Here is a 51,850-nt window from a genome sequence, read left to right as displayed (position 1 = left end):
TTCATCACCAGCGTCAATTATTGCGGCAATTGGCCAGCTTAAGAAGGGGGCAGAGATAATGATGCTCTCGGCTGAGCTAATGCGCGATCGGCTCGCCAGCCTTGAGAGGGCTAATGAGGCAGCAACAAAGCGTAGGCAGCGTAAGAAAAAGCGGATACAGAAGCGAGGAGTACTTACAAAGGGAGCTGGAGAGGATCTACTCGCTCAGCGCGAGGCTGATCAGCAGATTGCTCATGAAGAGCGTCAGAGAGGAGAGCGATCAGGTGTTAGCCGCCAGGCTTTGGCGCGCTGTAGTAGGTGCAGAGAGACTGGCCATAACTCGCGTACGTGCAAGAAAGATACTCTAGGTACTGCTTAATCTATTATGTTAATATGTAGTAAAACAACTATATTGTGGTGGAACTACAGGCTTATAGAGGTGCGCAGGTTTGGTGGGGTGCGGCGCTCGCTTGCCTGCGGCGCTCGCTTGCCACATACGTTATGCACAAAACAGTTGAAGTTTACGCACGTCTCAAAGATAGCATGTGTAATTTTATAAGACTAAACGCATCATCTAAAGATATGTTGAAGTATCCTTATCCACGCGTGACCCTTGGTGTTGAACAAAAAGGTGCATAGATAAAAGTATCCTGTTGATCCTTCTCAGCAACGCATAACACTCATATTCCCCAAAGCGTGCTTAGTAGTCATCGCCACGCGATACAACTTCCTTGCAATTCGGGCGCAGCAAGACAGTCTGTACAGAGAAGATATGTTAGACCCATTGCAAAATAAATAAAATAAAAAAGGAGGGGGGGGGAAGGGGACGCGTTCAATCCTCCCACTTACATGTTCAAACTGCGCAACATACGACCCAGGGACATCGACGAGCGGCGCATACGCATCGACAATGCCGCTATTGACCAGCGAGCGCATGCCTAAATGGTAACTCTTCACGCCCGGGATACGTTCGAGCTGGCGGCGCGCAAACACGAGGGTCCCGAAGTTCTGGTCGATAGTCCTGAGCAGCGCATGCGCCGATGCATGATGCAGGCCGGCCGTGTTAGCATGCTCGTTGCGGGCGTAGCCATAAACACCAATATCATCGCGCAGGACGGCGGTGCCCGTGGTGCCAAAGGTTTCAATGGCAAATACGTCGCCTTCTTCCATGCGCTGCGTAGTTTTCGTTTTGACAAAAGGGACTTGCTTGGAGCCGTGGATGCGGTAGCGTAGAATGTTGTGGCCGGTGATGTTGCGCACGGCTTTGATGGGCAGCGTTTTGCCGGCTAGAGTTATCTCGTGGCTTTCCATTACTTCTTGGATCGATGCGCTGATGTGGTCGATGCGCGCGTCTATGCCTGCTTCCTAGGGTGGAGGGTTAGGTCGTGTTATCTGGTGTGTGAGTGGATGTATTTTTGTGGGTGTGTACGCACCTTAAGTCCCGTGTTGGTAGCGGCTTTCACGGCCGCGAGCAGGTTGTCGTAGACGGGGTTCGCGGCAATGGTAAATGCACTGTCGACGATTCTGCCGTTGACGTGGACTCCAAAATCCACTTTGAGCACGTCGTCGTGCTGGAGAAAGACTTCTTTTGCACCGGCATTGGGCGTCCAGTGCGCGCCGATGTGGTTCAGGCAGAGGCCTGTTGGAAAGGCAAGCCCGGCTTTGAGACTGTCGCCAGGCGAGAGGCCATGGTGTCCAGTGAGTGCACGAACGCTTTCGTCTATCTCTTCTGCGAGATAAGTCATGGACACGCCGGGTTTGGCGAGCTTCTGCGCATAGTGCCGGACTTGGCGGTGGATTTCAGCTGCCTTACGGTAGTCGGAGAGGAATTCATCATCCATGTTACTCAGGGCGGCTTGGTGTCGGACTTCTTCAGCTGTGGTGCGCTGGAGATTGTCGTTTTTGGCGGGATACTCGACAATCTGGCCTTCGGGGTATGGACGGCCATCGAACAGCTGTGTTAGAGGAACTCTTGGCGGGAACGACTGTTGCGTAGCCGGGCCTTTCTTGTTCTTCTTCTTGTTGCGCTTTCTCTTCTTCTTGGCGCCTATACACGTTAATAACCACGCTGCATGTCGGAAGGAGATTGGCTCACCATCAGTAGTCTTCACGTCAGCTCCAACGTTCTCCTCATCATCATCATCGTCGTCGTCGTCATCCCCGTTTTCTCCCTGCCCTTCGAGCATGCCTTGAAGAAGGCCGCTCGCAACGGCTGACTTGGGTGGGTTGACAACGGCAATTGCGGCATGTTCTGGCGACCCTATGAATGGTAAGAAGAATGTCCAAGTATCACGAGTCCTGCTGTGAACGTACCATTGGGACCTCGACGATGATCTTCTGGAGATTTTGATCCCATGGTTGGTGGAGGGGAGTATTCATCAAATCTCCCGAGTGTTGTGGATGTAGAGTGTCGGGGAGAGAGGGAGGCAGGAAGAACAGATGGAAGAGTAGGCAGCACATCACACTAAGTACTACTAGCTGGAGCGGGGTTGGTGTGGCGCTTAACCGGTTACATATCATGTCGTTTCAGGGCGGCTGCTGCATTACAATCTTGAGTCTCCTACGGAAAAATACCACTATATTTTTGATGGAATAAGCGAAATACTTGAGAGTTTTTTTTTGAACTTTTTTTTTTCCATTGATTGAAAGGCTCTTAGCAAAGCCTAGGTACAACTCAGTCATTTTCGAAATGAGTAGAAATGCCTTGACAGCGAGGGCCTCATACAACAGAATGCGAAACCAGTATCATCGTACGATTAATGTCAGATATTCAAAACGTCCCTCTGGATCGTATAACTTTCGAAAATCTGGCCGGGACTCTGTTGAGAGCCATCAAAGTTGCTGGCCTAGTTTTGGCAAAGAACATATCGAGATACAATGCGCATACTTACACACTCTTAAGAATGACTGCAACTTTGGCTACACTGTAATTTAGCAGTCGACCACCTACTATCGAAAGCGTATCACATGCATCGCATTGCATCAAGCAGGGTTTGCTAGCTGTTTGGCAGAGCAGATGTCAGATACTACCTTGCCAGCACGGTATGTTATTTTGGGCCCGCATAGTATGCCTCTTGTTCATATCGACGGCAACCCCGATGAAGAAGGTACTCTATGCTTTTCACAGTTTACCAAGCGGTATGTCATTCTAATATTAAGCATTCACAAGGAGTTCAGAAGTGCCCACGGTGCTTTACGACCATGTCAGATACCGCTCGCAAGGTATGCAAGGACTTGTAATCAGAGAACGGCGGCACTGGAGGCCTTTTAGCTTCGCGCGTCGATTTTCCACGTGAAAGATCCAGAGACTCTGGTATGCAAGGCGGGACGGCCGAGATGAGTTTTCTGTACCGCCAAGAGGTCGCACTTGTCGCGTGCCTTTTCACAAAAACGCCACCAAAACCGTTGTCACTGCTACCCACCAACTCGTGGCACTACCACTATCCTCACCACGTCATTGCCAAGGAAAATACCGTATCTGCATGCCGCATTCCTTGTACCTGATAGGAGCGGAGGGCTCAGTCATGCTCGAGGGCAGCGTGTCAATAGATATGCGGGCAGTGCAATCACTTATTCTTCTCAGGCCTCCCATCAACCCCTGCGTGTCACTAGGCTATCAAGATGCGCAAGGACCCAAAGATAGACAACTCGGTTCCGCTAATTGTCTAGACCTCCCGCGAGATTTGCTGCCCTTCATTGCGATCGCATCGTGATTGGGTAAAAGGAACAGGCCCTGCAACTGGCGCAAGGCTGCATCGATCGCTTAGGGGGAACGAGATGTGACTCTGACCTTTTCGTGACCGGTGAACCGCCCGTCCTGGACGATGCCGTTCTTTTTTCTGCTTAAGATGAGGTCGTTGCCCTTGTATCTGAAGAGCAAGCCCTACTAGACCTTGTAATATCTAATTCTCGCGATTCGCGACCCACGATCGTTCTTTCGACCCACACGACAAGATGGCTGCTCGATATGCCTTCATGGCTATCGCGAGCGGCGCTGTTGCGAGCGCACAGCCTTACTCTGACGAGTTTTACACCACAACCACTCGTTCTACATCTGCCTTCTGGACTTACACGGCCCGCTACGAGGAAGCAGCCACGGAGAGCCCATACACGTACTATGACGGCAGTGTCATCACTGACACCTACACGGTATACCGCACCATCAAAGACGATGTAACACCCACCGCTTCGCCCTATTCTACCTCTACAGGTTCGGGTTTCGATGATCTCCAAGTCATAGCCGAATACTACACTGCTGGTGCTATACCCGATTCTGATCTCATACCCGAAACCACGGATCTTTTTGGTTCTTCCGCATCAACGAAAAGCACGACCACAAGCATCGAATTTATCATGCCAGTCACAATGACCGCGCCTTCTTCTTGTCCCACTCCATGTATGTATTGATCATCCTTTTGCGCAGGATGAACATGATTGGCTGACGCAGATGATAGTTACCGTGACCACCACTGCTGCTGTTACAGTTCCTCCCGAAGTAACTGCGCAGGTAACTCCAACGTCAGTCAAGACAGATACGAGCAGTGTCACGGGCGACTACTACATTCACATGTACGAGACCTGGTATCTCTCCGCTGGTGCTGCACCATTTACTTCGACTACCAACTACTACTACGAATACTACATCGCCGAATGTAGCACTCCGCCCATGAGTTACGCGTATCCAACTGGCACAACCTCCGGTTCGGACGACAATGACTCAAGCTCCAGCTCTTGGTACAATGGTTGCGATTACTATTACTGCACGCCATTTGCAACATATGTCATCGTCGTGGCGAGTGTCATCCCCGGTCTCTTTCTTCTTGGCTTCATCGAGTCTTGGTTCTGGTTCCGCCGCCTCATGATGGGCAAAAGCGCCATGCGATTTGGCACTGTATGCTGGGTGCTCATCTCACTCTGGATCCTTTGCTTTACACGCATGCAGGATCGCCGCAGCAGAGAAGACCAGAAGCTATTGGCTGAGAAGTGGAAAAATATGGGTAGTGGAGCAGCGTTCAAAGCATGGTGGAAGTGGGGATTCCGTCACAGGTACCCGGAGGAATTGCTGGGCCAGTACTGCAAAACTACCGTGGGCATTGTACCTCCAGACCAGCCGCTCCACCCAGCCATGGCTCAGACACCTGGTGGTTTTCCGCCTGGCGCTCCTGCTGCCCCTGGTCAAGTGTACTACTACGGCCCCCCACCTCCTGGATGGGTGCAAGCACCAAACGGTGGCTTCATGCCGCCCCAAGGCTACATGTACCCACAGACTCAGCAGGGCGGCTCCCATGGCGATGCTATGAAAGACGGTGGCTTAGTCTCTCATTCGCCTGTCTCGGCAATCAGTGAACCAACCCAGCCACAACCCATACACTCCGCTCAGCAAGGCACAAACACGCCCACGCCTCACGGCGCACCACCCAACGTTGGTCCTGTGTCGGCTCCTCCTAGCCCGCCACCCCAAGGCTCTCTGACCACCACTCCGCCTCCTCCCGCTGCAACCCAAGCACCCCAACTACCACCTGTCAACGTGAGCGAGGCGCCAGCCGAAGGCGTGACGGACACCCCTCAACCCGGTGCCGCGCCGAAGAACGGTCCTCAAAATAGAGATTTGTACGGGTAGAGCTTATTAGTCTCAACCTGCGTAATGTGTAATGATGAATACGGTTTTGCGAAGCTTATACAGCTAAGAAAGAGGGGGTAATGGCTCGGTGTGGCTTCTTTGATCATCGTTTAGCATACAGATACCCAATTCTGATGGCTGCATTTGTATACCCCCTAATTCCTGCGAATAATAGAAAAGATAGATGCATGGTATTGCTTTGTTTAATCCCTAATGTATGTCCAGTTACCTCACAGTTTGTGCGTGTATCTGATCAAGGCATAATTGCTACAACCGCAGTATTGCCAAATTTGAGGTTGAATGCTTTCTTGTACTAGCTAAGAAGTCTAGGAGATGATAGAAATACAGATAAGTGAAATGAAATAACGCTACTCATTATGCAAGCAGAAAGAAGAAGAAGAAGGAAAGAGAGAAGAAAACGAGACAATCTGTCGTAACATGCAGTTTGTAAAAAAAAAAACCCTTCAACCAAATACCAACGCCCTAACCTCAATGCTCTCCCTTCCCACAGCGCCTTCAGGTGTCCTGGGATCCACAAAGGCAGAATGCGGCACGCGGCCCCACTGCCCAACCGTCTCATCGCTATCAAAGCACTTGAGCAGCAAGCGCTCTTCATTCGTCATGCCGGACCAGTAATACCACTTTTGGGCGGGGTGGAACGCAACCGCGGCCGTCTGGCCATTTCGATCGGGATACCTGTGCTCAACGGGTACCAGATCGGCGTCTCTGACCGTCTGGCTATCTGCGACTGCGAGCGGGCTGCCCATGACGGGCCCGTTGAGCGGGCGCCACACATTGATGATGCGGTAGCGCCCTTGCAGCAGCGTGTCTGCTTCGTCGGGCAAATGCAGCTTTACGCGCTCGGCGGCGGAAAACGGCGTCTGGTCAATGTGCACGCGCTGCACGGGGTTGCGGTTGCCCGTGGGTCTGCGGATGGTGTGGTCGAAGAGGAGGACGCGCTGTGCGCCTGGCACGTTCTTGAGGAGTAGCTCTTCGACTTCTGGGTAGTACACTCGTTTTATGGCGTCATCGTCGGCGAAGTCGTCGCGGCTCAGCCGACTTTTAACGTTCTGGTAGGTGTCGAAGGCGTTGGTGTCCAGGGTGAAGTTTTGCTCTTTGCCTCGCAGGTCTTGGATTTGGACTTCGGTCCAGTTGTCGCCCCAGTTTCGCTGTGGAACACCCGGGAGTGGCTCGACGTAGTTGTGGGGTGGTGAGCCGTCTTCGGGGGCTGTGTAGAATGATAGCTTTGCTGTCACGGGACCTCGTGGGATTGGTAGACCTTGGAAGTTTACATCGGACGGGGTTGCGGCATTCTGGGTAGGTTGAGGAGTTGAGAGTTGGTGCGCAGGTGTCGGTAGCGCTGCGGCGGTCGTCATTTTGTTTGTATTGTTGGATGGTTTCTTGATATCAAGGGTATGGGTTGTAGTTCGGTCTTGTTCCGCTGTATCAAGCAAGTGGTTGCTTGCTGTTGAATGGTTCAGATGCTGAGTACTTTGAACTGGAAATCTGATCAATGAAGGCAACTGGCGCTTTTATACAAGGCTATATGGTTATAAATGCTTTAAGCGCCGACCATAAAGGCGTCTTGCATCCGCCCATGCTTCCCCTCATTCGGCATTTCTGTGGCGATGATGCCATGGCACTATTCCCGAGAGGTTCCCGAGGGGTTTTACTAATTCCGCTTTCCAATCACAGCTGAGCTGGCTGACTAAAAGCCCTATTGCGTGATGGACGGGCAGTTTTAACAATAAGCATCTCTTCTACAGGACTTCCAAATGTTGCTTTGTAAGATTTCAGTGTCATTCTTGCGGGGTGGGAAGACGAACACGGCATGGTCTGATATGGCCTATGACGTCATTCATTCGCTGCGATTCTCAACACCACGCCTTTGGATCATGATACTGCAGAAAAGAGATGGGCAACTGGATATCAGTTAAAGACTTTCTGGGTAGCCTTATTCTATCAATGTACTGCTCGAAAGCTAAGAAATGACTAACACGGAAGTCTGGTACGGCCGTGTGCATGCATCCAGCCCCATGTGTCTGTCGAGGCAGCGGAAACGGGGCATCTTTACACTCTGCACTTCCTTTGAAGCGAGAAGGAAAATCCAATTAACCCATGATCGAATAGTATGTAGTGCAGGCGCGATGCCCACACCTTACGCATTAGATCCTTCTGAGCCCCATGCGTCGTCTCAACGTCATCATGTTCGCGTGCCCACTGTGACATCGTTCATCCACCTTTAAATCACTTAAAGGCAGCATCAACTATAACCACATCTCAACATGCTCCGACTCTTTTCACGAACGCTTCCAACAGCTACCAAATCAATTGCTCCATTCTCGTGTACAAAACAATTCATTCCAAGGACCTCATACCAAATTGTCAGGAATATGGGAAAGGCTAGCAACGAGGACCTAAAGGGCTCCAAGCTCTTCGACGTCTCACACGTCACGGCTCTCGTTACTGGAGGCGGAACCGGAATCGGTTTGATGATTACACAGGCGCTGGTTGCCAACGGTGCAAAGGTCTACATTACATCAAGGCGCGATGAGGTACTGAAGAAGTCGGGTGAGCTGTACGACAGCGGCCCAGGCCAGATCATCCCTATTCAGGCCGACGTCAGGTAAGCTCTTAGCTGTTTGATGAGTGGATTGATGAGTTGACTCTGCTGCAGCGACAAGGACGATGTAAAGCGTCTTTACGACGAAATGTGCCAAAAGGAGCCCAAGGGCATCCAACTGCTCGTCAACAACGCTGGAATTGCGCGCGATGACAACACCAAGTTCTCTTCAAACGGACAGCCCAACATGGAAGACCCACAAGCCATCTCCGATCACTTCCTCAAGTCGCAGCCTGAGCAGTGGGCCGACACAATGAAGACCAACGTCGGCAGCATTTACTGGATGAGCATGACTTTCCTACCACTGCTTGCCAAGGGTGGCAACGTCACACCGGGGTACAGCTCACAAGTTATCAATGTCAGCAGTATCTCGGGCTACATGAAGGGTAGCAGCAATGGCCAATTTGCGTACTCTTCAAGTAAGGCAGCAGCCACGCACTTGAGCCGTATGCTAGCAACGACTTTCATGGGCACCAAGGTGCGCGTCAATACCATTGCGCCTGGTGTTTTCCCCAGCGAGGTAAGCATGAGCACCTTGTCTCATATATCATCGTTTCTTCTTCTCTGCTGCAAACACCCAGACTAACACTACACACTAGATGACAACAGGCTCGTCTGATGAAGACAACAAGAGCCGCATCGAGTCTGGCATGTCGAATCCTGCTGGCCGCCCTGGCGCCGATACCGATATGGCTGCGACTGTACTCATGCTGGCTGGACCAGGTGGCGTCTTTTACAATGAGCAGGTCTTGTATCCTGATGGTGGAAGCACTCTTCAGCAGCCTGCTGCGCGGGCTTAATCGCTTCATAAGCAATCTAGCGAGTGTAGGTCGATATAATGAACTTAACAAATCTATTCCAATACAACTCTTGCATCATGTTATATGAAACCCAATCTGTTGTATTGTTACCACTTAAACATCTTCTCAATATTTTCTCTCATTGTCTGTCTCCAACACCGTATCCATGGGTAGCTCCGAGTCGCCGAACCGCTCCGAACCAACCCCACCACAGGCGCAAAATCTCTTCCACGCTATACCACCTCTTTGCAAAAACCTCCAAATGCATGACTCTTTTCTTGTTTCTTTTTTCAGTGCATTCCACGATTCAAGGTCATGAATGGTTACACTGTAATTTCCGGGCTTCCCCATCAAACAGGCCTAATGGCCCAATGGCAAGGCGCTTGACTACGATTGACATCGACATCAAGAGATTCCAGGTTGTAAGTTACTCACCTAGCTTGATCCCTGTCCCCTTCGAATCAGAGTGCTAACGGTACGGAATAGCGACCCCTGGTTAGGTCATGACAACTACATCCTCTTTTTTTTCCTCCTCTTTTTTTTGTTCTCATTTCCATCTTGTCTTCTCACTACGAGTGACGTTGAACAAGCGTGTATGCTATTAATGCCGGATCTGTATATTTGTTTTGCTGTTGATGCAGACTTGACCTTTTTGTTATTTTGTTTTCTTGCTTCCTGAACTGGGGATGTTACGAGGCTTGCTGGCAGTGCAGGTAATGCTGCAGAGAGGAAAAAGGAACTCTGACGTGGGAAGGGAAAAGGAAAGTCGATAGCATAGGGACCCCCACGAGGCTGCTATTTCACATCTATACGTGAGGTACTTTTTCCCCTGTATAATGACAACTGTCACGCCTGCGCCAACATGTCATGCGGCGAAATGAATCATGTGTTGTAGGTGATGACTCGATTATGTACCACGTTTTCATATGAGGGTAAAAAAAACAAAGGGGTGTAATACTAGGATTGCAAGATGTAGAATGGTGGCATCATAGTGCCGTCGTCAAGAGTACGGGTTTTGGTAAACATACAGACTATAGTGTTCCCCCCACGTGACATGAGCGCTAATGCACACTGCGATAAGCGCGCTCCCTGATAACAGGTCACGTGGATACCCGCCCAGCTCAGCTCACGCCAGGCTCCAGGGCTTGCACACAGGGCGGGGAGTGTGCGTGTGTTTGGCGCTGGCACCAAGTCGGCGCATTTTGTTTTGAAATTACAGCCATAATACACGTACTTATTGGACAGCCAACGACTCGGCGTCTCTTTTTTGTTCCCTTCCAAGCAGCCATGCCACCGCCGGCAGCCAATGGGTCGCAGCGCCTCAAGTCCAAGACGGGCTGCCTCACGTGTCGGGCGCGCCGCAAGAAATGTGGTGAAGAGCAGCCACATTGCGTTGCATGCCGCCGGAATTATCTCATCTGCACTTGGCCGTCCACCGTCCAGCATGATTCCTCATCGGCATCCTCGTCGTCAGCAGACGCGGTGCAGCAGCATCGGCCGCCACCCCAGAAACAGCAGCCCACCGCACTCGTGGCTGTGGGTCCAGCCAAAGCACATGGATCAGACATACACCCACGGACCGCTATTACCGGCACCAAACAAGTGCGTTGCTGGCCTCCGTACGGTAGCAGTGGTGCTAGTGTATGCCCAGCGTTACCGAATAGCACCATGCTTGGGCTCCACAAAGAGAGCGAAAAGCACATCTTCGACCACTACCTGAACGTAACAGCGACCGAGATCGCCGGCCGCATATTACCTCTCAATCCGTTTGTGAGCCACCTGGTGCCTGTGGCGTACCAGGATACGCGCGTGGTCGCGTGTCTTCTGGCACTGAGTGGAGCTCATCTGTCCACGTACAAGGATGGCCGATTCGAGCATGATGCACGCTCGTACTACGCCGTGACGCTGCGCGCCGTCAAGCACGGGCTGCTTGCCTGGAAGGAAGCGAGCACGCAGGATCTCATCAGCCTCTTCATCGTCATATTGTCGCTTTGCTGGTTCGAGGTGCGTGTTGCTCCGCTTCTGAAACCTGCTGATGATTGCATTACTCAGGACAACGTAACGCTAACGATTGGTGTCACGAGCGCAGAGCCTGATCAGCGAGCTAAACGGAAATGTGTTTTATCATCTCCGGGCCAGTCGTACGGTGCTACTCGAGTTGAGGGCCCGAAACAGCCGCGAGCTGCATGCATCCTTGTTGGACCTGCTCACCGAGGTCTACGCCTTCTTGGCCATCAGTGCAAACATCACTATCGGCACGGATTTTCCGGTTAGCCGCTACGTTCCCTACGATCCGTTTCTGGCTCCTGAGGCGCTCCTGTCTCTCAACTGGGGAAATGACATCCATGGCGTTCTGTTTGGGTCCTCGCATGAGCTGTTCGGTCTCATCGTGCTGATAACAGAGTCGGCGCGGTACCACATGCGTAACCATGACCCCGAGCGAAAAGCTGCGGAGAAAAGCGAGTATGAAAGACGAATCCTGGCGTGGGAGCACGTTCCCTCAGCATCAAGCAAAGAAGATGCCACGGAGCGGATAGCAGGTCAAATCAACCAGCAAGTCGTGCTTATCTTTCTGTACACCACCTTTCACGATTCCGTGAGGCCTTCTGCTGCTCTTATGGAAAAGATCGATGGTATACTGGACCGCGTATTGGAACTCTCGTTCCATTTGAATCCCACGTCGCGCATCCACACTACCATGACGTGGGCTGCGCGCGTTGCAGGCTCAGTAAGTCTCTAAATAGTCGATGTGGTAGGCGCGTACTCACAAACTCCCTTCCTGTAGGTGTGCCGAAAGAAAAACCATCGTGCCATGATGATGAGCCAAATGAAAGTTGGGCCCTCCAACAAGCCCAGAGCAAGGCGCACAGAGTCTTTCCTGGGCTATCTGTGGGCCGAGATGGATAAAGATGAATCCGTGTACGGCCCTCATGGCATAGAATTCATCATGCGAAGCCGGAATACCAATCTCGGCTGTGCTTGAGTCCTGTCTCGGTATACTTGAAACTCTCCGGGTCTATCGGAAAACCAGGCTGTTCCTTCTGCTAAAAGCTGTCAAACATGCAGATACACGCATGTTGGCGGAAAACAGCTGTAGAACCCCTTGCAGCTAGGACGCCACTGCACCTCACTACATCCAGGATATTAATTTGGAATCACAGAGAACTTTCTCCAAAGCTCGAGGAATAGCGGGGTTTACACACAGCTTCGTCTTGCTGTTCGAGCTTTACGGAGTTGCTCCAGACCTTGGCCATGTGACATTTGCTGACCTTCCGAACGGTGGGGAAAAGGCATCGCAGGCAGTGCAATGGGGAGAGAGGAGCGAAAAAAAAGACGAGACGTGGACTAGCCCACAAAGCGGAAGGCAAGGGGGCTTTTAAAAGTAAGGAGAGAGCGGATGCGGAACAAGTGAGAGCCGAGCGCAAGGCGACAGTTACTTTCAACACACTGCCGCACGGTACACCACTTCCAATCTTTGGAGAACGCAGTCGAGACATGATAATTAGGCGAACAGCTATCCAAGGCCCAGCCAGGTTAATACACTTCATCCAAGCCCTTTCTCTCAGCCTCTTTCATCTTGTCAATTTCCGCCGAGTCCAATTTCTTTTCTGGATCAGCCTGTTCACCATTTGCCTCTCTCTCTTCTTCGCTCTTTTCCACAATCATGTTGCCTTTGAGCGCTTCCTTCAAAATGGGCTCTTCCCGTTTCACTTTGGCCAGTGCAGCATCATCGCTCGTCGCATCGCCATCGCCCAACCTGTCGGTCCTAACATCTTTTCCCATGCCAGACTCTTCCAGCCAGCCTTGTTCCGTCTGTTTTCGCTGTATTTTGCGGTCTTTGGATTGTTTGCGCTGCGTGGAACTGGCTCGCAGAAACTTGCGATGCCCCGTGCTGTGGTGAAGATGCTGCATGCCAGGAAAGTAGTCGGAATCGTCAGAGAAACCTTCTCCGGCTTGAGTGGGTTGCAAGTGGCGTAAAACAGCGGCGGTTCGTGGCTGTGCGTGATTGCTTGGCCGTGACAGAGTTGGAGCTGCATCCCCATCATCGCTACTTGAAGCGTCGTTTGAAGCATCGTTTGGCGATGCAGGCGTTGGTGGCATTGCGGGGATAGGAGCACCCTTAGCGTTCTGCTTCCGCAACAGCTTTGCCGGAGACGGTTCGTTGATAACAGGAGCGTGATCGCCCTCCTGTGCTACAACCGGATGGTCCTCAAGTTCGCTCTCTACTGGCTCCATGTGTTGTGCGGCAGGCGCAGACGCCTGCTGTGAATTTGACCCGAGGTACTCCATGGTGTTCTTCCGCATTGGGCGACGAGGATAATTGATCTTGTCATGGTTACATCCATTTACACACCCGCCCCAGCGACGAATGGGTACAGTGGGAGAGGCGTTTGATCCGACTTGATTTAGACCAGTCAGTGGTGTTGCTCGGCCTGATGCGGCGGTGGTAGCGCTCTTTGGTTGCTCCTCTTTTTCTTTGGCAGCCCGGCGCTTGAGTTCGGACCATGTTCGCAGCTCGTTCTGGAGGATGTATCTCCCGTTGTTCTCACTTCTCTTCATGATGATGAATTCGCAGTGGTTAACGTTTCGAAGGTCCTCAAAGTACTCGACCGACCAGTGGTACCTCGAGCACGTCAGCACGGTGTCCCTGTATACCAGGGAGATGCAGCACTCACCATTTCATGAGAAAGACCCTCGACATGAGTCCATGCGTGACGAGCACACAGACGCTGGGAAAGTTGTCGTCTCCAAACGATCTCCACAGACTCTCGTTGAAGCCACTCACGCGATCATAGGCATCCGCTGCACTCTCGCCGTCAGGTATGCGGTAGAAGAAGTGGCCATAGTCGGCCCTCTCCTGCCACATGCGCTCCATTTCGGCAGAGCATGGCTGGAAGTTGCCGAAATCCTGCTCCCGTATCCGGGGCTCCTCGAAGACGGTGATCTTGTTGCGGGGAAAGGGCGAGGGCGTGGGGTCGTCCGACGTCAGCGTGCGCAGGATGCCCTCTGTCGTCTCGCGTGTCCGGCGGTAGGGCGAGGTATAGAACTGGAGGGTATCGTCGGGCTTGAGCAGCGAGCGGAGTTGGCGCCCAGCCTCTTCTGCCTGGGTCCAGCCATGCTGGGTCAGCTTTACCCGGTGATCGGGAATAAACTGGTGGATGTCGCGGTTCTTGTTTCCCTCGGACTGCGCATGGCGGATCAGAATAATCATCTGCGAAGACGTCAGCCATGATGCCCTGGGGATGTGCATGGATTGGTGATAAGTGGACCTACGCGGGGTTTCCCCATGGTGGTGAAGTGGGATGTCTGGAAATGGCTACTACGGGACTTTGGCGGGCGATGGGCAGCAGTGGAGAGACGGCACGTCTGCAGGGTCGGGGAAACAACAGGACAGGCACAGCTGGCGCAGGAAAAGGACAAAGTTTGTGTGTTTCATGTGGTGGTGCCATGCCCAAGCCTGGCGGCGGCGGCATGCTCGTCTATTAGCGCGCCGTAGTCAGGCACCTGCTGCAAAACCCTAGCGCGCGTCATCTTCTTGGACGTCCATCGCATCACGCCTTCTTCTCGACGCGCCTCCGCACAACCCCTCCACCTTGCATCCCGCCAATTGCCCGTCTGCCGCATTCCAGTCGCCTCGACATACTCGCCACGTGCCGCCGGCTTCTGCGCGCTGAACATTCGTCGGCCCCTTCAGCCGGCGCCTCACGTCTCGCCGCACTGCCGCCTGCGCGAGGCAGACTGGGCTCTCATTGCTGCATACACACAGCCTGCAGCAACCATGTCAGAACCCATCCCCGAGGCAATACCCACATCTGCCGACCCGCGCTCAAAGCGACCGGTCAAGAAGCGCGCTCTTACGCCTCGCACAGAGCAAGCCTCGCAGGTCGAAGCCCTCTTCGCAAAGCCCGACCGCGAGATTCACATCCCAGGCTCCGGCCCAGTCGCCAAGACCTCGTCCCTGCCCCCGGAAATCGTCGCAAATGTGCAGGGCTCAAGCGCGGGCGCGGGCAGTGGAGAGTTTCACGTCTACAAGGCGAGCCGGCGGCGCGAGTATGAGCGACTGAGGGCCATGGACGAGGAGGTGAAGAAGGAAGAGGAGGAGCGCGAGTTTGCCAAGCGGAAAGAAGAGCTGGAGAAGAAGGACAGGGAAAAAACCGAAAAGAACAGGCTAAAGAGGGAAAAGGCCAGACAAAGGAAAGAAAAGGCAAAAAAGGGCGGCAGAGGCGGAGAGGGGGGCGCGGGGGAAGGTGGCAATGCGGAGGACAGCAAAGCAGGCCATGACTCCGAGCAATCAAAGAAGAAACTCGTTCCGAATGCAAACGTGCCCAATTCTGGTACCGGGGAAGATGCAGACACGCGTAATAGTGAGGCTGAGGTCAAAAATGCCGAAGAAATTGGATTGGTCATTGAAGACGACGACTGAGCTGCATACACTGGCCCTCCTTACATGGGCAGCCCTAATCTTAATCGAACAACAATTCATGAACACCTCATCGAAGACACGTGCGCGCTAAAAGAGCCCAAGGTGTGGCAATGGGAACCACTCAGCATCTCGACGCTGACACGCCTTTACACGTTTAGCCTTGCGAGTTGCTAACTCCCCACCGCACCCCCGTGGCAACCGCAGACCACTACATGTACACGGAGCTGCTTCCTAAAACGCCCAGCCTGGACGATTAGACATGCAAAACTGCCATCTCCGCCGTCTGCCGCCAGGGTCCAGCCTACGTCGCAGCTTGTTATTGTGCGCTGAATTCACTCCCACTATATTCGCCTTGCGTTCACTCAATTGTTCTGCATACATACCCTTTGACAAAACCTCGCCGTCTACCCTTTATACGAGGGGCCTTGCACACTGCCAGCGATTTTGGATGCTACGTCTAATTTGTCCGCGCCGGGTGGCGACCAAAAATAACAAAGCCGATCTCTTACCTTTTCCTAAGCTTATTTCTCTTGGCGCAGTCTTGAGGCTATGTCTGCCAAGGACACCGCCGGTAGACCTCCGCATCCTCCGCACCTTTTCTGACATCTTCTACCTGAAACACTGGCAACGGGTACTACTCAAGCCGCTGACGGTCACCCGAGGCTCGAGACACCTTTACAATGATGCAATGCATAGGGCATAACTTATGCTTAATCTCAACACAAATGCTATTTCAAATACAGACATCTTGTATAACAGGGTTTTATTTTTGAACTGTTGGCAAAGTCCCCCGTCGGGTGAGATTGTGCAAGCTCCACATGAAGGACTCATATTTCCAAAGCCCAAGTCGAATTTGACCACGAAGCCGGCACTACCGCACAGCACGCCATTGTGCGCGTGAATCAGAGCGTGAATCAGGGCGTGTGATTCGGCCTTACTGTGGCGCTTTGTGACAACAGGTCACTGCCCCGAGCGGATATGACATCAACTAAAAGCCTAAATTCCAACTTCTAAACGCAGTGGCGGCATTCTCATTTGCCAGTTTCCAGGGCAAGTTTTTTTACCTTATAGCTGAGCCCCAACCTAATATGTCTAGGAACAAGTCACAACAAGTGATGGCTTAACATCTTGGCACCAAAGCTCCGCCTTGGATCGGTCTTGGAACTACATCACCAGAAATGGAGTACAATCAATCGCACCCTTCTTGGCAGAGCCAAGCTGTCACATCTACCATGTATGTCCCTACTACACAGCCCAAGCAGTGAGGGGAAGGCGCGGGGCAGGAAACTCTATGTCGCCGTCGGTGGCTTGCCGGTACGCGTACCTGCGGCATCCCAACTTGAAGCTTTTCTTTTCTTGGTGACGGAGATGGTCGAGGATCAAGTATAAAAGCACATGGCTTCTGCACTTTGGAATTGATCCATCATCATCAGCAAACAACATTCCCTCTTCCAAGCAACAACCATCTATTCTACCAGCTATTACTTATTGAGTTTTCCATCTTTCTTTCAGCCATGAAGTTCTCACTGGTTATGCTCATGGCCGCTGGGTACGCTGCTCCCTACTCCTTCACTGTCCATCCTTCTGTTTCTTCTCGACTCTCAGCTCTGAGTGTAGTAGCTAACATGAACACAGTGCCATTGCTGCACCTTTGGCTGAGCCGGCAAACCGGGGCGTGGTTGTTAAGCGTCAAGATGTGCCTCCTCCTCCGCCTCCTGTAAATGGTGCCCCGCCTCCACCTCCTCCTGTAGATGGCGCTCCGCCTCCACCTCCTCCTGTAGGCGGTGCTCCTCCTCCACCTCCTCCTGCAGGCGGTGCTCCTCCTCCACCTCCTCCTGCAGGCGGTGCTCCTCCTCCACCTCCTCCTGCAGGTGGTGCTCCTCCTCCACCTCCTCCTGCAGGTGGTACTCCTCCTCCTCCTCCACCTGTAGGCGGTACTCCTCCTCCTCCTCCCGTAGGCGGTACTCCTCCTCCTCCTCCTCCAGTTGACGGTCAGCCACCTCCACCTGCTGGCGCACCAGCTCCGCCACCAGTTGTCCGTTCGGCGGCGAAGATTTAATCACCCGGTGAAACTTCTGGACATGGCATGATTACAGGGCACGAGCATTGCGGAACCAATCCTTAAAATTGTAACGCGCCTGGAAGGGGTCAATGTCTTTCTCCAGACAGTGTTTCTTTTTTCATCCAATCCATGAGTGTATTTTGCAACAAGGCAGAGCACGCAACTAATGGAGAAGTTGATCAAATTGCAGTGGCGTGTTGGATCAAGTACGCGGCATTGCGCAGTGGTTAAGAGAGATACGGCAGTATGCAGGAACGAGAATATGTAGCAACTAGAATCACCAGGTGTGATTCTCGATTGGCAATTTACGAATTTATGTTTCTCCTCACATCTCTCTCGCCGCATTCTTGATCGTGTTTTGTTACATACAATTCAATTGTGTGATTGAAAGTGAAATGTGTAGAGTGGGAGATAGACGGTGCTAGAGGCATATTGTGTTGAAAGGAATGAAGTCTTGGCATCCAAGTAACCCCTGAGGGTTGAAATGTCCTAGTACAAAATACCATATTGGGCATGCCTTCCATCTAAACAAGGGTCCCAGCCAACTCTATGAGAACGACACGTGAAGACGCTCTACGCAGCAGTCGAGCATCAGGAACGCTCCTATGGCCTCTCGGAAACTCGAGTTTCACCAAGCGCAAGGCATGGTAAATGACCCGCCAAATTTTGATCGACATTGCAACAGGAGAACTTCTGTAGGCGCGGCCCGGCAGAAGGCGTTGTTGTGCGCGGCAACTACAGCCTAAATGCAAGCCCCCTCCGTTCTCCTGCAGAAAAATGGCTTGGTAAATTGATTTCTATGGGTCTACAGCCCATCTACACTCGACACGCTGTGCTTCATGCACTTTAATACATGCTGATCGATGCCATTGCATCGGGACCTGTGTATGTGTCCAAGGTCGTGGATGTGACCTCAGATCTAGAGTAATATGCTGGGAATGCGGGGAAAGCCATCCTGTCTCTCCGTTTTTACCCAAGGAACCACTTGGCGTCAGTTTGAAGTGTTCTGAATAGGAGATTGTGTCCGGCCAATGAGGTTGGAGTGTTTTCTGACTTGGCTCGCGCCTAGTTTGGCGGGATGATGACAGCCCAGAGAATGGCTTTGCTGAAAGCTTATGCGTGACGAGACGAGGCGCAAGCCACTATTAAACAAACATGTAGGCCATATTCTTTCCAACGTCAATGCATCACTTATCCTGTTTTTTTTATGATACACGAAACGCTGCGTGTGGACTGCATCGGCCCATGACGCCTCTGACCTACGACAAGACATTCGGCTAAACCGCCTTGTCGCAGAACTCCGGATACATGCATTTGTGGGTTTTATATTGACACCGCAATGAGCTCTCTCCTCCGATTCCTAATGGATCGGAGCATTCTTCCTTCCGCGCTGGCCTCGGAGGTGAAGGCCAGTGGCAACTGCCGGGCGTTGAAGCGTCTAATCCAACGTCATGCCTAAAGTGTGTGTGTGGTCACGAAACGTTGTGTTCACGTTTCCATTGAACGCCACTCTCAACGGGGGTAAATGCAAAAGACATATACACGGCAACGTACCTGGCAGCAGTCTGTGATAGATTGCACGATAATTGCAGTACCCAGAAAACACGTTCCTTGCGCAACTTTTGTACGGCATCACGTCTTCGTCCCAAGGCAACTCGGTCCCAGACATCGGCAAATAAGCAATTCTCCACAGTCTGAACTTGATGAACCGAGCAATCACAGCTGGTTTACCCTTCTACAAGCGATATTGGCCTTCATCTATTCAGGCTTGTTGTAAATGGCGTCAACGCGGTGCCACTTTGCACTGACGACATGCCAGCGCAGCGAGGAGTATGTCTGTGGATACTGGTGGAGAGGAAAGCCATGGGAAGATATAAAAACACTGGATGAGAACTGTATCTCATTCACAGCAAGCTTCTACTACTCCAGTCTACTCTACACTCACTTCCTCGATCCTTCATCATGAAGTTCACAGCCGTTCTCTTCATGGCCGCTGGGTACGTCTGGTCTTTTTGCTTCCATAACTCATCTCGCTCCCATTCTCCTATTCATAGTTCCTCTCAACTAACATACACTCAGCGCCCTCGCTGCCCCTGTAGTCGAGCGCCAGGTCGGTATTCCACCCAGCCCAAGCGGTGGAGCGCCTCCCTTCCCCAGCGGAGGCTTTCCTGGTTTCCCAAGCGGCGGTTTTCCAGGTGGGCCCGCTCCTACTGGTGGTTTCCCAGGCTTTCCAGGTGGCGGTGCGCCTGGTGGTGGGTTCCCAAGTGGTGGATTCCCAGGTGGAGGTGCACCCGCGCCCACAGGCGGCTTTCCTGGCTTCCCTGGCGGTGGTGCACCTGGCGGCGGTTTCCCAAGTGGCGGCTTTCCGGGCGGTGGTGCACCCGCACCTACTGGCTTCCCAGGCTTTCCAGGTGGTGGTGCGCCTGGCGGTGGTTTCCCAGGTGGCGGTGCACCCGGTGGTGGCTTTCCAGGTGGTGCGCCGCCAGCACCTACTCCAGTCGTTGCATGAACTCGTGAGTTATTTTGTCTAGCTATGTTAATAGGAAATAAGGCTGACCTTTCAGCAGCAACAGTTGTGCCTCCTTCTTAAAAAGTGGTCCCGAACATACGATCTGATTGTTGGGTGTGTTCAGCGAGATAATGGCATGGGCTGCCGGACGGCTGCAGCCTCGCAAACATAGGACCCAGGCTCTTTGAAAGGCCATTGGCTTCTTGTCATACCTTCTATGTCACTCTTTTACCAACTCATTGTTCATGTTACGATTGTATTTAAATTAGGAACAAGTTTCTCTCACTATTGGACATAGTTTTTGTATCTCTCCATCTGTACTCATCTTGGCACCCAAAGTCTTCCATCATGTCATAATTCGTGCTGCTAAAACGATTGCAAGAATGATTGGAAGCGCTCAAGTCTTTCGCAAATAAATGTTGGGCATATTTTCACTAGCAGCACATCTCAGAATCCAGTCTGCGTTGACTATCGCTCAGGCAATGCGCGGGTTTGCAGATCACGGGTCAGGCTCGCAAAGCAATCATCTCGCTCACTTCAGCAAAAGTTTTCTCCTCACATTCCAAGCCTGTCTGACTTTAAAATCCTTGGCTCAGAGTAAAAACACTATGCAAACTCTGCGTAGGTGGCTGTACCGAGCTTCCACTGACATGTGGTTCGGTCTGCCGGGCCGAGCGGAAGCCATGGTTCCGATTATCTTACCACGGCCTCACTCCAAGCTTCGAACCTTGGCTTTTTCTTGTCTTTTTTCTTGGAAGAGGAGACACGTTCCATGGGGTTGTTTCATCCAAGCAGCCCAGACCAGATCGGCTTTTTGCCGCAACAAGGAACATCGTGGCGGCCGATTTGGTAATATACGCTCCCATGCCCTACTATAGTACTGCCGTCCATCACCTGTTCATGATCGCATTCATGCATCGATCCTGTTCTAGTCCAAGTGCTTGGTTTTCTTGATTCCTGAGATTGGGCGTGTATTCTGCAACCACGGTGTTACTCCAAGTGATCGGCATACCGACCCTGTTGTCAGTGACGCGGCCTACTGGCGCAGCACCTCGCCATATTGTGTACCAATTATCCTTTGCGATGTCGCCATCACCTGGCGAGATCGCCCATCTTCTCACCAATGATTAAAGAGTTTGTGTAAGCATAGTGTGAATGTCACAGATGAAGCGGGGTTGGCGGATATATCTCGGAAAGTGGGGCTGTGGGGCCGTCTCCAGCATGTCTTCCCAGTACATATCTGATATGCTAATGGACATTAGTCAATTGCATCCAGATCCCAGTGAGGGATTACCAGATTTGTGTTATATAATGGAGCAAGTCAGAAGGATCGTTTGAAGAAGCGGTGCAAGGGTTGCTCCGTGCTGATGTCAAGAATTGCCAAAGGCGCAGCACAGGTAGGGCAACGCCTGTATGAGTCTCAATCTTCTAAGATGATGTTGCCATGAATATGCTGAAGGGGTAAACTTAATACACGTCCCTTCTCTAGTTAGAAGTCAATCGGTGGTATTAGTGTAGGACGGAGAGGGAAAAGAAACATACACAAGTTCATTGTCGCACAAGTTTAGGTGGAAGGCGAAAAGCGTGATCTCCAGGGAATAATTTAGGCAAAAAGCCACTGCGCAGAATGATGAGCTGACTCTCTGATTACCATTTCCTCGCGATCGTTGCGTGATATGCTAAGGAAAATACATGTTGATGTTCATACTTACGTTGCTTGAGGTTGACATGTCTAAGTCCAGGCTATGCTGGTTGCGCCTATTTTCTGTCTACAAAAGTAAATCTGATAGCACCCTAATTTAGCAGCTGTAGCGAGACATGCGCCTTTGGAATGGCAAGTGACTTTCCGCTTACGACAGCCACATTTCTTTATGTGTCAAGCGCATCAACCACATTGGATCGTACCCGAGCCAGCGCACCTGATCGCTCAGCCTCGGTGCGTTCTGCTCAGCGCCTTCACGCCACCTTTCCGCCTCTCCATCTTTTGCTATGAGCTTACTACACCTAGTGACGCCACCGGTTCAATGCCAAGTATACTTACTAAGAGTAACAGCGTGTGGACGAAAATAGCCACCAGCCTTCGCTTACTTGGCCAATTGGGGGCCAGCTGACACCAGCGTGGCTATGGTTGAACATAAAGAATTCGAGTGAACGCTAACCATATTAGCACACTAGATCTGGCTGTACGAGAGGTGGGGGCTCAAAAGTTATGGTAGTGCTTGGAAATAGGAAATCTAGCCACTCATACGGCGGTGTGGCTGACCGTACTCCATACGCCCTTCACCTTGACATGCTCTTCAGCCTCCACCAAAAGTGAAACTTCACGACAACGATGGCGGTGTAAGCATTTGAATTACACAACAGAAACAAGAAATTTGTAGAGCTGAGCAGTATTGTCTCAGGCCACCAAATTTTCTGCCTGCAATTCAGGCAGTGTAGCATTGAGGCACGGTTACAGCGCAGCAGCGATCACGAGATTTCCAAGATGCCATGGCGAGACTAGAAGGGCAGAAGACGGGTATAAGAAAGAGAGGTTCTACGCCGAAGAAGAAGCATCTCACAACACATTCAAACTCATCTTACAAAACAACAACAACTTTCCTCTCATCTTCTCTCCTACCTTCGATCGTTCAACCATCTCCATTCAAGCCTCTTCAAAAACCACACCTCAATCACTCATAATGAAGACCACCATGATCATCAGCGCTGCTGCTCTCCTCTTCTCCGGCGCTTTCGCTGCCCCAGCCGTCGCTCGCTCTGATCCTGTCTACTTCACTGTCCAGCTCGCAAACGATCAGACTGGCAAGAACGCCAACGCCGACGTCGCTGTCAACACTGGCCCAGTCACCTTTGGCCGGCTCTTCGGCGCTGCTTTTGGCACTCCAGTCAAAGCCACTTCTCTGCAGGCCGTCACTCCAGGTGCCGGTGGTAACAACGTCCGCTGCGTCGTCTACAGCCCTGCCAATACTCTCTACGGCAGACCCCTCAACGCCTGGAACACCTTTATCGACCTCGACGGCGACTTCACCAAGTCCACCCCCATCGATGTAACTGACTTCACCATTTCGTGCGAGCTTTAAACGATCGAACCGGCAGATGAAACGGATAGACGATAATGGTCTGCGAGGACATTCGTTCAGATCATTATCACATTTTTTGCATAGCGTTTTGGGGTTTTGTCGTTGCTTTCTTTCTTGCGAACTTGTACATTCATTTAATGTCTAGAGATAAATCTTAGTAGCCAATATTCACTCGTTTGCGAGCTTCTACACAAGCTTGTATTTGGAATTCTTCGGTGCATTTTAGATATCTTGTGACTAACCGTTTTGAGTTCTCTAGACATACTGACAAATGAACACAAAGAATGAGTGCTTTAGTGAAGCAAACGACGGTAGAGTATGTACGAAGATATAAAATATTTACAAACGCTATTTGTGAGCCTGCCGGGTGATAGGAGCCCGTTCAACTTTGTCGATGTATTTCTTTTAGATGTGATACGCATATTCGATTCGTGAAAAAAACAGAAAATCATATTTACAAACGCAAGGTTCATATCCAAAGGCGCGTCTTGTTGAGGCATTTTCGTTGCAGATAATATGTGGACCACTGCTTGGAAGTCCAAGTCGACTTAGCCAGAGCAAACGCCTGCCTTCTGGGGCTCGCAGCCACCAGCACATCCAGTGTACATCTGACATTTGACCTTTGCGTCGGAGCAAACGTTTCTCAGGGTTGCAGTGTCTCCGTAGTTGCTGTTGATACCAGCCAACTCGTTTCCTTTGACGGCGGTAACACCCTCGATGTAGACAGTGCGCTTGCATTGCGACGAGCACTATTGAATTGATTAGCCATAATATCCCATTATCCACATGTTCTATGTAGCTACTCACGTTTCCACATGAGCGGTAAAGCTTGCCGTAGTCGTTGACGTAAAAATTGATAATGTTGACGGTACCGCAGCCGTTGTGCTGGACGACCTTGTCTGCAGCGTGGTAGGCACCTCCTCCAATGATCCAAGACTGCTTGCCGGGCTTGTCTTGCTTGATGGAGATGGCGTCCTCGCAGACGTCCTCGAACCAGACAAATTCGAGAGTGCAGTGGCCTTGGCAGTGAACGCCCTCGGACTGGAACGAGTCAGTTAGGACTTCCCAGGTGTACTGTCAAGACCTTGATACCTGGTGCTTGCCGATGATCACATTGCGAAGCGTAGCGCCCTCCTTCAGCAAGAAGACGGCGTCCGAAGCTCCGCCCTCGGTCTGACCATTGCAGGCACCATTGCCACGGTCAAACCTGTACCATTGTCCGTCGTAGGTCTGTCCAGCGCCGACTTCGATGACCTTGCTGTTCGACTTGGTGCCAACAGCCTGGGGAACACCACCGGTGTATCCGTTGCATGCAAGAGTAGCGGGAAGGAGAGCTGTGGCGGCAGTGAAGATCTCGGCAAACTTCATGGTGAATATAATCTGATATACGAAGAAGAGTGATTCAGGGCAGAGATAAAGAGCGTAGCAAGACTCTAAAAGCAAACTGGTAAAAGAGGCTTAACCGGCGGGTATTCCACTGTATCGATGAAGTGTTGATCATCCCTCCTCCTTGCCACGCCTACTACCCAGCCAAGCTCCTAACTTGTGGTCAGTTCGTCTTACCAAGTTGGGAAATCCGACCTCCATTCCTCCAGGTCTTATTCGCGGAACTGTACACTGATATCTTGCACTCTTGGCAGTGCATCTTCCGCCCGACGCTACAGCGATGCCAAGGCGGTGCTCTATAAAAGCGCTTCTGCGGAGTGCGCGGAGAGATGCCTAGAAATCAGTGCCGAGTGATAGCTGGCAGATAGGGTATATTGTGCGTGCAAGTGAAACGCTCAGCAGCTTCCTTAATGTGTTGGCGCTTGCCGTTTCGATCCATGGTGTCTTGTGACGCAAGGCTTAGCACTGCGAGTACGCTTTTTACGGATGATTATCTCCGCCAACCGCTATTTCTCCAGTTTTGATTCCATGCGGAATCTGGATTTCTATCTAATATCCGCTGTGCTATATCTCATAAGCTTTCATAAGTGTAGAGCTGATGTTATCACAATTGGACGAGACGAAATAAAACTCTGGTCACTACGAAAGTGTGCCTTCCGTTAGAAAATAGACAGCAACTCAACTCATATGTGCAGTGCCCTAGCATCTCTGGTATTCTCCTTTTACTTCGGGTTTCGAATCATTCGCTTTACATCCTCCTAGCCAAGGAATTCAACGCGAAGGATGTAAATACCTTGGCTGCGAGTCGTCGCTCTTGCTCGCACCGTCGACAGGCTGTAGTAGTCTCAACACATTGGCTTGATATACGCAGAATCTGCTGTGGTGACTTGTGGGTCGAGGGTAGCTGTAAACATGGTTTAAAGCTCATCAAAGCACGTGGTGTTCAGTGCCGTGAGCAGAACAATATCCCCCAACAGTACAATCTCCTTGACTGACGCTATATCAAGAAGTTTATCAAGTGTTGGAAAACAAATGCAAACCATATCCTTCAGTCATCTCGGGTTTATGCGAGCCCAGACACCAGATAATCGATGCGTGAGCCTGAAGTGGTTGGGGATAGAGACTCTTCATCAAGCAGTGCTTGATCCTGCTCCATCTACCCAATCCCCCCCATTTCAGGTCCTACCGAAGCTTAAAATCCATGTCCTAGTCCCTCTTTCCACCACCCAGCCACAATCTCAATGGTGCACAGAAGCGCAAGCAACGAGGCGGGGTGCATACCGGAGTGTATGGTAGCGCGCATGCAGAGCGGCAAGGGGGTTACGCTTGACAAGAAAAACCCAGGTTCTGGAGAAACACGCCACGTGCGTGGGACAAGAAACGGAGCAATATCGATACATGGCTAGCCATTTTCCACGAATCAGCAGCAATGTAGTTGTTCGCGAAACATCACGCGGGCGTCTGGCATACATTTACATCAGTATGGCCGTCTCGGCATCCCCGAAGTACTCGGGTAGTCTTTAAGTCCCAGCTTCATGATGTAGATACCACAAAAATGCAGTTTTTTTTTTGGGTGATGACGACTTGGCGAGTGTCACATGCAATACTTGTTTAATCGCCCCCTGGTTTCTGGACAGCGTCTCGAATATAACATGTCTACATAACTTTGCCTAAAAAGTGACTTATCAAGTCGAACATGCTGAGATCTCTTATTTGCAATTGTATAGATCATACTCGTCGTCGATATAAAGCCACAGATCTGCGTGAACCCATGTGGGGTAAAGTAATCGCCACAGCCACGCGGCCAGCGCCACACACCTGCATCCACCCATGGCTTTCTGCTACAAAAGTGGCAGTGATCGGCTATTCCCATGTTATGGAGATGATTGGGTCTCCCTCTCTCTCTGTCTGAAATGGACTTCCTGATTTGGCATACAGGGGGGATATCTCGTATTCGTGTACCAATACATACTCGGTTCGTCATTCCCCCAGGTCGTCACGTCGAGTGAGGGAGGCGGGGAAATCATTAAGTTGAAGGGATCTGTTAACGTATGTGCAATTATGGTCAAGGCACTTTTGCTATTGCTGTGGCTTCTTGGTTTTCTGTCTACTTTTGTCATTTAGGCGGCTATTGGATAAACAAGTGGACTAGTATTACTTTTTATCGCACATAGAACAGGCAACGAGGTGTCCTAAATCATACCTATGTTGCTCGTTAGCTGGAATTCGGGACAAATGAGTTCGACAACTATTACGTCTAAACCATTTTTTTGAGTCTTTGAGACAAGTTTTTATTACTAAAACTCGAAATTTGTTGTTGTGTTTGCTTTGTTTCACTTCCTCGCGTGTTGCGGAATGCTCACACATGTTTGTATAGATACGTCTGCAAGGACTCGATTACGCTACTGGCCTTTCACAGCAGTAAAGTAATACTCATTCGGAACACTCTCCATCCAATCAATCTACTATTCACCGGCAATTCGGGCACTTTCTTTGCCTTGTAGCGGTGCATGCTGTTATCAATCTACCTTTCACAACAGTGGCACGTGCAACAAACACCATGGTGAGACTTTGCGTTCACTCGCGGATCCGCGACGCTCTCACTGCTCGTCGCTCGAGACAACAGGCTCCAGCGTATTTTAACCAGACTTGCTCCCGCCTCAACCTATGCCTGAAGTACAACTTGGCACAACCGTGCAACCGGGTTCTTCAACATGGCGCATCCTAACTCGCGTCCTATATCCCTCAATGCAGATTCCTCCATGTTGTCATACCCTTCGTCGTCATCGCCAGAACCAGTACCGGCTTCGGCGTCAACATCGGTATCGCGCACTGCTTCAACCACGGCAGTGTCTTTCCTGGCCAAATACACCAACGTATCCACTCCGCACTCGCCCACGGACGAATGTCCCATCTGCCTGGACGCCTACACGGCCGAGCCTTGCTTGCGAATCACAGGCATCGCGGGATGCAGCCACCACATCGGGGGTACGTGTTTGCGAGCCATGCTGGAGAACCGACCGAGGGACGAGAAGCGGTGTCCGCTGTGTCGCACCGTCTGGATACCCGAAGCTCCGCCTGGGATTCGGTCGCGGCCCCCAAGTCACGAGGGCGCAGTACGGACAGACAGCACGGTCCGAGGACCCAACAACATGGGCAGAGACGTCGGCAGCGGTCAAAGACGCCTTGTCAACGCTCCTCCAGTAGCAAGAGAGTTTGCACCACGAGGCACGCGGCCATTCTTTGCGTTTAACCCGCGGCAGGCAGTGCACCAAGGCATGCTGCGGCACTACGAAGCCCAAGGGCAGGGCCGCCATCAGCCCATTGTTATCGACTCGGCGTCGGAAGCAGAAGACGAGGCAGACGACTACGCGACTCAAGTGCACAACTTCACCAGCCTAACGCGCGACATCGCCGAAATCCGGCGCCGGGCAGGAACCATTCCACATCGCATGGGCAGCACAGGGCCCAGACGCCAGACGCGAGCAGCAGCCATCCCAGAAGAAGATGGAGAGGAAGAAGGTCCTACGACAATCAACCCTGGGGGTAATGGTAGGGGGAGCAGGGGTGGTAGTGGCGCAAACGGCAATCCCGCTAATCATCGTCATACACGGAGTGGAGGCAACTTTCCCGGTCTCAATACCCCAAGTGGCGCCAGTGCCAGTGTCTTTACTCGTCTAATGTTGCCTCCGGCGCGGAATACTCTTCTTCGCACGCCGGTAAACGCGACTGCGCCTCCGCCAGCAGCAGCAGCAGCAGCAGCGACAAGCGATGGTTTGAACGGCGGCGCCGCGCGTATGCAGCACGGCTTTGCGCTTGGCCAGGAAGACGGTGTGGAAGAGAGAAGGGATAATACGCAAGACGCCATTGCATCATTTGCGCTACCCGACTATCTGCGCACGCCCTCGATCGACGGCGACATGGTCATGGGTGGTGATGATGCGTATACTCCTCCGCAGCGGTCCCCGCCTCGCCTCGCCAATCAGTCGGACCTCGATGCTCGCAGCCGGTTTCTGGATCATCGAGAACAGGCGCTGCATGTGCGGCATATGGAGCTGGTGCGGCGCGAGGCTGCGCTGAGGGAGAAGGAGAGGAGTCTGGAGGAAAATGTCGAGGCGGTGAGGAGGGAGAAGCTGAGTTTGAGGGGGCTGCTGAGGAGGCAGAGAGACGAGTTGGATCGGATGTTGCGGTAGGGATGTGTGTGGTGGTTGTGGAGTAGAAGAAGTGTATACTGGAAGAAAAGATGAATGGAGTCTAAACTTACAACCTGTATAATGAAAATGAAAATGAAAATTTGTTCTCTCAATCATGAAACCATGTTCCAAAAAATCTTCCCATCAGCCCTACCACTCCTCGCACCTCTCCATACCCATACCCGTACCGTCACCACGTGCCGCGCGCCCCCTCCATCCCCAGTCCTATTTTAAACCACCACGCACTGCAATACCGTCACGTCTACGCGCCCTCTGCGCCGCACGTATACACGCCGGAAAAAATAAAACAAGGCAGACAGGTATGTAAGAGTGAGTAGGTAAGTAGGACAAACCAAGTGGGCGCAGCACACACACACACAGCACTACACCTACACTACACACGCCCAGCAACCCAGCCCTCGGGAACCCCGAAACGCGGCCGTTGATCCCCCCCAAAAAGCAAAGGCTTCCAGAGGCGCCAAGTGGTCTAGTGGAAAGCGGGAAAGGACCCACAGACACGGACACACATAGTAGATGCACACATACGTACATTACATTACGCTACAGCATGCAGTGGGCAGTGGCAGCACCACTGCAGGCCGCTCCAAGCGAGCGCAAAGGCATCCCTGTCTCATAAGGCGACGCCGAAGAAAGTCGTGGGGTTGGGGGTGGATGGGTGGGCGGAGCTTATTCCCATAACCCCCCCCCCCGCTAAAGAAGAAAACGAAGAAGAAGAAGAAGAAGAAGAAGAAGAAGAACACCAATACCTCAGAGAAAGAAGAGAGTACACGTCTATTTGCGCGGCTCAACAATTACTATTTTCTTTTGAGTTTTTTTCTTTTGCTTTTTTTTTACCTGCAAGGAGCGTCGAGAAGAAAGAGATAAAAATAAAAATAAAAGAGAGGTAAATGTTGCTATGTACCCATCTATGTATGTGATAGGTCCAAGTAAGTAAAAAAAAAGGGGGGGGAACAGAACATTTCTGGACACATGCCCATGGTCGCGGATGCTGTGGGATCCGGAAGGAGGTTAAAGTATACCTAAAAGAGCAGGCAGGAGGGGAAAGAAAAGAAAAAAAAACGCTATGTTTGTGTAGCAGTAGTAGTAGTTAAAAGGATCTATTTCTTTTTCTTTTCTTTTTTCGCTGGTAATCAGGTACAATGAGCAGTTAGTCACAGTTTCTACCAGAGCAATTAAATAGCGGCTTGTGTGTGTATACATAGACTGGGCGGATAGGTGTAAGTGGACGAACGGATGAATATTCAAGCGGGGAAGGGGGGGGGAGTGGGGAAACGGAGGATCGGAAGATTGGAGGTACGAGTTGGAGTATCCGTTAAGAAAGATAGAAGAAGAGACTTGATGATAGTGTCAATAATGGTGTCGGCAATAGTGCCAACGCCAAAGCAAGGCTCAGCCCCCCCGGTGGTTTGGAGTAAGTAAGTAGTAGTAGTAGTAGCACGTTAGCTAGGCTGTTCTGTCCCCCCCTCCCCTCCCTCCCCCTTCCGACACACGTACGAGGGAGGGCCGGCGCAGCAAAGACGGTGGCGTGCTAGTTATTACCTACTATTGGTAAGCCAGGGCGCACGCGCACGTGGACGCGGATCCGCAACGGCGGGATTTTCATGGGGCGGGCGGGTGTTCGTCTCGAGCTGGTTTGCGCCCGGGGACATGGGTACATAGTACTTACATATGTCACATGCCTGTCGAGCTGAAGGCGCCCCCCCCCCTTGAATCAGGGCGCACCCCCCCTTCTTCCCCTTCCAAAAGGCCTAGAATGCCACCAACCCCCGAATGGCGTTGGCGTACCGCTGTTTATCTGATAGTTGTGTGACTCGGTTATTATTTCCCTTTGCACTACTTCCGTGTGTTCGACTCTAGCTTTCTTGTTGAATGTTTGAATCGCTCTGTGTGTGTGTGTGTGTGTGTGTAGTAGTAGTGGATGCATTATTTGGTATTTCAAATCGCGAAAAATATAAACATGAATTTGTTGGAGAGAAGATATGCTTATTATGACAAGAAGAAACCGAGAAAAAAATTATAGAACCGAAAAAGAGGTTAATGGTAATGGTGACTTGAAGATAGAGACGCGAGAGAACAAGAAAGTGGAGAGAGAGAGAAACGAGAAACAAGACCATGGCGGAAAAACACATCCCGTGATTTTCAAAAAAGAAAAGAGCGTCCCCGGCAAAGGCGCCCAATATCTTGTCGGCTATCTGCGCTTCCTAGTCAAGAAAGAAAAGAGACCAAAAAAAGAAACCGTGTCCCGGAGGATTTGGACTAGCTAAAACGCCAACGCCAACGCCAGCGCTAAGACGGGACCATGACCCCAAGATGACAAAATCGAGAGAAAAAAAGAAAAAAAAGGTTAGAAAGACTTATTGTGTACGTGTTGTTGAAGACAAACGAATGGTGTGGCCAGCCACGATTATCGGTTTGGAAAAGAAGAAGAAAGAAAGAAACAAAGAGGTTGATGACCGAGAGAGAGAGAGAAAAGCGAGCATGCCCTGGAAACTATAATAATGGCGGTTGCGTGGGTCGGAGACATCGTGTGTGAAGCCGTCAACGTCGATACGGCCGTTATGCTGCATTGGTAGCGTAGCGCCCCCGATTCATAAAATGGCGCCATTTTACATGACGTGGATGCAAAAAAAAGGCTAATGGGTGGGGTATTTGCAAAGGAAGTCTGGTAGTAATCCAAAGGCGAGAAGAGGCATTATCGTGTGTGTGTGTGTGTGTGTGTGCGTGTGCTTGGTGGCGGTCAAAGGGCTTATCGTCGAGACAAGATGATCTGTTGGATTTGGGCCAGCGAAGGGTCTTCGTTGAGCCACTTTCCCTGGGCGGCGTCTGCAGCACGCAGCGTGTTGTCGACATAGGCGTCCGTCATGGCCATGAGCTCCTGTTGTGCACTTGTCAGCGGACGTTTTTCTTGTACCAATAGCAATGCTCGGATCTTGTCCAGCTACGCCACATACGTTTCTCAATGTAGCATCAGCTTGTTGCAGTGCTGCAAGATGACTGGCATTGGGCTTCTGGCCACGCAGGATGCTTTGACGGCTGTTCATCCACCGAAGCCCAGCATTGGCTCGAAGATAGGCGCGTTGGCATTGGAATCGGCGTACGGCTGCATCTACAATGATACTGTGGTTGCGTGTCAGCATCCTATCAACACAAGACCGCGTCTGATACTGCTTCTTGCACTCGCAGGCTCAGGGGTGCATTGGTGGCAAACAAGCCGTGGCAGCGATTGGAGAAAGCACTTACGCCTTGAGTTGCCTTTTCTCATACTCTGGGTCGCCGGCTCCCGAGCTGGTGCTGCTGGCGAATGGCGTCTGGAGGATGGCCTGGGCCTCGCTCGTGCACTGCCGGAGAAGGGAGTATCCGTCCAGATAGTACTCCTCGGCCGTGGGTGTGGCGCGCAATTGGACCAGGTAGTGTTGGAGATTGCGAAAGTCGGTCATGATCTCGGCTACGCGCATGGCGCGGGCATCGTTGACTTGAACATGTCAGTAGATGGTTTCCATGGGCTGGGAAGCGGCGAGGGAAGGCTTACGGCCGTCCGACATGGTGGGTATTAGGATGGGGAAGAGAGTGAAGGTCGGCTGGCGACGAAACGGGCAGTGGCAGTAGAAGCGGTGGAAACGAAGCAAAGGACTGTGTGGCTGGCGAGAAACGAAGGCGAGGACTGCTGGTGGTGAGTGCCTGGGCAGAGAGGCGCGGCGTGGGGAGCGTTATATAGGCGTGTGTCGACGCGGGCATACTGGCAGCGTGTGGACGAGGCAGTAGGGCGCTGAGGGAGCGTCTGGATAGCATGGTCGAGGATGGCAGGCTTGCTGCAGGGCTCCTCCCGCCGCTACATGGTGCCGAGCTCCACTCCAGGGCCGTGGGCAGCTACCAGCTGTGCTAGGTTCGTCGCGGGCTGCACCATTCAGCGTGGGCGGGCGCGGCTTGGGGCTTGGAGTCGCTTGGAGTCGCGAGGCCTGGCGGCGGCGGCGGGCGGCGGGTCCAGGGCGCTGCAATGGGGAAACGCAGCAGCATGCAGGAACCGTGCGCATGCCGCATCGCGACGTGGTGTTTTTTCTTCTTTCTTGTGGGTGCTGTGTCGCCGCAGCTGGAGCAGCCTGAGGCCAGCGGCCGTCTTCAGCAGCGCGGAGAGACGCCACGGCGCGCATTGGGCCTAGCGCGCCAGCCGCGGGGGCCCGAATCGGGCAACGCAGCCCTTGCAGGCGGCGTCGCGGCGCTCATTGGGCGGCGGCGGGCATCGGCCGTGGGCTGCTCGCCGCGCCCGACAGCCCTAACACGCCCGTCGACGCTGGCCCGCCGCGCACGCCAGCAACGCTCGCCAAAGCCACAGCTGCAACCACGCAAAGGCAGTGTCAGCCACCCCGCGGCTGTGCTGGCCGCAACCACCCGCCCAGCCAGTTACATGACGTCGCCCGGCCGCTTCATGAGTTGCGCCCGCGCCGTTGCAGCTGAGCGCCCATGGGAATCTGCGCCCGCCAGCGAATGGGCATCTGCGCCGCCGCCGCCCGCGACCCTCTCACGCACCCATCTGCCTGTACACCGAGGCACGAGCCCGCGTCTGCAGTCTAACGTCTGTATTCATCGTGCTGCTAGAGCCCTTCCGACGTCTGAGAGGCCGTGTCATGCTACCGCTGATATCGTAGTGCTTTGGATCGTGCCGTCATACCTGAGCCACCCACACCTCCCAACCGCCCGCCCATGCCTGCCGCTGCTCAGTCCTTGTCCGCGATTGACTGCAGGCGCTCGTCGATCTCGTCCTCGCTGAGCGCCCTGAAGGCTGCGTCGGTGCCCTCCTCGCCGTTGCCCTTGGGGCCGCCGACAATGCCAATCTCCAGCTCCCCCTTTTTGAAGTCGACCGACAGCACCGTGCTCAGCGCCGTGATGGCGAGCTCCACCACCTCTTCCCAGCTGCCCTCGGCGTGCTCCTTGTTCTTGAGCTTCTTCTCCAGGAAGTTGAGCGCCTCCTGCGTCTTGGGGCCCGACGCAGTCGCCTTGTACCCGACATAGTAGCCCGCCGGATCGCACTTGTACAGCTGCGGGCCAAACTCAGAGTCGAGCGAGATGAGCGTCGTGGCCACGCCCAGCGGTCGCATGTAGGCCTGTCCCGGTGTGTCAGCAGTCCCTCTCCGTCACATGTCTGCGGGCCATGCTCGTACCCTCTGCGTGTAGACCTGGCTGATATTGGCTATTCTCTTTGCCAGAACGTCACAGGGCATCTCGTACCCATACTTGTAGCGGAACTCGGCAGCCTCGCCACGCGCTCTGCTCACCGAGGCCCTCGCATCGGCAATGGATCCAGTCATGACACAGCCGACCGAGGGGGACAACCGGAAGATGTGCGAGACCGACGAGGGGTCAATGAGCTTGTCCTGTAGCCGACGTCAGTACACCCTGTGCAGCCTCGCCCGCTGGTGTGGCATAGTCCCATACCGGCACCTTCTTCTGTGACCGAAGCAGCTGGTGCGGCGCGTCTTGTCAGGATGCACAGGCCGAATGAGAGGTCGCAGGCAGAGAATTTCGGGGCTGATGCTAAGGGAGCACGGGCCAGGCGGCGGCGATCCCAGAGCTCCAGTGCCAGGCCACAAGCAACGCGTACAGCGAAACAGCCATCACCGACAACCTCGCCCTGCTTCTAGACCCCGCGCCGTGTTTGAGCTTACGCATATTGCTGGGCCTTGCTGCTGAACGCTGGAGCTGAAGACGACGAGTACAAATACACGCCGGATAGACGACCCCTCATCATGTCTGGTGCGTAGGACAGGCCCGCCAGCTGCGGTCCAGATGGCCACACCGGTGCCAACAACAGCTGACGTCGCCGTGTAGGAAGCGCAGGCTACGACAGGCACATTACCATCTTCTCGGACCAGGGCCGCCTCTATCAAGTCGGTACGCACTCGATTGTTCCCCCACGGCCCCCCCCCCCCACCGACACACACACACCGCTGGGGCTGGCTCGAGCAAACAGCAGCTGCTAACGTCTCGCCGCTAGAATATGCATTCAAGGCCATCACTGCCGCAAACATCACATCACTGGGCGTGCGGGGCAAGGACTGTGCGGTAGTCATCTCGTGCGCGGTGCATTTCAATCTCCGCATCTTCTGTCGCACATAGCCATATTCCACATCTGATCATGGCCCAGAACGCTGCCAGAATTCCCGCCTGGCGGAGGTTGGGTCTCGCCCTCAAGAATCAAGACGACACCGGAGTCGCCGTACCTGACCCCCAGGCGCCTTCTGTGCCCTATAGCGACCAGGACATATCGCAGCATCAAGCCGCGTCCGCCACGGACCATGCCGCAGACAGCCAGTCGCTGAAGCTTGGCAAACGGAAACACCAACATGAGCCCGTGGACCACCATCACCAAGAACCCAAGAAGAGTCGGGTCGCGGCTCCAAACGCTCAACCCAGCCCAGAAGCCCATCATGAGGTTACCACTGCCAGCCCAAGAGTAGAAGCTCCCACGGAGAAGGCTCCAGTGACAGGGAAGCCTGCCAAAGGAGGAGACTCGAACTACCGAAAGAAGAAGGAAAAGCCACCAAAACGCCGAAAAGCAAATCAACAGGTTCAGCAGGCTCCCTCTGCGCCGCACACCCACTTACCTGAGGTGACCTTGCCAGACCGCCCTGCTTTACTTGCCTCCACCGAGACTGCGGAACCCGTGGCAACCCCGCAGAAGCCCTCAAAAAAGCCAAGCCACAAGGACTCCTCTCGATCACCACCGCTGACGGATCGAAAAAAGTGTGTTGCCTTTACCCCAGACACCAAAAAGTCCGACGGCAACACCGGACAGGACTACTTCAAAGCCTGGGTCGCGCAACAAAAAGGCACTGGAGAAGTGTCTCAGCCGCCAGAGGTCTCAGACTTTGTTCTACACGCATTGATTGCTGACGAGGAGAAGACGGCAAGGAAAAACGGGCAGCTAGAAAAGAAGCAGGGAAGTGAGGGTATTGCCAATTCGAAACTCAAAGAAACCAAGTCCCAAGACAGGTCATTGTCGAAGCCGGCTAAGACTGAAGAGCCAAAACCTGTCTCAAAACCTGCTCCACCGAGTACTCCGGGAGCCAAAGGAAAGAAGAAGGATCCATCCATTTATATCGCCTATCTCACACAATATCACAACGACCGGGAAAACTGGAAGTTCAACAAGGCCAAGCAAAACGACGTCGTTGACAATGCGTTGAACATCTTCCGGATCCCAATAGAGCACTCTGAAGCATTAACCACGTACGTTGCTGGACTGCAGGGCGCGGGCGTCATCCAGCGTTTACGTGAGCGCTGCCACGCAACATTGAACGACCTGGACGAGCAGGACGCACAAATGGACGACGCAGAGGCCCGCAAGATTGCTCAAGAAGAGGCCGAACAGGAGCGCATCGCCAAGGAACGAAAGAGGAGGAAGACTGATGGCGATTTGGCAAGCCTGGCAGAGCACCCGTGGAGCCCTGGGTTTATCAGAAGACTCCAACGACATCGAGCCGAGGCGCTTTTGAATGCTTTGGGCCGCGCCGAGCCGGTTCTACCTGCTGTCGCGCCCAAGTCGAGCCTAAACCCGCTGATGCAGCACGTCGAGCCAGCAAAATCCAACGCGCGGAAACGCAAACGCAGAAGCGAAATCTCGAGTGATGAAAGCAGTTCCGACAGCAGCAGCGACTCGGATTCAAGTTCGGATTCGGATTCGGACAGTGCCGATTCAGACGCTGAGTCTGACAATGAGCCTGAAAAGAATGCTGCTAGATCCGACGAGAGCGAGAGTGATCGCAGCAGTAGCAGTAGTAGCAGCAGTAGCAGCAGCAGCGATTCATCGAGCGACTCTGATAGCGACTAGGCGGCAGAACGATTGTCCAGACAATACGCTTTTCATTCGACAAACGAAGAAATTGGATTAGGTCAGAGGGGTTTGGCACACATTTCTCCGTGTAAATACCATTGTTCCAAAAAGCCATTGCGAGTCCTTGAGTAGCACCGTACATTACTACAAGCAGACTGTACAGACATCAATAGCCTCTAAGTAGCCCATCCCCGCCAAAGAAAGCTGCTTCCAAGTTGGGAAAAATATACATGTATGATACCCAAATCAGCTAGTCCTCCCCCTCCAACATGGTCCGCGGATTCCCCGCTCTCTTTAACCTTGACGTACTATGATACTCTGTGACTCCAGCCTCTTAAACCCAAACCCACCACTACTCCCCCCTTTTCTCACACAACCATGCCGACTCTCCCATGTCTCCCCACCGAGCTCATCGAGCACATCGCCTCGTACCTCGATCTCTGCAGCACGCGCTCGCTCCGACTAACCAGCCGGCCCTTTCCCCCTGCACTATCCCGCATATTCAAAGCCCGCTTCTTCCACCAGCACACAGTCACATGGAGCGAGCAGAGTCTCAACATACTCTTGGAAATCTCAACGCACCCCACGTATGGCGCGGCTCTGCACCACCTCCGCATCGACGCCCCGCCCCGCCACTCCATCCGCCTGTGGCAACTCCGCGAACAGCGAGTACACAGCAGCGTAGGACTTGGCGGCGAGTCGAGCGCCGCAGCGGTCGAAACAGAGGCGCAGCGTAGTCTCCGCCAGCAATGTGAAGTTGCACAGCAGCAAAGCCAGCAGAACAGCACGTTTTTCAAGGAAACGCGCGCCGACCTCAAGATACTCGGGCATGTATTTGATAACTTGGCTGCTGCGAATGCGCCGTTGTGCAAAATCTCGTTTGTATACAAGGGCATTCCGCCCATGAGCTACGGGTCCACGCGTGGGTATTGCATCTATAGCCAGTGCGAAGTATCACGGCCATTTGTATCGACAATGGCAGCACTCGCATCATCTTATTCCTCTTCCTCTTCATCTGCACCTACACGACACATCCGTCTCTCGAGCATCGCCATCGACAGCACGCACAACCACGGCGCCATCAGCATCGGGCGTCTAGAAAGCATCGCCCCGTTCCTGGGCTCGTTTGACCGCGCCTTCGACTCTCTGACACATCTCGCGCTGAACCTGCGCGACTGGCGCCGCAGCGAAGACGGATTCCGCCCGTTTGACGCCTCACGCCCGCCATTTGTCGTGCGGTTCCTGGCCAAAGCACGGAATCTGCATACGCTGCGGCTGAGCTGCTTCAGCACCATTGAGCGCGACGTCTTCGCCTCGATTGCTACGCACTGCCGCTTCGAGAAGCTCGTTTCGTGCCAGCTGGCCGTCATGAGCATCCCGCATACAGATTCCCTATCTGCGTTTCTGCGCCCGGCTAACGAATCGCTGGCGGAACTGTGCTTGAAGCAAATGGAACTTTGGGATCCAGTAACCACGTGGGCAGAGTGGCTGGCTAGTCTTGCATCTGCGCCAAAAGACGACGACGACGACGACGACAACGACAACAACAACAACAGCAGTAGCTACACGGTTTTCCCCCGCCTGTCCCACATCTGTGCTGCGGATTTGATCCAGGAGCACCGCGGGGAGCTGCGTGTTGCGGGACGCTCCAAGTTTTCCTTTGAAGACGACTGGCGGCCGGGCTTGAGAGACGCCATGGAAAAGGCTACGACAAGGCCGTGGTACTCGCCCTGGGGCATTGGCGATATGCAGTATCCTTTTTTGCACATGGCAATATAACGTTGTGTCGATGGATATATTCCTCATTTTCTGTTTTTTTTTCCGCGAATGGGATACGGGGTATTAAAGGCAATTTCACAAATAAATGGATATATCTACTAGAGTGTTGTATTGTCAGTGAGCTAAGCAACACGGTAAAGTACATGATAGAACGCAGTCAAGTGCTTACCCATCACCGTATGCACCACAAGTAGGCTATCATCTACATGGTGTTATGGAATGATTCTTTACCAACTACACGACATGTACGTTGATCGTGTTTCAAGACAACGCAGGATACAACCAACATGGAAGCACATGACATGATGCACAAGGCTTGAACCTAAAAAATTGCAATTGATCGACCTATGCGTATACATACACATGCTTGCTCATACCAACCAAAGAAATCGTCGTTATACAAATCGGTTGGTATAGTCCCTTCCTTTTCCCAATTTCTCTACGCCATGACCCTATTGTTTACCGTAGACTCGAGAAAACAACCATTTGGGTTCAAAAGCTCACTCAGAATACACACCCGCCTGGAAAAAGAAAGGAAGGCTTGAAGCCCAGACGTCGCAGCCAACAAAAACAAACTCCCCCGAAAAAGAGAAAAAACAAAACGCCGAGCGCAACTCTAGACTGGCGCGCCACAAAGAAGATAAACAGACCGTTGTATAATTCCCTGCACAACGCCGGTGAAATGATAGCCCCAAACATCCATCATATATACACTCCACCAATAGACAGATTACGGAAGAAAATGTCGATAAGCAATCCGTCATTGTCGTATTCGTATTTCCCCTGCCGATCCAAGCGCCCGGCACGATAAGGAAACATGAGAAATGCATTCGACTTTTCTGGTGAGTGCCTAGACTGCAGCAATACTGCAGGTGAACAAGGAGTTACAATGACATAACGCCAAGCGCCAGTCCATGCACTGTTGAGGGCGACGCCAAAGCGTCTCGGGAGAAGGAGAGGAAGGAGAAAGGAGCGGGAAGATTACAAAATTGTAAGGGGTGGAGCGTCATGATCGTCGGAGCAGCTGATGCCATGCACCCAAATCACAACACAGTCATGACCATGGCGATGTGTAGAAGAAGCACAACGCTACCTGACAGCGTATGGACACTCAGTTACCTGAACCAGAGTGAGCGACTGTCTGAGTACTTGGGAGGATAGCGAGTGGTTTCTTTTTTTTTCTTTCTTTCTGGTGGGGTGCTGTGTTTCGTTGGGGCTGGTTATACGAACCGGTTCATCATCTGCCCCTGTTGCATCGGCATCATGTGGACACCGTTAGGCTGCATTTGAGCGATGCCGTATGGATTTTGGTGGTTAATGTCGCTCCCCAGGAAGTTATTCATGGCCGCGCCGTGGAGACCTTGGGCCTGGGATACTGGGCAGTCCTTGTGGGCAAGGAGTAGCGTCTTGAGGTTGACAATCTCCTCGCGAAGCTGAGTGACGGTTGCAGATAGAGCGTCGTTCTCGGTGCTAAAGAGCTCAACCTTGGCCTGGAGATTGGCAAGCCACTGCTTCTTGCGTTGTCGGCACTTGAGGGCAGCAACGCTAATGTTCACGTCAGCAATGCACATGGACAAAACATCAAGTACAAGGACATACCGATTCCGCTCGAGGAAGTTCTTGCGCTTCTCCTCGTCCGTCATCTTGCGGCCCTTGCTGTCGTACTCCTCCTCCTTGATGTTGTTGTTGTCATCGTCCGACTCGCCATCGTCCATGTCGTCGCCCATGCCTTGGTTGGGGTTGCTCTTCTTTCGCGCGCTCTTGGGAGCGTCGTCAGCCTTTCGCTTGTTGCCCGCAGCTTGTTTGCCATTAGCAGCACCCTTCTTCGCACGTGACCGTGTGCCGGTCTTGGCTTGCTCACTCTGGCCACTCTCGGAGAAGTCTCCCGTCTCTGCGGATTGAACGCTATTGATGGAGCCCTTTGTGTCGCGACGGTTGTGGTTGGCGTTTACAGGCTGGACAGGCATGTGCCCAGCATTCATCGACTGCTGTTGAGGCGCCATGGAGAAGGGCTGCTGGTTGTTGCGCGCAGCGCCGTTTTGGCTTGCAAAGGACAGGAGATCATTGGCCGCACTGCTGACGTCATGGTTAGGATAGGGCTCGTTGTGGGCACGCTGCTGCGGCGGTTGCGCCTGCTGGAAGCTGTTGGGCTGGCGATCCATGCCTGCAGTGGCGGCTTCAGGCTGGGATGTCGGGGCGTTGGACGTGGCCTTGTTGTTGCTATTGGCGTTGGACGACGAGTTGGCCTGGTGCTGGGCAGCGGCGCGCAAGGCAGACTGCTGGAAATCGGCAGTGCCAGGCGTGACACCGGCGCTCTGGAGGTTGAAAATAGCTTGGGTGTTGGGGCTGGGGGCCGGGAACATGGAACCACCTCCTCCAGGCGTTAGGCCAGTGCGGAGCGAGGACTCGTTGGGTGTCGGGAAGCCTCGGAATGACTCGCTGAAATAATCCGTTTGACCAGTCGGTCCGCTGAGCATAGCAGGGCTCAAGGGTCCCGCGCGCAGGCCCTGCCAACCAGGTGTGATGCCCGGAAGTGGTGACGGTGACGTAATGTTGGCAACAGGTGGGAGAATGGGACGGCCGCCGGGGGTCTGCAGGTTTCCAGACTCGCCACCAAAGGACTGCTCGAAGACGTTGGGCTCAAGCGAGAAGGGGTTGTGGACCGTGTTGAAGTAATCGGGCGTGTCGCCAGTGGTTGCGGGGGCAGGCTTTGGTGGAGGAGCCAATGGCTGAGCATTGGATGTTGCGGGCTTTGGGTCGGCGGTGCTGACTGCTTCCGTCGTAGCAGCTGGCAGTGGGTTAGCATGCTGGTTTGGTGGTGGATGCGAGGACAACGGCAGCGGCAGTTGGACATGTCAATGGCAAGGTGACTTACACTGGGGCTTTGGAGGGGACTCTGTCTTGACGGGCTCGGCTACAGCACCATGGTTAGCAAGGCTTGGGCAACGAGATGATGACGCGATGGGGGATGGACACGGCGACGACAATGCATGGGCACGAAGACACACAGGCAGGAGGAGGAGGGGGAGGTGGTGGTGGTGGTGGTGGTGGCAGCAGCGACGACGGCGGCGGCAGTGAGGATGCAGCGGTGAATGCAGCGGCGATGGGGGGGAGCGCAGCCAAAGGGGGGAGGAGGAGATGGGGGTGGGAGGAGCAGGACGAGGTACACACCTTCGGGCTTTGGCACAGCAGCAAGATTATTTTTGCTGTCCTTGGGCGAGGACATGTTGGATGACGGGGAGGAGGTACGGGCACTCTGGGTTGCGGCAGCCATACTTTGGGGTGGTGACGTAGCGGAGGTATCCTGGGCGATCGCTTGTGGTACTCGGGGGCCTTGACCTTTCTCGACGCAACGCGACGTGTCGGGCGGCAGCTGCACTGGGGGGGGGGGTGCGCGCGCGTGCGCTTTTGCAGGCGAGATTGGAGCAACGACGGGGGTTGCTCTGGGGCACGTCAGCGAGTCAGCGCATGCAATTGCACGAGACGGCGATGGAGGCAGCGGTGGTGGTGGTAGTGGTGGTGGTGATGTTGCGGTGGACGCGACTGGGGGGGCAGGCAGGCAGGCAGGCAGGCAGGCGGGCGGGCGGGCAGGCGGGCTGGGGACGTGGCAGAGTCGGGCGGTCGAACAACAGCAAAGCCGGGCGGGCTCGCAACTACGTACCTCAGCAAAAAGAAATCGACGGGACGGCCGATGCGGGGTAGAGGCGTGTCAATGGGGCGGATGGGCGTGATGCAGCGGCGGGTCGCTGGTCGCGGCGCAGAGCAGAGCAGCTGCTGGGCCCGTCTGGCAGTGGGAATGGATTTCTCAATGGTGACGTCAAGCCCCTGGGGAGACGGTCGCGGCCGCTGCAGACTTTGCCGGGCGGCGTCGCGCTGGGCTCGGGGGGCAGGGCGAGGGCAGCAGCGCAGCGCAGAGCAGAGCAGAGGCAGCGCAGGCGCGTCGAGGGCGTGGTCGTGGTGCTCGATGAGGCTCAAATGCGGCGGGTGGTGACGGGGATTGCTGCTTGGGGGGGACGATGACAAGTGAGGCGTTCACGATGAGGTCAGAGGACAGGACGAGCGAGCAATTTCTGGGAGTGACGCAGCCGGCGCCAAGCAGATAACGTGATTTCCTGGTTCGTAATCAAACACCGGGTCCGCCGCCGCCGCCTGCCCAATCACCGCCGCCCGCGCCCCACCCCGCCCCACCCCGCCGCCGATCTGCAGCCCCTTTTGGCTCGCTTGCCACGAGACGCAATCAATCACACCCGCCTGCCCACGCCAGCCAGACACCGCCATGCTCTCTCCACCGACCCGGCCACTACCACCACCACCACCACTCCTCCTCCTCCTCCATCCCAGCCCGCCAGCTACACCCGCCAACCTCCAGCTCCAGCTCCCCTCCCCCTGCACGCCATATATACTCTTCTACACCACACCACACCACACCGCGCCATGAGCCCTCCCTCGCCACTCCCACACGTGCTGCCGCTGCCCGTCGCGCTGCTGGGCCCGCAATAACGGCCAACGGCTCTGGCTCCCCTTCTGCCACATGCCGGTCCCGTTCCAGACCTCGATTCGCCCATGTTTCGTCGATCCACGCCGCCCTCTTCGCTGTATCGGCTCAAAGCAAAGAGCATCCAAGACGTCGCTCCCCGCGGACTATTGCACCGCCAGCCCAATCACTGCATATCCTGTCCTGGATAGCCTTGTTTTTTGCCATGCCCATCGCGATCCAAATGCTCCCCGAGCTCACCGTGTCTGCCCTCCATCTCGACTCGACGGTCCAGGATCGCCTGCCTGCCCTCCTTCAGGGGGAGCCAACACTAACCATCACGCCTTGTGCTAGTTCCACACAATACTCTCTCCCCCATCAACGGCTGCATACCAACAAGTCCGCGTGCGCGTCCGAGTTGCCGCTTCCCCGGCTTCGCTTCGCTTTTTGCCTCTGCCTAGTCGAGTAGAATAACGGACGCCATGCAACATGTCTGTCTCGTCCTTTTCTCATCATGGCGTCACTCTTAATTCTCCACATAACACACATACCGCTACTTTCATGCCATGCTTTTGTCCCTAGCACCGCCCTTTGCCATGCACCCTGCTCGACTCAGACGCTGCCCGTCCTGAAACCATCCAGAGCGATCGAATCTATATCTGGCCCCAACACATGGCCTTTGATTTTGACTCTTGTGCTTGCATTGCTGTGTGGCACTTTTCCCGCCTATGCGGGCACTACTTCCAGCGAACCAAGATTTGGAACCGCGTCGCTTCAGCCCGGCTGCGAGTCCAACCAAGTCTTGGCTGCAGTCGATCGAGTGTGAGTAGCCTATCGAGGTTCCGGCGTAAGAAATAATATTCGCTGCTGCAAGTGTTTGTGATGGCGTCGTGGATGTGGGTGTTGTGGTAGTGTAAAAGCAAAGTGTTCAACTGAATTAATATCCGATCCAGTCAAAATGGCACACACACGGCAATATGTCGCTACCAGCCACCGAACCTTGACCTATCCCCCAACCCCCCTTATCTCCACAGGACCCAAAAATACTCAATCGGATTGTCAATAGCCTACCGCCATCACGGAGAGGAACAACCATGCAGTTTATCAAATCGCATGAATCATTTGCACACCATCAAGTTTATCGGATCGTCATTGTAAATCTCCATGTTTCATGTGCGTGTCTTGAATCGCCTAGCAACTTGATCTTGAATACAAATGCAAAGGCATCAGAGCCAGGTTGGCGCTACAAAATTATACTTTGCAGCAATGACGTCGAGTATTGCATTAAGGGATAGAATTGCAGTCGCTGAATCAGAATCACGGTGTATTTTGCACCCACAAAAAAAAATCTCGCAGCTTCAATTACAAGACGCCCTCGTGTTAAGCTATACGTGCAATACCGCATCCGGTAAACCACAACGAAGAAATCTCTACACAGTCCCACACACACACACACACGGCCAAACTGTGGAGCCAAGCCTAGCCCATTGCAGCAGCGCATGCGGCGTCGGCCATTTGCGCGTGGAGAAAAGCCACGATAGGTAGGTATCGGGGAGCTCCGAGCGGTGGGCTGAAGGGGTAGGTAGGGCATGTAGCTAGACGAACGACCAATGTAATCCGACTGCGCAGAGGTCTACTTTTCTCACTCTCACACGTTCCTCTTTTTTTTCTCGCTCTCGCTCATACACGTACACGTATATCCACGCACACCACCGAATGCCCGATAGCGCTACAACACGCGTCGAAGCGCTCACCCGCCACTTGTCTACTACACCGGCGTCGCCCACATCTACAAGCACAAGCACAGCTATGGCCAGCGAAACACCACAAAAACCCCCAATCACATGCCACGTCCTCGACACGACGCTCGGGCGGCCCGCTCCCAACATCCCCGTCACCCTGACCCTCCACGCTTCTCCCAGCACCTCGGCCTCCTCCCTCAGCACCTTTAGCGCCACTACTAACGCTGACGGACGCGTAACTGCCTGGACGCCCAGCACGCCTTTTTCCGCCACGTCTCTCTCCTCGCTCTTCAATCTACCCGAGGACCAGACGTACAGCCTGACGTTCAACACGGCCGAGTACTTTGGATCGAGAAACATAAAGGCGTTTTTCCCAGAGGTCCAAGTCAAGTTTTTGGTGAGGGCAGAGGCAAAACAGGAGCATTATCATGTCCCGGTGCTGTTGGGGCCGTTTGGATATACGACGTATCGGGGGAGTTAGGGGGGAAAGGAAGTGCGGGTATGAATGGATGAAGTGGGAATGATATTGTAATAGTGGAATATCTAGTAATCTATTGACCTAACATACTCCCATATATTCTCTCTCTCTCTCTCTCTCTCTGTCTCTCCCTCTCTCTATCTATCATTCTCTCTCTCTCTGTCTCTCCCGCTCTCTATCTATCATTCTCTCTCCCCCTCTCCATGTGTATATCTATACCCCATCCCTCCCCAGCCTAAAACGACAACGAAACCCATAAACATGGGCATTTGTAATGCATACAACATACACATGTAGCGACAGAAAATGACTCAAACGCAGGGAAAGAGAGGGAAAAAAAATACATGAGACGGCAGACGTGAGACAGCGGGTATGCGACAGATAGACAGACAGACAGGAGGGATGAGACAGAAGTAATGAGACGAAAGGTGGAGAAGGTGGAGAAGGTGGGGGGGGGGAGTATACCTGAGGCAGAGAGAAGGACAGATATAGAGAGAGAGAGAGAGAAGTCCATGAATGAGTAACTACTAACATATTGAAAAGTGCAAGGCTAGATAGGCAGAGTAAGTACATTTCACTAGACTTGGATTCCATCAGCTGGATACAAGTATGGAAAAGAGAGAGAGAGAGAGAGAGAGAGAATCGAAGAGCATGAAAAAGAACATTAGTATGAAACCAGACATAAAATGCCTTCCTCGGACATGTTTCTACACACTACACGGGCAGCAGGCAATATCGCAACACGTCAAAGAGAAGGTGAAACACCTACACACAGAGATACACACACACACAGATGGACACCAATGGAGAGAAAGAGCAAGAGAAAAAGACAATAGATGGCGCAACTAGCATTTTCTTTTCTTGGTTTATAGAGGGCGCACCCTATGTGGCATTCCTGAATATAAGAAAAAAAATAGCAAGCACGAACAGATGGATTCAAGATTCAAACCCATCACCTGCATGCATTGCTACTTTTCTCCAACTCTCTTTCTTTCTCTCCGTCCTCAAACACTACTCTCTCTCTCTCTCTCTCTCTCTCTCTCTCTCTCTTATTTCCTCCCTCTCTAGCTCTCTTTCTCACACCAACCATACTCTCACTCTCACCCCACCAACTTGTACCACTTTCCAGAGCCTCCCCACTCTCATGGATCCATTCAAAAGTAAACTAAAGAAAACGTACGTCGGCGCTAGACGTCAAGTATATATGAACAGAAGAAGATCATGACAAGAGATCCCTGGGATATCAATGAACGGAGTCTGACACACGCCAAGTGGGAGATAATAGTAAAAAGAAAAAAAATCTCAGCAAGAAATGCATCCGAGATGCCAGATCCCGAGGCCGGAGTGAAGCCTAGACCTGTTTTCGTAGAAGTGAAGATGAAGATGAAGAAGAATAAGAAGAAGAAAAAACGACAAAAAAAAAAGAAACATTCGCTCGCCCAGTCCCGCTAGACTTGGGCAATGGATTGATAATGCCCATGACATGAAAAAACGCCGTTGGAAAGATTCAAAGTCGATAATTACAGCAGCTCACTCTGGTTGGTGTCTGAAAAAGGACTGAGATCTCTCTTGGAAACAGCACTGGTTCGTTTCGAGGCTGATGACTCCTCGACAATGGGAGTCATGGGTGCACGAAGGCCCAGTGAAGTGTCGTAGGAAGTGATGCGTTGCGACATGTTGGGCCGTGGTGGCTCGAGCGACGAGCTATCGGAAAAAGGACTGCTGCCCGGGCTTGGGCTGGTGTCTTGGAATTCGGTCAGTTCCGAGTCGCGCTTGCCGGCGGGCTTTCCAAGGAGTGACTGCTGTGCACGTGCGTGGTTGTCATCGTCGTCCAAGTCGGAGGCCAGGCTTCCCCTGCGTGCGCGCTCGTGTAATTCACCATCGTCGGACGAGATTGTGGAGGCGCCCGTCAGAGGTCGGGCATGTGGAACGAGAAGTTCGGGCGGGTTGACGAGGGTGCGTTCGGTGTCGGCGGACGAGCTTGCGGATCCTGCTGAGCTCTTGGGGGTCGTGATTTCGGTGCTCTTCTTCTTGGTGATGTTGAGGGCCTTGACAGGACCGAGCTGGGCGATGCTGCGGACCGAGTTGGCCGGACTGATACCAGGCATGTGAATGCGGATGGGCTTGACGGCGTGCTTGGGATCGATCTGGGGCACCGGGGGTGTCTGGGCGGGGGTGTCTGCGGGACCGATGGAGCCGGCCGACTTTACGCTGACGACAGCCGCCTTGCCGCGCACAACCGTCTGAGCGGGAAGAGGCGACACAATGGCGTTCTGGCGGTAGACGGTCGAGGCGACGCTGCCGCGCTGGGCGAGGCTCGGTGCAAGGCTGGTGCGGCCAAGCGTGTTGGAAGACAGGACCGAGTCGCGGAAGTCGGGCACGAAAAAGTGCTGGTCGTTGTAGGGAGTGGTGGTGCCGCTCGAGGGGGACATGGCGGGAATCGGGGGGACGGGGGGCACGAGGACGTCGGGGGAGCCGGGGCCTGAGCGGTTGGTGACGCCGGGAATGTAGGCAATCTGGATGATGTTGGAGGCGCGCGTGAGGACCGACGAGGCCATCGAGGCCACCGTGTGCGTGGATGCGCGGGCGCTGCGCTGCGACTGGAAGTCGGTGTCCTTTTCCTGGGGGGCCATGTCGACGTCGTGCCACTCGGGCTGCTCCTCGACGGGGCGACGCTTGCCCTTGAGGCAGTACTTCCACACGATGAAGGTGACGATGGCGACAAAGGCGACGCCGCCAATGACTCCGCCGGCTATGGCGCCGACATTGGGCTTGCTGGCTGGGGCGGGGCCGAGGGTAGGGTCGATTTGGCAGTTGACTGATGCGCAATCATCGCATGTGCGCGAGTTCTGGACGCAGACCTGGTTGGCCGGGCACTTGATGCCTTCGCACGACAGCGGCGCCTGCTCGCACAGCTTGCAGCGCTTCTCTACGCGGAAGACGTTTTCGGCGTCTGGGGGCATGTTAGCATGCAGAAGCGTCGTGGGCGCGGAGGAGCTGGATGGGTACCTCGAAGCGCACGGATGGACATGGCGGGCGGCGGGCGTGGTGGTTAGGGGATCGGCGGGAGCCTGAGGAAGAAGCAACGTCGGCCAGCAGTGGCGAGTTGGGCACGCCGGGCGGGGTGCAGCGCTGGCGGTGGGGGTAGCGTAGCTTTCGTTGCCTGCTGGGTCGCTGGGACGGGCACAGGTAGATGGGCAAAGGGCGCGGGGGCGAAGGAGCGAGAGAACGAGGGTCAGAGGCCCGGCTGGCGGAAACGGGGGGGTCGGGGGGGGAGGTCGAGGTCGGGCGAGGGCGAAGAGGGCGAAGAGGGTGGAGGAGAGGACGTGTGGCGGCGGCGGTGGCGGCAGCGGGCAGCAGCAAGCAGCAACAGCTAGCGAGCGGGCGGGCTGCAGTGCAAAACAACAAAAAAGGCAGGCGATATTAACGAGCGACTGGGACGGGCAATAAAGACGCGCGGGCAGCAAAGAAAGGCGGCGACGGAGAGCAGGAGACAAAGCAGCCGGCGGCGGCGAGGTAAGATGAGGGTGGGGAGTGCGTGACAGGGAATGGGCAGGGAATGGGCAGGGGCAGCCGCGCGTGTTTCGTCTCGTCCCGCGTGGGCCAGAGGCTGTGAAGTGCCCGCGTCTTCGTATTGCGTGGTGTAGAGTAGTGCACGCCTGGGCGCCGTGATGGTGCTGCAGCCGGCGTGCCTCGTCGCGCTGGGGAGGGGGGGCGGTTAATATGTACAAGTATACGTGTGTACTGTCACTGCACTGGTAGCCATGTCGCATCCACGCATGCGGCCTTGTACATATGTACGTGTGCCATGTGTGCATGTAGGCAATATCTGCTGCTGTATGCATGCACCCTTTTCGTGCATCACCACTACCACTACCACTACCACCACCACCACCACCACCATCACCACCAGCTCTCCCCCCGTCGACCAACCAACTGCCGGCCGCGCCGTCAGCTACGCAGCTACGCCCGTTCCTGGCCAAGCGCCTGTCCGTGATGCTACGCGCCAATCTATTTTTTGCAGGCCCAGCCGTGCGAGCGCCCACCGAACGCCCGCCTCAACGCCTAATCCGCCCAAGCCTGTCTCGCTACATACATGGCCAGCGCCTCGTTCACGGCCCCGGCCACGATGCGCGTTGCCTGTCCCACCATCTCTTGCGGTCGCTGCGAACATGTGCCACACGCCCGGTCGGCTCCCGTCGTCTTCCATCGTCATCACACAGCGACGCGTTGCCTGCCCCAAAGCCCGCCCGTGCCTCTCTCGACGCTGACTGGCCGCGCAGCCCTGTCCAGATGCTCATGCCAATGCTGTGCATCTAGATTCTGACACGACACCCATTAGGCCAAATATCGCCATTGCCCTATGATACTGTACATATCGCGCCCACACTCGCTCTGCACTGCGCACGCCACCACGCACGCCTCAACACCATGGCCTCCCCGCGTGCTGGGATTTGGCCCCTCAACACCAACACCACGCACCGTCTCCGTCCTGCCTGCTCGCCTTGCTACAACCCGTCCATGCCGGCGAAACATGCTCCCGCCCAGCGAACCACAGCCGCCCATTTGCAGTCCTCTCGTCCCTGTGGGGTTCAACCCGTACCCGCCCTTTCATTTCTTCCCCTTGGCCACTAACACGCCACGCTTCCCTTCCAGCCTTGTGCCTGTGTCTTGCCATGGCCATGGGGGATTGGCCCCCTTGCATAGTGCGCTTCGGGCATTTGTTGCCGTTGCTGATCCCAGATGGTCGAGACCCCTCCGTGCACACACCCCCCAAAACCCGTCCTGGCAAGTCTGCCGTTGGCTGCCTTTTTGCAAAAACACATCCTTGACCTTGCTGCTCCTGCTATCGCCATATATAGCTCGGGGTACCTCTGGTAGAGCGCGCCCCCCCATCGCAACTATGTACCCTTTTTTTCTAGTCCTCTCCTCTGCCGATACCTTGCCCACGCCGTGCAATGCCCGTTCCCCGTGTTTTTTCTGCCCAGACACGATCGGTCCGGAGCATACCGCACACAGACGCCCAAGGTGATACACGTACAAGTGTTGCACGTGACCTGGTCTGCACTGCCCCAACAAACCCGACCCTTGTCCAAGCTTGCCCGTCAGCACCAAGCTGTACCCTTCCTACCTTTGACCCAACTCATCCATCATCCTTACCCATCGTGGCCAACAACTATCATGCTCATTTCTATCCTACCCCAATCACATACCCAACCTCGCATCCCGCATCCCCCGTTCCCCCACCTGACCCTGTTCTCCGACCCCCTTATTTCCTCACACGCTCTTTATCCATCCACACGCCTTCTTCCACACATCCTTCCCTACATATCTATCTAGTGATACACCCTCAATTCTGAAGTTCCTTTTTCCTACTTCCCCACCCATTTCTACCCGCCCTTCCTGCATCTCCCCTACTCCCCACCCAATCACACCCTCGCTCCTTGATCTCCCCGTGCTTAGAGGAATCCTATTCCTTACCTCCATGCCACATCTCTCTACTACACCCACCTTCATATATACCTCTCACCCCCATCCATGCATGCATGCACGCGTATATGCACAAGAAGCCCCCGAGATGACATAAGACAGCCATGCCGCAGCAAAAGAGAGAAAGAAAAAAAAAATAAGTTTCAATTCAAAAAACTTGGCGTCACAGATGCTGCTGCTGCTGCGCCTGTGCTTTTTTCTTTTGTCTGCGTCACAGCCACACTTGCTTTGTGTCCTTGTTTCGCTCTTTTTTGACTCATACCGTCATTGCTGCTGACATGTCGGTGTGGGATAAGCACCCAAAAACAAAAAAGCTCCAAGTACCGGTGATTTGACACTGTGCTTACGTGCGGCTGGCATGGATAATGCGGCCCTTGAGCTTAGTTTTTTCTTTCTTCTTTCTTTTCTCTTAGGACTAGACTAGAGTAGACTACATAAGTGATTTACTTGGTGGTATTACAGACATGGCTGTCTTGTGTGGAATACCCAGCTATTCATGTCTACTTGCGGGAGGACAATGTGTCATGTGGTGCAAAAAGGCTAACCTTCTGCACCATGCACAAGGTAGAGTAGATATATCCTGACATGTGATAATAATATTTCTTCTTTTATCATGCCTGTCTAGTAAACAAGCGTGTAGCAGACATGCCGTTTGGTATATGAAACAGTAATCATTATCGCTTAGGGAAATGCCGCTAAGTACTTACGTCAGCTCGTTGAAAACAAAATATCACGTGTAAAACAAATAAAAATGTGTGAGACAATCAAAGAGGGATACACACACACATATAAAAAAAACTGTAAACTACTCCAATAACCATGTAAGCCTACTTGCGCGCAGTCATTGCTACAAGGGAAACATCACATAGCACAGCACAACATAGCACAACACAGCATTCATGATTTCCAACACGTCTATTACAATCTAGAAAACTACATAACGTGGTTCACAAGTGAGTCGCTAACCCAAGCGAGTCGCTAACGCCCTACTTGTAAGAGGCTACGCCTAAAGTGTGTGATCGAGTATATCTATACGACTACCTGGACTTCAAGAAGCTTGAAGTCTTGTTACTGCCTTTTTGGCTATGGATGGCGTAAGTAGTCGTACGCTCGGCCCGTTGGGCCCGCCCATTACACTACTAGCCCATTAACTTCATCACTATGACGCGTAATGTCTTAACAACATAACTGTCTATTAATATATTCTAAATTTAATCTTTAACTTACTCTTTTTAACGTCTAGTTATAACGTGTTTAAAGTGTAAACTGTAAGGGGCTGCGCTCCGGGGAGCAATCGCGAGGTATACAAGAGGTTGTATTCGATAGAGAGCTATAGAGTCTACTTGCGTGGTGTTTATTTAC

General features: G+C 53.4%; 19 protein-coding genes across 19 annotated transcripts; 11 read left to right on the top strand and 8 right to left on the bottom strand.

Annotated features, from left to right (window-relative positions):
• Positions 1-520: 520 nt before the first annotated feature.
• On the bottom strand, positions 521-2,392 carry SETTUDRAFT_177125 (uncharacterized protein). The gene is made up of 5 exons (XM_008026581.1): positions 2,293-2,392; positions 2,075-2,239; positions 1,413-2,026; positions 829-1,344; positions 521-736 (listed from the first exon to the last, which is right to left on the bottom strand). The coding sequence occupies exons 1-5, from the start codon at positions 2,333-2,335 to the stop codon at positions 680-682; spliced, it is 1,395 nt and encodes a 464-aa protein (XP_008024772.1). The 5' UTR covers positions 2,336-2,392; the 3' UTR covers positions 521-679.
• Positions 2,393-3,933: 1,541 nt separating this feature from the next.
• SETTUDRAFT_161082 (uncharacterized protein) lies at positions 3,934-5,599 on the top strand (the record flags this gene model as incomplete). The annotated part of the gene is made up of 3 exons (XM_008026580.1): positions 3,934-4,375; positions 4,434-5,506; positions 5,567-5,599. The coding sequence occupies 3 exons, from the start codon at positions 3,934-3,936 to the stop codon at positions 5,597-5,599; spliced, it is 1,548 nt and encodes a 515-aa protein (XP_008024771.1).
• Positions 5,600-5,883: 284 nt separating this feature from the next.
• SETTUDRAFT_168974 (uncharacterized protein) lies at positions 5,884-7,094 on the bottom strand. Its single transcript, XM_008026579.1, has one exon. It carries the CDS (start codon positions 6,973-6,975, stop codon positions 6,064-6,066), a length of 912 nt encoding a protein of 303 aa, XP_008024770.1. The 5' UTR covers positions 6,976-7,094; the 3' UTR covers positions 5,884-6,063.
• A 790-nt stretch (positions 7,095-7,884) lies between these two features.
• On the top strand, positions 7,885-9,068 carry SETTUDRAFT_177123 (uncharacterized protein; the record flags this gene model as incomplete). The annotated part of the gene is made up of 3 exons (XM_008026578.1): positions 7,885-8,225; positions 8,277-8,742; positions 8,822-9,068. The coding sequence occupies 3 exons, from the start codon at positions 7,885-7,887 to the stop codon at positions 9,020-9,022; spliced, it is 1,008 nt and encodes a 335-aa protein (XP_008024769.1). The 3' UTR covers positions 9,023-9,068.
• A 1,241-nt stretch (positions 9,069-10,309) lies between these two features.
• SETTUDRAFT_28169 (uncharacterized protein) lies at positions 10,310-12,005 on the top strand (the record flags this gene model as incomplete). The annotated part of the gene is made up of 3 exons (XM_008026520.1): positions 10,310-11,026; positions 11,112-11,750; positions 11,808-12,005. 3 exons carry the CDS (start codon positions 10,310-10,312, stop codon positions 12,003-12,005), a joined length of 1,554 nt encoding a protein of 517 aa, XP_008024711.1.
• A 551-nt stretch (positions 12,006-12,556) lies between these two features.
• Positions 12,557-14,234, bottom strand: SETTUDRAFT_161079 (uncharacterized protein; the record flags this gene model as incomplete). Its single annotated transcript, XM_008026577.1, has 2 exons — positions 12,557-13,646; positions 13,699-14,234. The coding sequence occupies 2 exons, from the start codon at positions 14,232-14,234 to the stop codon at positions 12,557-12,559; spliced, it is 1,626 nt and encodes a 541-aa protein (XP_008024768.1).
• Positions 14,235-14,619: 385 nt separating this feature from the next.
• Positions 14,620-15,812, top strand: SETTUDRAFT_130776 (uncharacterized protein). Its single transcript, XM_008026576.1, has one exon. The coding sequence runs from the start codon at positions 14,802-14,804 to the stop codon at positions 15,444-15,446; it is 645 nt and encodes a 214-aa protein (XP_008024767.1). The 5' UTR covers positions 14,620-14,801; the 3' UTR covers positions 15,447-15,812.
• A 3,658-nt stretch (positions 15,813-19,470) lies between these two features.
• On the top strand, positions 19,471-20,017 carry SETTUDRAFT_28165 (uncharacterized protein; the record flags this gene model as incomplete). The annotated part of the gene is made up of 2 exons (XM_008026519.1): positions 19,471-19,505; positions 19,588-20,017. The coding sequence occupies 2 exons, from the start codon at positions 19,471-19,473 to the stop codon at positions 20,015-20,017; spliced, it is 465 nt and encodes a 154-aa protein (XP_008024710.1).
• A 416-nt stretch (positions 20,018-20,433) lies between these two features.
• SETTUDRAFT_161077 (uncharacterized protein) lies at positions 20,434-20,895 on the top strand (the record flags this gene model as incomplete). The annotated part of the gene is made up of 1 exon (XM_008026575.1): positions 20,434-20,895. One exon carries the CDS (start codon positions 20,434-20,436, stop codon positions 20,893-20,895), a length of 462 nt encoding a protein of 153 aa, XP_008024766.1.
• Positions 20,896-22,682: 1,787 nt separating this feature from the next.
• SETTUDRAFT_150511 (uncharacterized protein) lies at positions 22,683-23,097 on the top strand (the record flags this gene model as incomplete). The annotated part of the gene is made up of 1 exon (XM_008026574.1): positions 22,683-23,097. The coding sequence occupies exon 1, from the start codon at positions 22,699-22,701 to the stop codon at positions 23,095-23,097; it is 399 nt and encodes a 132-aa protein (XP_008024765.1). The 5' UTR covers positions 22,683-22,698.
• A 548-nt stretch (positions 23,098-23,645) lies between these two features.
• Positions 23,646-24,465, bottom strand: SETTUDRAFT_39314 (polysaccharide lyase family 3 protein; the record flags this gene model as incomplete). The annotated part of the gene is made up of 3 exons (XM_008026533.1): positions 23,646-23,846; positions 23,905-24,138; positions 24,190-24,465. 3 exons carry the CDS (start codon positions 24,463-24,465, stop codon positions 23,646-23,648), a joined length of 711 nt encoding a protein of 236 aa, XP_008024724.1.
• A 2,732-nt stretch (positions 24,466-27,197) lies between these two features.
• SETTUDRAFT_184450 (uncharacterized protein) lies at positions 27,198-28,676 on the top strand (the record flags this gene model as incomplete). Its single annotated transcript, XM_008026573.1, has 1 exon — positions 27,198-28,676. The coding sequence occupies one exon, from the start codon at positions 27,198-27,200 to the stop codon at positions 28,674-28,676; it is 1,479 nt and encodes a 492-aa protein (XP_008024764.1).
• A 2,767-nt stretch (positions 28,677-31,443) lies between these two features.
• On the bottom strand, positions 31,444-32,239 carry SETTUDRAFT_28161 (uncharacterized protein; the record flags this gene model as incomplete). The annotated part of the gene is made up of 4 exons (XM_008026518.1): positions 31,444-31,572; positions 31,649-31,814; positions 31,938-32,169; positions 32,227-32,239. The coding sequence occupies 4 exons, from the start codon at positions 32,237-32,239 to the stop codon at positions 31,444-31,446; spliced, it is 540 nt and encodes a 179-aa protein (XP_008024709.1).
• A 1,018-nt stretch (positions 32,240-33,257) lies between these two features.
• Positions 33,258-34,066, bottom strand: SETTUDRAFT_168966 (uncharacterized protein; the record flags this gene model as incomplete). The annotated part of the gene is made up of 2 exons (XM_008026572.1): positions 33,258-33,796; positions 33,854-34,066. Coding segments are annotated over 2 exons (600 nt in total), but the record flags the coding sequence as incomplete, so codon positions are not given.
• Positions 34,067-34,768: 702 nt separating this feature from the next.
• Positions 34,769-36,792, top strand: SETTUDRAFT_168965 (uncharacterized protein). Its single transcript, XM_008026571.1, has one exon. It carries the CDS (start codon positions 34,828-34,830, stop codon positions 36,520-36,522), a length of 1,695 nt encoding a protein of 564 aa, XP_008024762.1. The 5' UTR covers positions 34,769-34,827; the 3' UTR covers positions 36,523-36,792.
• A 111-nt stretch (positions 36,793-36,903) lies between these two features.
• Positions 36,904-38,320, top strand: SETTUDRAFT_150505 (uncharacterized protein; the record flags this gene model as incomplete). The annotated part of the gene is made up of 1 exon (XM_008026570.1): positions 36,904-38,320. The coding sequence occupies one exon, from the start codon at positions 36,904-36,906 to the stop codon at positions 38,302-38,304; it is 1,401 nt and encodes a 466-aa protein (XP_008024761.1). The 3' UTR covers positions 38,305-38,320.
• Positions 38,321-39,524: 1,204 nt separating this feature from the next.
• Positions 39,525-41,530, bottom strand: SETTUDRAFT_28157 (uncharacterized protein; the record flags this gene model as incomplete). The annotated part of the gene is made up of 4 exons (XM_008026517.1): positions 39,525-39,849; positions 39,904-41,092; positions 41,180-41,218; positions 41,476-41,530. The coding sequence occupies 4 exons, from the start codon at positions 41,528-41,530 to the stop codon at positions 39,525-39,527; spliced, it is 1,608 nt and encodes a 535-aa protein (XP_008024708.1).
• A 3,057-nt stretch (positions 41,531-44,587) lies between these two features.
• Positions 44,588-45,001, top strand: SETTUDRAFT_161068 (uncharacterized protein; the record flags this gene model as incomplete). Its single annotated transcript, XM_008026569.1, has 1 exon — positions 44,588-45,001. One exon carries the CDS (start codon positions 44,588-44,590, stop codon positions 44,999-45,001), a length of 414 nt encoding a protein of 137 aa, XP_008024760.1.
• Positions 45,002-46,518: 1,517 nt separating this feature from the next.
• On the bottom strand, positions 46,519-48,029 carry SETTUDRAFT_161067 (uncharacterized protein; the record flags this gene model as incomplete). Its single annotated transcript, XM_008026568.1, has 2 exons — positions 46,519-47,951; positions 48,008-48,029. 2 exons carry the CDS (start codon positions 48,027-48,029, stop codon positions 46,519-46,521), a joined length of 1,455 nt encoding a protein of 484 aa, XP_008024759.1.
• Between the last annotated feature and the right edge of the window lie 3,821 nt (positions 48,030-51,850).

The sequence above is a fragment of the Exserohilum turcica genome (assembly GCF_000359705.1).
Source record: "Exserohilum turcica Et28A unplaced genomic scaffold SETTUscaffold_19, whole genome shotgun sequence".
NCBI lineage: Eukaryota > Fungi > Ascomycota > Dothideomycetes > Pleosporales > Pleosporaceae > Exserohilum > Exserohilum turcicum.
Note: the sequence above shows the minus strand (reverse complement) of the source record. Positions and strands in the feature narration are given on the sequence as shown.

Excerpts from the sequence above, each read along its gene's own strand:
- SETTUDRAFT_168965 (XM_008026571.1), top strand. The coding sequence starts at position 34,828 with ATGGCCCAGAACGCTGCCAGAATTCCCGCCTGGCGGAGGTTGGGTCTC.
- SETTUDRAFT_130776 (XM_008026576.1), top strand. The coding sequence starts at position 14,802 with ATGTCAGAACCCATCCCCGAGGCAATACCCACATCTGCCGACCCGCGC.
- SETTUDRAFT_177125 (XM_008026581.1), bottom strand. The coding sequence starts at position 2,335 with ATGGGATCAAAATCTCCAGAAGATCATCGTCGAGGTCCCAATG. Across the intron at positions 2,027-2,074 it reads TGACGTGAAGACTACTGATG|GCGCCAAGAAGAAGAGAAAG; the intron begins GTGAGCCAATCT and ends TAACGTGTATAG. Across the intron at positions 1,345-1,412 it reads CTACCAACACGGGACTTAAG|GAAGCAGGCATAGACGCGCG; the intron begins GTGCGTACACAC and ends CCTCCACCCTAG.
- SETTUDRAFT_168974 (XM_008026579.1), bottom strand. The coding sequence starts at position 6,975 with ATGACGACCGCCGCAGCGCTACCGACACCTGCGCACCAACTCTCAACT.